Source organism: Poecilia latipinna, unplaced genomic scaffold (genome assembly GCF_001443285.1).
Source record: "Poecilia latipinna isolate Pla-1442-1.1 unplaced genomic scaffold, P_latipinna-1.0 Scaffold1084, whole genome shotgun sequence".
In the NCBI taxonomy this organism is placed as follows: Eukaryota; Metazoa; Chordata; class Actinopteri; order Cyprinodontiformes; family Poeciliidae; genus Poecilia; species Poecilia latipinna.
In genome coordinates this window covers 131,469-199,496 of record NW_015113700.1, presented here as the reverse complement: position 1 = coordinate 199,496, position 68,028 = coordinate 131,469, and the positions used below count along the sequence as shown (strand labels likewise).

Below are 68,028 nucleotides of genomic sequence, written 5' to 3'. Positions count from 1 at the left end.
ATCAAAAGGGAGAACCCAGCTGTAGATTTCTGCCCCGTACTCGATTACTAAAATATTTGTTTACAACAGCCCTAGTTGATACCCATCAGTGATTTAGGATTGCTGGTCAGGGAAGGACAATAAAAAATAAGAAAATTACAAATCAGAGTAAACTGGTGTAACCAAAATAATGTAATGCTGATTAAGTTGTTTTTGGGGGTGGTGGCAAGAAGTCACAATATGGAGTTCTTTCTTGTTTCAAATTTATATTAGAAATATTTTTTAAAAACTCCTTTTGACTAGGGTCCATCATGCAAAGATGCATGAAAAATCTTAAATCCTATTGATGCAAACTACGTTTTTAAGATCTCATTATAGCTGGAATAATAGTGCTAACATCTTTTTTATTAATTTTGTGGATAACAAATGTACCTATAGGAAGTGAAGTCATTATAAAAACTTGTATTCAAGTTTCTGATCTCTGTTTTTCCCAAAGTGGGGGTCCCATATTTTGAGTGTACAGATTTCATCTGCACAGCTTGCTAGCAGAAGCATCCAGTGATTTTTGTCATGATTTTCACACCTGTGCTTGTATTTGCTGAGGCAACAATGCAAAAGATTGCATGCAGGTTATTGTAGGTCAAGATGGCTGAAACAGTCCTTTGTTCTGACTCTTCTTTTGTGACCTCATATCCAGGAAGGATGGGCAGGGCTGGCAGTAACAAGATGATGATCCTTTAAACCTAATGTGACAGAGTGGAATCTACAATCTGTAGAAGTATTAAGGCTTTTCTAACCAGTCAGCATTAAACAGTCCGTGTGAAGCTAAAACAATTTACATCCATAGAAAAAAAAAACCAAAAAAAAAAAAAAAAACCCTGTTTTTTCCTTGTATAGGGCTGCACTGTGAGATAATTTTCTCCATACTAAGCTGTACTGTCTCAGACCAAATCTCCAAATAGTGGATACCTTCCAGTGTCTGTGGTTATTAACCCACAGGAATGTTTAGTGTGGTTGAACAAACAGCTGCAGTCTGGCAACAGTCCATTTTGCATTGTTATAGTCACAATTCTCAGTCATTTCCTGCTGGTCACACTGTGCCAGAAGCAATGGGAAAATTTTAGTGAAAAAAGCCAAACAGCGTCTCCGGACCCACAGCGAATCTGGGACCAATCACAGAGTGGGTCCACGTAAAGGCCGCTGGATTAACAGACTGGGAACATGGTTGGAAAATCCTTGGTTTTTATGCTTTTTTTTTTTTTTTTCCAGCAAACTGCAGTGATGTGGGGCTCACATCTGCATTTACATAAACTTTCAGCCAAATCTGAAACCATCAGCAAGTACTAACCCATAATATGTGGTCAGAGTGAGTCTATGTGTATTCATAGAGTGCCGGAGAAGAGAATGGGGTGGAGGGTTTTCACTTTGGCAGGACCACCCTTGCTAAAACCTTTCTTTTCCATTATAAGGCTGTCTTTTCCTGGTCTTTGTATTCAGAAGACTAGTATAATTCTCTGTTGCTGCCATTTTTTAGAATGAATTTTTCTAAAACATCCTCAAATGATGAGTGCACCATATGTGTGACTTCCTGCCATTACGTTGCTATATTATTTAAGCATGCCCTACAAGCTGCAACCCCTAATTGTATGTATATAACCTTCCCTACCTCTGAGTGACTGTGCCTCATGGATGGCAAACCTGTCACTGAGGGAAAGTATTCCTGGCTACGTCACAACCAGTCTTTGAAATGTGATAGTTTTATGTGATTCTATTTGGACATATTCCTCTAAATATTTGCATATTTTATTGGCATGAACTACAAGGAGACCCTCCGTGTTCATGGTTGCACATGGAATTGAAATGAGTTAAATGTTGCATCTCCTCAGCTATTCAGTATTTAAATGTACACTACTCTACAATGTATTTGGGGATTCTGTTTTATAGTACACACACAATATAAATTTGAAGTGGAAGAAAAAGGATGAATGGTCACTTTTGATAAATATCAGAAAAATGTGTCATGAATGTGTATTCACCTGCCCCAAATGCATTACTTTGCAAATTAAGCCCACAATTGTGGTTGTAGGCCTAAACACAGAAATGATACACTCTTCTTCTTTGCAAAAGTGCTAAGGCTCAGTCAGATTAGGTGGAGAGTCTCTCTGCACATCATATTTCATATTGACACATTTTCAGTTGGATTTATGAATGTTGACTGGGCTATGCTACCACACGAATATGCTTTGATCTAAATCGTTCCATTGTCCCTGTTGCTATATGCTGGGATTATGCTCTTTCTGGAAGGTCAACATCCACCCTCAGCCTAGATTATTCCAACATTTCCCAATTTTTCCTCCACCGTTGCCCTATATTAAGCTCCAAACACCTACTCATCTACTCTGAACAGCTTCTCTTTCCAGTGGGTTGCCAGTTCGAAGCCCTGCTTCGTCTATCTTAGTCATTGTGTTCTTGACAATAACAATGCTTCATGAGATGTATAAACGTGTGTCCGAGTAAAGGAAGCTACAATGCTCTGATTCTTTGCAAGTTTTTATTTGTTAAAACTACTCTACCATGACTCTATGATATTACCATATAATCATGCATTATGGTAATCAATCAAAAAATACATCTACAGCGGTCAAGTCAGTATTAGTATTAGTATTAGTCATGTCTGAATATGCAGTAAATATTAAACATTTAACCAACTACTGTGGACTCATGACTTTGAGATCAAGATATGCATTATTAATCATAATGCTGCATGAAGGCAAAGCACCTTTCAGATATGTACTTGTATAGAGTATTTTACCAGCATTCATAATTGATTATAAGGAAGTCAGTGTGACAGCTGGCACTGTACTCTTTGATTTAAACTGTGAATCTAATGGTCAAATGAGAACATGAATGTTAGAATAAATGTTAAGAGTGCAGAGCTGGAGTACTAAAGGTGTATTTGTAGTTACCTCTTTTTTTTTTTTCCCAGGGTGTGCTTTCAACCCTCCATTAGTGCACAAGAGCTTGGGTCAGGTCCGTGGGCAGTGGGCACATCCATGTGCAATTACATGTAAATGCTGCCTCTAATTTCATGCTTGCCATTTTGGGGCTAAAACACACCCTTGTGAGTCTGGGCTTCGAACCCGAGGCGGACCGTCCCCCTCCTGGCCTGCGGCTTTGTGGCAGCAGTATTTCTAGGCACAGCCTTTGGTCTCTTGCATGCAGCTGAGCAGAACAAAGCCTCAAGAGATGTTTCTGCATGGGGTATAAATTCAGCTGTGGCACAGTTTAGTCTGAGACTGGCCAACTACAGAGGGCCACACAAACAGAAATAGGCCTGCTGTCTCCTTTCAAATCCGTGACTGTTTTTACCTTTAGCTCTATAAACTACGTTGCAGTGAATATTTTTTTTAAACTTTTTTTTTTCTGAGAGATTAATCCAAGGTTTTTTGAAGATGTTTCTGACTGTGGTAATACTCCTTTGCTGGATAATTTTCAACAGAAAAGCCAGTGTCAAGCTAGCCAGTATTATCTTACAATCATATATTTAATGGACTGAGGTTTGATGATGCTGAACATGGAGAAAACTGAAGCCACTATTTTCTGGAGCACACTCTATAAAAATTATATGTTTCCGAGCTAAGGTCTCTGCATGCTCATCTGGTTGAGTCCTTGTAATATTTTGCCAACTTCCATGGAAATGCATGAAGAGGAAAAAAAATATATAACAGAAACACTGTGTAATGTAATATGACCCAATGCAATGCCACCCAAAATATAGTCATACTGGAAGTTTTGCAGCATGGATCAAGTATATTTAATGGATGGAAGTGTACACGGTGCCTGCATGGTGGTTAAGTAAATCTAAAGCGTAATGCTTGTGTAAAGCGAGAAGTTTCATTCTCCAGGCAACCTCTCCAAACAAAATGTACTTGTTCAGTCTGGTCAAAATGTAACTTTCACTCTGTTTATATCTCTAAAGTCTCAGTCTGGCTACAAATCATCCAACTGTGATGAATTAATTTTAAAGTTCTATTTTTTTACTTACAAATGTCTAAATAATCTTGTTCCTCTTTCACTCTCTGAGTTACTACAGCCTTATCTTCCTTCACCATCAGCCGATAAGCTGCTTGTACTTGCTGCAAACACTTGGCCGAAACTTGGAGGATATCAAGCTTTTACTGTTGTGGCTCCCAAACATTCCAATATGTTGCCTTTAAATAAAGATAGACATCTTTGCTTCTTGCTTTTTATCTTTTGCAGTAGTTATTGCAATGATAATTTACAGCTCATAACAGGAAGTTGCTTGTTCACCTTGCATCAGTGTCCAGAGACCATGTTTTCATGTGGCCTGTGGTATTCTTGTTGTATATGTAAGGACTTGATTTTTGCTTCTAATAAGTTGTCTTATTGTGATTGCAACGCTTCATCTGCATTAGGTAGTGAACGAATCTGCTTCCTGTCCTTTGTGTTGAGTGCACTGGCCTTTCAGATAGTTAATGTGAGGGTACAGCCATGCTCCATTCTTCACAAACTGAACAGAGCTTCTCTGTCCGATCCATTAAGTCAGCAGTACTTGAAGAATGTTGCGTCAGTGTAATGTAGTAATTGTTTCGCTACTGTCTTTCTATCAAACAGCTGGTTGGTGTGTTGTTAGCGAAACTAAATTTGGTGATGTTGTAATATGTGTCAAGTTTTAATCTTGTTTCTTAGGTTTTGGTCTGAATTTGTACAAGAGATTGCATTTGTGTGGATTGAACTTCCTCTTCCAAATTATCTTAAAATCTGATCAGATAACCAAACTTGGCTCAGAATACATTCACCAAAAAACCTAGAAATGGTTCCGTTAGCGCAACTTTTAAAAATGTAACCATACCTCAGCCAACAATGAAGTGTTTCTTACTTGCAGTGAAAGAATACAAAGCACAGAGGAGCACATTTCGATTGTATATGCATCTCAAATGCTTTTTGAGTCAATATTTCTACCATCCGAACTGTTTATTTCCTTATTAATTCCTTCTAACTCAAGAGCTATAACCTAAATAGCAAATTTAAAGTCATTTCAAACTGAAATGTTCCACTGAAAGCCTCAGGCAGCATCTTCATGTTGCTTTCTGTACAAGACAGACAGGATTAAGTTTCCATAATCAGATTATCCAGGAAAAGTGTTCTGTTGGGTCAATAATCTGCATCTCCACTTGGATCCTCCAGACAACTAAACGTTGCAAAGCCAAGCAGGACGTCTTTGCCATATCATGCAATATTTTTATTGACATTATCATCTGTCTAAGTCTCTAATTTGTGATGCGAAGGCTCCAATTAAAACACTATTCAGTGCAACATTAACGTGCATAAATTCTTTTTCTTTTTAAGATGAATGTCAAACAGTGTGCTTCCTGTTGATGTAAAAAGGCTCCGTGGTAAGTCACAAAACTTCCTGAGATGCATTATCGATGCACAGGAAACCATTAAAGCATGTCTGATTAAATGTCTGTGTAGGCCTGAAGTGTACAACAAAAAGCTGTTGTATAAGCAGGTGATGAGTGCATGTATCTTAGGTATTCACAGAGATTTATTTGACTGTATAAAAGCTGGTGGCATCAAATAGAAAGAGATAAAGTTTTACTCAAAGCTGACAGTACAGCTTAAAGTATCTTGGATCCTGCCCTCCCAAAAAATTTCAAAGCTATAAAACTAATTTTTGTTTGTTTGTTTGTCTGGTGAAATATGGATTAGGATTAATACTGAGGCATGCTGAACTAAACTGAGGAAATTTTTGGACTTTCTAACCTTTTCTGGCTCAAGACAGTGGTCTCTGACTTGTGGTGTTGATTCTCACTGAGATTTAACTGTGTAAGCAAAGGTAACTTTAAAGAAAATAATAAAAATACAAATTTGTCATGAACAGAATATCACGGTACACAATACGTATATCATGAACTCCCTGGATAAATGCCACAATGTTTCTTTCTTTTCAGTCTTTGTGCATGCATCTCGACTTTAAACATGGGAATGAGTGCAAGAACAGAAGGAGAAGTTGTAAAAAATGATTTATGCCGGTGTTTATCAAATTACGCCCGAGGGAATCATCAGTTGTGCTTCAGCTCATTTGTTATAATATAAGATGTCAAGGTCAATATAGAGTTCTGTGAAAATTTAACCACGACAGTGAGTATGGAAAGTCAGTGCACCATGTACATGCTTATTGAGGTTGCTGCACCCTGTCAAATGTCTTTTTTTAGACAATAAGGTCATTATGTGGTCTTCAGCTGCAGCTGAGTGGTTTGCTAGTGTGAAGACAGGTCATGATGAGGACCAAACTGTGCGTCATTTGAAATAAGTTTGCAGAAATGGGTGTGGCTCCCTAGCAGAGAACAACACCTCAAAAATGAATTCACTGAAGGTAGCTGTATGACTTCATTGTCATGAAAGGATAGAAATCAACAAAAAATTAAATCAGCCCCCATTGGGCCCTCTATTTGATCGTAATACGATATATTGTGTGCTGTATGTTACATGAAATGGGAGCTTGGTTTCTATAGTCACTGTTTTATAGTATTTCTAAAAAAAAAAATAATTTACTGGTGCCCGTCTTTCTTAGCGTACATCTTTGTTCATTCTGAAGAAGCCATCTGCAGGGGCAGCTCACAAACTCTCTGGCTTGGAAAGATAGGTCACTTGCAGTAAATTAGATGTATGAAATGAGGGACATTTGAATGGGATGGAGTGTCTTGCATAGAGGAGCATTATTAGTTAAGTTTATTTATAAACTATACCACAAATCTAAACCAGTGTTCTTCTGCAAGAGGAGTTTTGACAAATGCTTGCAGAAAAGTGCAAATATAGTTGTGCAGAACAACAACCTGCGGCTTGTGAATCTATGTATTATTTATCATGGATGAAACGGTAAGCTTGTGCATTTCTGCTTAGTCTTTTCAGATGTTTGCTATTTAAAAAATAGAGGCAGTCTCCTGCATTTGAATGCCACCGAATGACTTGACAGAGAGAAAATTATTTGTTTACACATGGTTTGCACTATTGCTCAGTTACAAGGTTATATTGCACAAAGGTTCTGGTGTTTAACAGGTTCTCATTTTTATTTAAACACTAACCTCATGGTAGAATATGCAACATATATAATATTTTCTCATATACTGAACAGAGATGATAACCAAACTGAATGTGCTGTTCATTCTCACCCCTTCATTGTTGTGTGTCACTGGATTTTCAGTCAGTATCACACTTTATTTTTCACTACCTGTCCTTGCAGTTCATTCACAACAAATGCATCAAAGCAATTGGATCTCAGTTAGGTTAAATTTATTATTCAAACTTCATAGAAGGTTTTCTGTCTTTGAAACTCAGCTTTATTGCACTTAGTCACTGACTTGCAGCGTCCACTTCTACTGGATGAGCATGTAGCATGTTGCATCATTGACTTAACCTTATACGTAGCCAACTTGGATGACTGACTTGGGGTTTGAGAAGGCAGATCTCCCAAGGGTTATTAGTTTTCCATACTCTAGACATAGCTAACCATCAGTGTCATAAATTGTGGGAAGGTTGGAGCTAGCATCATGTTGGTAATGATAGAATTTATCAAAGAAAAGACTGAGAAACGGACTCCAGAGACCACATGAACAAACAAATCAGCACAAATCACCCCCACCCCCCCTCTTGTCGTAGAGCTCAGGAAAATAAATGCAGATGGTGCAGGTGATGATGAAGATGGTGGTGATGAGTATACCACAGGAGATAATGGGGATGATGTGGTTGATATGGATGTTGTGGATGATTGACAAGTAGATGGTGATCATGATGCTGATGCTGAAATTAGCACAGTGAATCCATGTCTTGGCATTGGCCACATAGACGATTGCCCAGGCTGGATGGTAGACTCCTTTGTGAGTGCTATTGTTGTAATGGTTCATTTGCAAAGTCTCCATGTACAATGGTGATGGAGCTAAATCCTGTCAAACCCCCAAAGATTGTAATACAAATTACTTGCTCAAGTGAAGCTCATTATGCATTCCAAGTTTATAGTTGCAATGGGATAATAAAAATATTCAAGACTTATGGCATTTTTTAAATAGTGCAGTCCAAATGAACTATTTTGGAATCACCATAAATAGTTCAACAGGTTTCCCGTCGCTGACTCGAATGTCTCTAAACTCCTTTCTAATTGTGTCGTACATACTGTTCCATGTATCTGAGAGTTCCTTTTTCAAGGTTCTTTGTTATGAAGGTGTTTCCGCACTGATCTCACAGAATCCCCACAGAGGACATCAGACTGCGTTACCTTTAGCAGTGCCTGTGTCCTCACTTGAAGCTGCATTGTCACATCGCTTCCTCAGAGGATTTCCCATTAGGAATGCTTTGTATGCGCAGACACACCAAGAACCACTGTGGATTCTAACAGGCCTCAGAAGATTATTAGGGCGGTGACTAAATACAAGAGCAACGAGAGAGGAACCTAGTGGGACTGTGGATTATGTGGTCAGGAAATCACACCTCAGGAGGGCTGGACTCAGGAAGTCAAGAACGCACATGCACACACACACATATGTGCACATTTTACACATTGTCTTATGGTTCCTAAAATGTCCACTGTTGTCTATGACTTATTCACACTTCAGTTACTGAACTATAATCATTTTCAAAAAGCTCTTCAGCAGCTCTTTTTTTTATATGGCCAGGGTGCAGCAAGAGGGAAGTTGAGATTTAAGTATGAGTGTGTTGCAATTGAAATGACACAGACAGTACAATTCTAATGAAAAATATAAGGGAAATAGACATGTTATTGCAATTGACTCTCATAATTACATAACAAGAACAAATATCTCTACCTTGAGGAGTTGGACAAATCTGAAAAGAAAAATGAAAAAGTGTCTCGACTGCTGGCCCATCTAAAACCCAGACTTAACATGAAACATAAAACCCTAACAAATTTATTTCGTCTTAGCTCACGGAAGTGCTGCTACAGTACATCTGACATCACTGCAAAGTAATACTGAAGTTGCTGTCTACTACTACCAGATCATATATGAGCCCTCAGCATCCTCTGGTGGTAAAACGATTACTCCTTTTTACTTTATATTTAAGGGACCTGAGAATTGTTATCTTAGAGCACATTTTCATCCTTGTATAAATATCAGGAATTTTTATACAATTCTTTTATAAAATTTTGCTTTTTAAAATTCAGTTTTGTTTTTTTTTTTGTCTTCTCGTGGTACATTAAATTTATGGCATCTCTTGTTTTCCACTAGAGGTCAGCACAGAGAAGCAGAAGAGTGTGGCGAGTGTGAAGCAGGCTCTTACGCTTTTGGGGGAACTTAAACTTGAAATGTTCCAAACAAATATGGACTATCGTTGCTCTCTGTTTACGAGAAATCAGTGCGTGTCGTTTATGATTGATTTGGAGGCTTTATGCACAAGGACAGCATAATCTGTCAGCATTTAGGCACGTCGGCATAAACTGTTGTTAAATATCTGTTTTGATTTATGAAAGTTTATGTCTCATTATGTTCCTGGCTTAACTCAACTAGTAGTAGTAGTTAATAATAAATAATAATGGTTTCTCCTGAAGCATTAGCATTGCTAATTAGCATTAGCAACATTTAGTGTCTTTATAAAACAGCATCTGTTTTTATCACATGAATGTGTAGTTAGCTGTAGGATACTCTCCACGTTACTGGTGCCCCTGCAACAAAACCTAAACTGATATTGCAGTGGCACAATCTCAGTTCTCTCCCAGTGAGACGTTGTTTTATCTCCCTTGCCATCTTCCTCACTGACTATTGTAGCAAGAAAAACTCTGGTCCTTGTCCTTTTTTGTTACCGTTCCAGTTTTTTTTTTTAAGCTATAATTATTTCTCTGGATGTTTATATACTGGAGCATTTAGCCCAACGCATACCTTCTAGTAGTCACTTGTTTAGCAGTAAATTACAATTTGTTTTTTATTTTTTTAATCTGGACATACTACCCAGCATCTAGTTGGAGTTTCTGTAGATATGCGAAAAGTGCAGGATTCTTTTAACCAGCCGAGCAGCATTACGCAGCAACAGGTGGGTAGGCCTGCATTTGATGCTATAAACATGTTTTCTTGCATCGCTTGAGCAGAACTTGTTAACACCAAGCAAAGAAACACGTCTCCAATTCACGGTAAAACCCGGCATCTGTGGTTGCGGTAAAATTCCGGCAACCACAGTTACCGGTATTTTACCGTAAATTAGATTTTTTTTTTTTTTTTTTTTTTTTTCTCCACGGTGTGTCCATCGATACTAACTACTAACTACTATCTGATGCATGTTTGAATCAGTAAAACGATCGGACATTTAAGCCAATCCATCAAAACAAACCATCTGATCATGTGTTTGTTTATTTTCTACATCTGTTTGTTTTGAGTTGAATCAAGTCTGAATCTTGATACTGTACATAACACTGATGACACTGCCGATCAACCTAGGAAGGAACTTTCTCTGTGGGCGTGAATACTGAATAGTGTAGTTTCGTTATTCAGAAAGACAGAAAGCAGATAACAAAACACTGATCTTCGAAGAATAAACTAGCTTTGCTGTCTTGCTATGCTAATGAAGGTATGCAAATTATTTGAAAGTTCTTGGAAGCCTTCATTGTTATGTACTGACGATACAAGCTGTCACACATAAACGTGTATTTGCTTTTTTTTTAAGTTAAAATCAATTCTCTTGCCCCCGATCTTTATTCATATCCCAATGCAACCGAATTAAATTTGTCCACAGCTTCTAAAGTAATTCACCCAAAATAATACAAGCAGACAACAGTGAAGGTCAACATTTAGTGTCTTTATAAAACAGATTTGCAAAATATAGCCAAGGCTCATTCATTTAAATACACATAAATAGCAAGAAAATACTTTCCCATTTCAGTTCAAATAATTCTTGCACTCATCAGTGCGCAAATCAGAGATGAACATTGCATGAAAAAAATTTGGGCCAAAGTTCCCGCTGAATCGTTGCACCAGAGCAAAAAAAAAAAAAAAAAAAAAAAAACACAAGCATACTCTTGTAGCTAAAGCGGCTCTAGATTAGGCAGAATTGTACAGCATCCAAAGATACACATATTTCTAAATATTAAAACAGAGTTGTATTCAAGTCAGATATCAAAGTACTCATCTTTGGATGAATTTCTCAGTCTGTAAAGAGCAATATACATATATATTCTGTTTTGTTTTTTTTAATGATTATTTTACATCATCAGCCACATCACCGTAATTAACACCACCACGGCCAGAGGTTTTATGTACAATAGTGCAGATGAGGAGCTTAAATCAGAACAAGGCAGCGGAAGATAACAACCCATAAATATCCTTAAGTATCCCGATTTAGGCTTCAAGTGGTTTTATTTGTGATTTTCTATTTTTTGGGGGGGTTTTTTAAAGGAAAAAAAATGGACAGATTAATTAAGCTCTGGTTATTTCAACCATGTAAACACAATTATGAATAACGGCTTTCATTGATTCAAACTTAAATTTCCTAATATACATCCTTTTTTAGCAAAAATGCTTCAAATCTGTCAAATCTTGTTTTTTCTCGTTTTGTGTCGTGAGGAAACGCCATTTTACAGGATTTTCAAATGCTTTGGAGATATATGTAAACATTCATGGGTTTGAACAACCATTTCATAACTTAATTGGACCGTATGAAGAAGGAAAAAAAAAAAAAACAGCTTTACCACTGCCACATCAGCAGGCTTCACAAAGTTCACTTTTTCCTTTTTATAAAAGGTGCTTTAGCTTCCTGGAGCAGAATAGACACAGAAATTAAAGAGATTTTCTTGTGCTTATTTTTACTCTACAGATTAGAGTTCATTTTGCCGACTCGGGGATGGGTGGAGCACGCTCCAGTCGCATGGTCCATGGGTCAGCGGTTGCAGCGTAAAATGGAGAGTGGGTAAGCATTTCTTCTCCAGCTAGGGCAAAGGCAAACACTCCCCTCTGCCTCAAAGCTCCAGCCTTCTGCTCCTCCGCGACTTGCCTTCCTTCTGCTTGCCGTTCCTCCCTGCTCTCCCTGACCGAGCCTTCCACACTCTTAAACCCTAAACCTCTACCACTGAGGCCGAGGAGCTCCCCCAGTCCGTGGTTCTTAACCCCTTGGTACGCGGGACTCAGCCCGTTCTCCTCCACCTGACCGGCCGACACTGTGGGAGGACACAGGAAGCCAGTGGCAGGCCCGGACCTCCAGGCCGACGGCTTCCTTCCTCGTCGGGGACGCGAGATGCGACAGCTCTGCCTCTTGATGTGTCGGTGGAGGTGGTCGGAGCGCGTGAAGCTCTTGTAGCAGTGCTCGCACTGGTAGGGACGGACACCAGTGTGGATGCGCAGGTGGTTCTTCAGGTCGTAGTTGTGGACAAACTTGGAGTTACAGTGAAGGCAGATGTAGGGACGCTCACCCGTGTGCTTCCGCATGTGGATCTTCAGTTTGTCCTGCCTGCAAAAGACATGATGCACACATAATGAGGGCTGAAAGATAGTGACAAAAATGAGAGGGTGTTGTCCTTTGTAGTTTCTCATGCTTAATGTCTGCTGTGACAAAATTATACCCTTGTCCTAGAATAGAAGCGGAAAATGCAAAAAGTAGGAGGGTGTAGTTAACTGAGATAATGCTGATAGAAAGAAAAATGAGTGGAGGGGTTTTCCACTTTGAACTCTTTGATATTTAGATGAGATGAATGTAGATTAACCTCAGTCAGAAAAACATGGCGTACTTTTCTGTTAACCCAGCTGTTTCAAAAAAGCATTTAAAGCAGAACACGACTCTGTCTTCATGTGGTTTGTTGTTCACGTACCTTGTGAATCGCACTTCACAGATTGTGCACATGTAAGGTTTCTCCCCCGTATGCGTCCTCATGTGTCGCGGCAGTTTCCCGGCTCCTTGGATGACTTTATTGCAGATGGGACACTGCTGTGAGGCTTTGGGTTTCATCTTCCTCTCCTCCTCCAGCTGCCAGGGTGGAAACAGCGCCCCCAGGTGGGATGCTGAGCTCAGGAAGCTCAGGTAAGACCTGATGTCTGCCTCGTCCTTGATGTGACTCTCTGACGACGCTGAGCCGGCATTGATGGTGCCTCCCAAACCCGAGCTGACAAATTCTTTCAGGAAGTCACCTTGGAGCAGGCTGTGAGGGACTTCCTCCTTTATTTCCTCCTTGATGATTTCTCTTTTCACAGCTAGATCGAGGGGCCTCGAAGGCTCGAGAAGTGAGGAGGTTGGGAAGGTATGAGGCAAGCGTGTTTGTGGCGAGGATGCAGTGTGGGGATGCGCAGGGTTCAGGAGCTGCTGGGGGAAAGCTGGGAACTCTGCAGCCCACATAGAGGGGTAGAAGCCAGGCATGAGAGGAGAGAAGTTGGCCCTCCGGTCAAGTGCAGACATCCGGGGATAGAGCCCTTCCTGGAGAAGAGACTCAATGGAGAAATCCTTGAGGGCCCGACTCTCCATACTCTCCTTTAACACAAAAAACGTCAACAGTAAATTTTTCTGTAACGTGACAAACTTGAACACATAAATGGCAAACAGGAGTGTAACAAGATCTTAGGATATTATAACCTCACAATTTGTCTCGAAGAGGTGAGGTCTGCATTAGGAAACCTACCGAGTCTTTTAGGGGGTGTCTATTAATATAACTGTAGCACATTATTAAGGCCACAAAATAATAATTAAAAAAAATATAAATGCTGTACTTTCTATTTTTGAGACTTAGAAAAAAGAAAGGAAGTAGTTCTTGTGTTGATAATTTTGCCAAATAATCTTTTTAGGCTAGTTACAAAATACTCTTTCTTTTACTACCATAGCAAAATCAGTATTTTGGGAATTGATGAGAGAATGACATAAAAGTTTGGGATTATGGCATAAATACTGCAGCTACCAAATCTTTAGCTCCTAACATGTGTGCTTTGAATCTTCCTATCAGGGCTAAACTGAAGGGATTGTTTTACGGTTTTGTCTGTATAGATGTCTCATATTTTGAGTGGGATGTAGGATTGCACCCTTAGTAGCAAACAGACATACCTGTTTACCCCTGATGTTGTCTGGAGATTGTGACTGGGACAGTTGATCCAACTGTCCTTGGTAAGTGGAGGTACTGGGAGGAGAAGAGTCCTCCGTCCCCAGAGGCGTCTGCTCCCCTCTGCTCTCCAACGACTGCAGAGATCTCTCACTGACGTTGTCCTCCTCCTGCTCATCCTTCCTGGAGCCCATGTCTTCCTCCTCATCCTCCTCGTCCTCTTCTTCCTCATCCTCCTCCTCCTCCTCCTCTTCATCCTCCTCTCCTTCGTCCTCCTTTCCTTCTCTGCCACCTCCTCCACCTCCATCTCCGCTGTCCATGATCTCTAGACATACGTTGATGATGCAGGGGATCTCGAGCATCTGTGCCGCGGTCAGGATCTCCTTGACGTTGGAGGCGGTCACTGTCAGGGTAGAGGTGTAGGCAAACTCCAGGATGGCTGTGAGGGACTCTGGAGCCACAAAGTCGATTTCGTACACGGCAGCGGTATGATGGGGGTCTCCGCCATCTGTGGTCGCAACGGTAAAGAGCTTCTTAAAATACTGGCTACAGGCAGCTAGAACGGAGCGGTGGGTGCGGTACTCCTGGTCACGGACGATGAGGACGACGTCGCAGAGCAGCCCGTCTCGCCGCTGCTCATTGAGGCTGCAGAGAACATCGCTGCTGTGGTTTGGGAAAGGGATCCCAATCAGGTCCTCCTCTCTGTGATGAACCATCCTCCTCCCTCTGTGTCTGTTGGGGGGAAAAAAAAAAAAAAAACGCAACAAAGTCAGACAAACTGAAACGTCTGAAAAGAGATGTTTGCTTAAATTACATTGCATTTGAATGATTTATTCACCTTGTAAGAAACTAAATCTGTTCTAATTTAAAGTTAAACAGTGGTGGTTTTCACATGAATGGTGAGCCTCTACACTACATACACACTGACTCCACTGAGCAAGCTTTTTCTGCTAAAAAACAAAACAATTTACTCTATGAGTAAATAAAACTGATGCAGAGGGATGATAGATTAAATTTTTTTTTTTTTTTTTACAATATTTTTGATAAAACCTTTTTTACACCATAAAGAGAATTTACGAGTTTAAAAATTTGACAAATCTGTGTTGAAATCTGCCTTCTAAAGCGTCTGTAATCACTGCAGAATAACTCAGTCCAGGTTTGACCTTTGGATATATAATTATTTTCATTCTTTTCTCATGTTGTTGTGATCCTAGTGCCAAAGTCGGTATTGAAATGCCTGTTTTTGTATCAGGAACCTAGAACTATGCAGCTGACCAATCTGAATATTTAGGATTTTGAACCACAGATGTTCAATTGCAGGCCAAACACACCGCAGGAATAGCCCTTTATTATGGGGCCATGTCATAAGCTCTAAATCATGTGTAAGTCGGCGTGTACAGAAAAATATTCTTACATTGTATACACTACAGTGGAGAGCCCCATTCCCATTAACTGGACATGAAAACACGCTTTTATTTTTTATTTTTGCTAAGTTCCTCCCAACCATGCTGGTTCTGTCCTGGGAAAAAAAAAAAGCCAAATAACCCCTGTCAAGAACCACCATTGTTACAGTAAAAATAATTTTTAGATAATTTGCTGTTGCATATTTGATTTATCGTGTTTTATTTTCCCGTTTCTTTTCGACTTCGCTCTAAACCAGTAAACTTCAGCTACATAACAGCACCACAAAAGAAATTGATATGGCTGTAGAAAAAATATATTTAATACTGAAGTTATTTTTCAGTCACTATAAATAATTTGCATTGCAAACAAAATCAGTGAGTCAACCATTTTGAAGTGGGGGTATATGAATAATCTGAATTGAACTGAATAATTTAAACCTCATCTGCGCAGCAAACTGTCACATATTAAACAGTGATTAATTTGAACATGCCTCATTTGATTTCCTGTTGGCATTTAATGATAAGTCTCGTTTCCTGTTCCTCTCTGCTGAAAGAGCTGCATCGTCAAACTTAATTTTCAGCGAGTTGCTTCAAAGATTTTGCACTTGGCACTTTAAATTTTAAAAAGGTCAAACATCTTTTTTTTTTTAAAAGAGTGCTGTGGGTCGGACATGCTCGACCAACACCTGATGTGTTGGGTTTTTGCAAAGGACTTAATAAGCAATGATGATTAAAACTAAAATTGTTCACGCACTGAGCCACAATCAAGCTTTATCCCTTCTCGCAGTGCTTGTTTGTGTGCCATCTGTGCAGTGCAGGCAACAAGTGGCAAATACAGCACGCCTCACTTTGAGCAATCCTCACATTCTTGGGTAATATTTATTCTTGAAATGTGTTATTACAAATCCTCGTGTGGCAACCGTGAGTTAGGGAAGCCCATCTTCTACATGAAGCATAAAGCACACTTTTAGTTTTGATCTGAGAGGTGTGATAAGTGCGTGGCGAGGTTTCTGCGATAATGTCCGTCCTTCTCGTCTTGTGCCTGGAAGATTTGAGCATGGAGCAAACTGATACCTTCATGTGAACAATGCAGTTTGTGACTGGGATGTGGTAAGAAGAGGGGGAGAGAGCAACAAAAGAGGTCAGATTGTTCTCTAGATACTGTATCCTGTCAAAAATGCTTACTTGCAGTCAGTTCTACACTCCTTTGGCGGGGGCCTAATAGAGCTTTCTCTAAGCTGTGAGCTGTAAAACGTCTCCTCCCTCGGTTTGTTTTCCCGACGTTCCTGAGTTCCTACCTGTTGATTCACTGTGCTGTTGTTTATGCTCAGAGTGATAAAACTTCCTCTGGCAGAGCGCTCGCTCATTCACATCTATGAATAGAGCTCAAACTTAGCCATCCACACTTTGGTGGTCACTGGAGGCATGTGTAGATAAACACTTTGAAGCGGCCCCTAACACCACAGCTGCATTGTTGACTGGCTCTAAACGGGCCAGTGCCGAAGCCACATAAATACACACATACACCAAAAAAAGTGCCTTCACTTTCTTCTCGGTGCAGCTCAGAATCACAATAGAGAAAAATACAAGAAAAAAAAAAAAAAGGAACAAAAACACAGAGAATCCCTAAGTTCACCTGCAGGTACGCAACTTGGATACCAATCTTACATGTAGTTTATTCTTGTCGATCTTGTTGCTTGGTAACTGAAGCCGAGTTCATGCCATTGATACAGTGTGGACATAATTAAAATGTCTGTGGAGGGGGCGGTGGTGCAGCGTATAGGGCTGCAGACCAGAATCTCCTGCCTCACAGTGCAAGGGAGAATAAAAATGACCAGACATATAGAGAGGAGGCAAGCAAGTAAAATTAAAATAGTACATGAAATATTATTTTGATCTTGTTCAAAATATCTTGTTTAAAACAACTTTTAAAATACGGTGATCTTTGTCACTGTTTAGGTCCAAAGGATAAATTAAAAGTTTAACGTTTTTAGTTGATTTAATTCATGTGAATTTAGTCTGCAAAAAAAAAATATTGAAGGCTTTAGCCTGTTTGATCAACCCTGCCCGCCTTAAAACTGGATTTATACATCACCGTACATCCCATGTTGATATCTTTCACTTTTTCACGACATTTTTCTTGTTCATACAGTTCTGGATGAACTATAGTGCTGGGAAGACGATTCTTGTTGGAATTGTCTTTCCAATAAGACCTTGATTTGGGGCTTAGCTTATAAAGATGTGAGGATTTCGCAACCTCTGTACATCATTCACAGGCGAAACAGCGTGGCTAAAAGGTGGGAGAATCTCCAGTTAGAGATCAGACGGCCCTAAAAGTTCCCTAACAGGTTGCACAAACACAAGCCGAGGGGCCCCTCCCTGGAGCAGCCTGCCAAGGCAAACAATAGTGCAAAGCTTAGAACAACACGGGAGTGGATAAGAGGGAGAGAGAAAAAGAGTCTGGGACTGGGGAGGGCTCGGGCGCAATAGCCGTCATCCATTTCTCTTCTCGAACCATCCCACCTCGCTCCTGGAACCGTGGAGCCACGTGCTGCTGTTGCCGTTTGCTCTCTCCATGCCCTGGCGAGCGCCACTCCCCTTCGTTCCCACTGTTTGCCTGCCACTAGATGCAGCGTTTGGCTCTCGGTGGCCGGCCCCCTAATTACAGTGTGGAGAGGATCTGAGGAGGATGTGCCACATAGGCAGGGAGGGGAGGAGGGCACAGCGTTCCCACCGCAAGGTCCTGGAGCGACATTTTCATCAAGCCAAACAATCTTAACCCTTTACACACACACACGCACACACACACTTACACACCCCACCCACCCATCCAAGCAGCCAGGGTGGGGACGCCTTGAGAAAGGGCACTGGTAATTACTATGACTCAGAGTCCATTATTTCTTAAAGCAAAGTTAAGATCGTCAACAAAAAAGTCTCAGTGGGTTCTCGTAAGCTTGTAACAAGTGTTCATTAAAGATGAGACTTTAAATTGATCAATAAAAACAACAAAAGTCACATCTTTTACACTTCTGCCAGGATGAGCTTTTCCCAGAATGATAATCTCGGATAAGAAAACGCCATGATTTCACCGTATTTGCGCAGATGTTTTAGACAAAATACATAACATGTCAGTTAAAACAGACAAGTTCAACAAAAATCTACTGCTGCTAAATTACAGTAAGATTTGTATTCTCCTACTTAAAAAAGGTTGAATTACATTTATTTATTTTGAGTTTGATATGTACCTAAACATCTAAATGTATTCATATTTTTCAATTCCCTGTTGAGTATCACAGGTACAAAAAGATTTTATTAGCTGGTAATTAGTTGGGGTATCTGCCCGAGTAGCTAGCCTGCAGCCTGCTGCTTAACCGATTCATCTCTTATTAGTACTTGTAAAACTTTGTTGTTTTCTAACGTTTATGGGTGGCACTCCTTAGCTTGAACACTCCGATTGTTAATCTTTTTTTTTCTCTTTATTTTGCAAAGAGGTCGAATTTGTTCACTGTTTTGTGGAGAAAAAGGTGTAGAAGCCGTTTTTTGAGCCAGGAAACCAGCAATGGAAAGCAATAGGTGGGGGAGCGTCAACACGTCGGTACTTTATGCTTCATGCGGCCGGAAAAAGCTCAGATCGTTCAAGCACGTTCTCTGGCTTCTCTCTAACAGGACTTTAAGCCATAGCAGCGGTGTATGGGAAAATTTTGGTTTTGAAACCTAAATTTTGTGTTATAACTTTATGCGCATGCCTAGTTCGCGGTAATTCTGTGTAAAGCTTTGTAGCAACAGATTTTTCAAAGTAACTGCTTCTAATAAAGGCTTTTCTGTGTCTTTCTCTGCAGCGGCCACGTCTCCGCTCATGCCTCACTTAGTCACCAACACTTTCAACTCAGCACTCCCACCTCAAATTATGTGTCACCTCTATTCGCTGTTGTCTTTCTCCAAGAACTTCATCTGCTTTCCGGGCGCTGACCACCACCTTCTTCTCCTAATCTTCCTCCTCCTCCTCCTCTTCCTCCTCTTTCTGTCCATGCTGCAGCTGTATCATCATTATGCCCGGAGTGGACTTGCTAACTCGTCCCCAGCCCTGACCGCTCAGGCCACAAATCAGCAGCTAATGTCCATCTCGAGCCCTCCTTGTCACAAGCAGACACTCATTTGGCCTGTTAGCTACAACAGCCAAAGCCCTCTTTAGCCCTGTCAGGCCAGCGCGTACACCTGACCCACATGCTAAATCACCATCAGCCAGAATCCACCCGTCACCAACTGGCCATAGCAAACGCCTGCTAAACAGCTGTCACAGACGGACAATTGCCCAGCCAATAATTTGACAGAGACAATTCACCCCCTCATTAAAGAGAGGACACTCATTTAAGCCGTTGTGTAAGCCCAGTCCATTATCACCAGTAAACAGTGCACCTGTTGCTGCAGGGCACGATTCACGCTCCAAGCTTTTTTTTTTTATTATTTATTTTTTAATGGGACAGTTTTTGAAACTTTTTCAGATACATGGGGACAATTTTCATGCTTAAGTGCTGTCAATTACAGCAGCGGAGGGAGGTTTATAATGGGATCTGTACTGTAATGAAGACATGTCAGAGACGAGGCGTAGTAAACCGGTGTAAAAGTTCACTAGTGGATCAATTTGAACAAAAATATAAGTTGCAGAAAGTACTTTGTATTGCTTTCTTACAATTTCTTTTAATAAATATAATAAAGTATATATTGCTATAATCTAATTAATTGTAAATTTTGAAAGCTTATGTTGCCAATTGTCACTATACCATTTGTTCATAATATATGTAGACATATATATATATATATATATATATAGATTTACACCTATGTATATTCACATTTTTGCTCAACAAGTCACTGATTTTGATACGTTTTGTGTTCAACTTTATTTCAGTGTATTTTTTGTGTATTTTACTGACATACATTGGATTCTAACCTTTGTTTGCAAAGTGTGTGTGTATATATAAATAAGTGCACGTATAAATATATACATATACAACCTATATGAGTTGTAAAGCATATATGAGCATTAATTTCTACTACAAAGTTGCAGACGTATTGCTGAAAAACGTAGATATTTATGTAGTTACATTAGTTAAGCAAAGCACAGCATTTTTCTGACACAGATCTGCTACTTTATATTATTTTTATCACACTTAATAAGCATGTTGAGTAGGGGTCTCTTTTTTATATACTTTCAATTTATGTCATTAAAAGTGGTGTTATCTGCTTAACTATGATAACAACAAACTTGAGTGAAACAAACAGCAGCGGGTAAAAAGCTTTAATCATGACACTTTTTTGTGTCATTGCTGCATTTTGTGACATGACGTAAGAAGGCGATGAGAAGGGGCGTGTAAACAGTAATTTGCAGCTTAAGTTTAAATCCATAACATGTTTTTATTTTGTCCGCACTCCCAAACACCTCCTTTAACTTTTACGAATCACCTGAGTATTTATTTTGGATTTCGCCGAGAGAACATCGCCTCAATATGGAAACTGAAATATGTAATTACACCAAACGACCCAAACACACACTTAAAACTTCACTGAAAACTGCTCTGTTTGCCACTTTGCAGATGTGTTATGATGCTAAATCTGCTCCGGTTATTTCACTCCCTCTTTTTTTTTTTTTTTTTTTTTTTTTTTTACAGCTCATGTATTTAAGCTGTAGCGTGAAAAAACACTGAATCACTGGGTCATTTTTATTGACCAGTTTCATGCCTTTCCAGAGTAAAGCAGAGCTTCAGCACTCATAAACATTGAGTAAGGCACATGTGCACGCTGTAACACAATGCACAAGTGTAAGCTTGTCCACCATCATGCTCATGTTGTAACTCCTTGACAAATTATTATAGACTTTTCTATACACATGCACACAAACGCTCACCTATGTGCATGGCGCACAAGTCTTGCTTACACATAAATTTACACATGTCTTGATACGCTCTCTGACATTCCACAGCTATCAGCAAGCATCACCCACCTTCTTTCAGCTTTCACGATTCCCCTCACGTGTCTTTGTATTTCCAGACTACTAAGAGGCTCCGCTGCTCCTCACTTGACCTCTCAGCATCCCTCTCTTAAAACTGAATTGCAGCTGCCGCGCTTTCTTTCTTTTTTTTTTTGCCCAGCTGTCAAGCAGGTCAGTCCATTCAAAAGCTCCTCGCTCTGGGCACTGATGCCCATTCAGAAAAATAAAATGAAAATAAGAAGAGGAAAGAGAAGAAGGGAAAGAAAAAAAAAAAAAAAGCACCTTAAGAAAAAAATATCCAGTGGAGGGAAACGGAGCAGTGCATGAACAGAGTGTGAGCGTCGGGGTCTGAAAACGTGTGGAGTTTAGAGTCAGGCTCAACGGCTCAGAGTGTGTGCGCGCAGATCATGTAGGACGAGAGCGAGGGAGTGAGAGGAAGGGAGGGAGGGCAGCAGCACTGCGCTGTGGAGATGTCGCACCACTAGTTTTTATAGCAGGGTGGGTAGCTGGAAGATAATAATACCCCATCCTCCTCCACAACACAAGTTTAAGCGCAGTGTGTAATAAGCCCGTGGCGCAGACACCCTCTGATTTAGGTCAGACAAAATGAATTTTTAGTTGTGTTAGAGTGGATTCTGCTGTAAAGGGACCGGGGCAAAGAAACTCGAAGGGGTTGTTTGGGGAGACCGAGGGAGGGTTAAAAAAAGCAGCGGAGAATGAGAGAGAAAAGTTGGACAGCGTCTCCGTGCACCTCTGTTGGCTTAGAGTGAAGAAACGACTGCATCTCGAAGCTGCTTGCTTTCATTTTTAACACCTGTTTTACTTACTCTTCAGCTGCTGCAAACTCTTAAAAGTGGAAGTTACTGCTTTTTGTTATAAATCTGGCATTTAACAAGCGATTGACCCCTCTGGGCAAGCTTTAGTTCAAAAACAGGTGGCGAGGTGGTCACCAGACTCCATAAATACTTAGAACAGACTAATTACTGAAAAACATCACAATAAATCAGCCCACTCTGGCATGCTGCAACCTACACACGCGGAGAGCGAGACTTCTATAAAACTGGCTGGTTCAGGGAGTTGTGTTAATTTGAAAGGAAATATTACTTAAAAAGCTGAGACTAAATCCGACCACAAACACAAAAACATACCACAGGCAAGAGTGCAGACGCGCATTGTTAAACCGTCAAATAAAGCCCAAGGTTTCAAAACCCGGCTCGAAGACTGCTGTGCGTTGATTCCTGTTTTGAGTCAGAAAGCACAGAAACAGGCAGGCGGTTGCTGATCATGCCATCACCTCAGTTTGAGGAGGAAGTTACAGCAAAAAAAGGTGAAGAAGAAAATAATTGAGCTTAGCGGGGTTTAGTTAAACATCAAAGCTACACAATGCTTTAGACGAAGTATCAACGATCCCTGAAACTTTCCACCTTTTCAATGCATTTTAGTTGGATTTCATGTGATAGACCACTGATAGGGGAAAGAAAAATTATACATAGTTGCAGCTTTCCACAGTACGAGACTGAAACTTTTCGACTTTTAGAAAATGGATCAAGCTCAGTCAGACTGAATAGAGAAAATGTGTAAACATAACTTCTCAATTCTTTCCGCTGACTCTCTGTTGGAGTAGGATCTAATCAAATCAATCCATTTTAGGTCTTGCCGGGTTTTAGGATTGGTCTGCTTATAGGTAAATTCCCCCCAGTCTCTCCTAGTTTTTCTTCCAGGATTCCCCTGCATTTAGTTCCATCCCTTCTCATCAGGCTTTTGACCAGCTTTCCCATCACCGTTGAAAAGAACAATGCCCAGAGCATTATTCTTTCACCACCATGTTTCACTATGGGGGTTGGTGTGATCAGGGTGATATGCAGCGTTGATTTTCTGCTACACACAGCTGCCGTGACGAGAATTGATATTTTGATCTTAAAGCTGGCGTATGTAACTTTTACAAATTTTTTATTTTTTTTTATTTTTTATGCATTTGTTAAAACTACCACCATGTTGTCACAGTATAACATGAGACTGATGATCTGTGAAAAGATCAAGTCCTCCTACTGGCCAATTGTGACAGCTTCAACAAATATGTAAAAACAATAAATATATATATTTTTAACAAAGGTTACATACTGCAGCTGTATCTGTCTCCTATAGTTCTTTTGCAAAAACTGAAGCATTTCACTAAAGGCCAGAGTTGTCGAGTTGATAACTATCTGTGGATCTCGGCAGCTCCTCCAAAGTTTCCACGAACTTGCTCTCATTGCACGGTCTGTCAGTTGTGCAATGCTATTTCTATTTTAGGATGTTTTTTGTCCCTCATTATATTGTTGTTTTTTTTTTTTTTTGTAATCTCCAACTAGCCTTTCATGCCTTCAGAGAATAATTACAGTATTTATACTGAGATTAAATTATACATAGGTGAACCTCAGAGGCTGTTAAAGGCAGTTGGTCCTACCAGATTTGATTTAAGAATATCAGAGTAAAGGGGCCTAAATACACCACCATGTTTTATTGTCCTTCTGTTTCACAATTGCACACTACTTTATGTTTTAACCCCATAAACAAAGTTATTTTTGACTATTAAAAACTTCTGCTGTAGTTTGAGTTTTCATTGTGCCAAAGTTTGTTTCTTATGGTGAGGAACTGCAGAGAAAGAAATAGGGCAAATGTTTCACAGCCAAGCCAAATCTTATGACAAAGCACATTCACACAATCTGAAGCAGTCACTGGGCTTTCCTGTGTGACATCATTAAACCGCACCCTGTGTAGTACTCCTCTTTTTCTTTTTTTTTTTTTACATTTTAGAGCTACATGTAACACATCAAGCTAATGTAACCATCAGCATAAGCTAAAAAAGAAAAAAAAAAAAAACATTTCAAAGTAATGGCTCAGGATTTCCACTCAGAGAGGAAGAACACACTCTAAGCCATTGTTTTCTTTGTGGCTGCTGCATTTACAAATCTTCTAAAATACTTCAAACCATCCATACAGTATAACCAACAATCATTCTGTAAAAGCTGTCAGTTTCTGCCATAAACCTTGACTAGCCAAGCAGAAATCAGAATGAGTGTACATCAGGCTGCCATGCCCACTTCCCCCTACCGAGGAAAACATGGACCAAAGCAAACCACAGCCTGGGCCGATGGTGGTTTACACTGTTTTGTACAGGGTGAGAGTTGAGGGCAGCTCACATTGGCATCCAGTATATATAAACAGGGTTAGCCACAAACTGCTCGTAGGCCAGCCAGACAGCCAGAAAAATAAGAGTTTGCCGTCCTATAAGGGCAACTATCTGCTCTAAACAGAGCACAGCTACTATAGCAGCTTGCTAACTGCTACCTGTGAGGATGGCTATATCCCCAAATGTTTTTTGTTTTGTTTTTTTTTTAATGGAAAACTTTCATAAAAAAAAAAAAATGTCTCTACACCTAGTAGTGACACACACAGTAAAAAAAATATATCAAAAAAGGCAAGACTCCTAATTTCTTATTTTTAAAATGAGTGAAATCTGAAGCGGTCATTCAAAAGCATGATTTTCCTCCCTGTGTTCTCATCTGGTGTCGGCTTAGTACTCATAAATACATGAGTCTTCGTGTGATTAGAGTCACAAGACATGAGGACTCAAAGGGCTGAGTAAGAGTCATCTGTTTTGTCTGTGTGTCTGACTGATTGAGTGGCCTCTCAGCGTACCTGTTTACCGCCACCTGCTGCTCCCAGCAGGACACGCGTACCATGCCACCAGATTGGCGATTTGGAGAAGGGATGGGGTGTGAAAGAAGCAGCTTAACATAAAGTCAGGGAGGCTCTGGTGCCATTCCCTGCTTGCTTTACTGTACTCTACTATAAAATGTCAAGATAAAAACATCTAGGACAGGAAGGGAACCTAAATGCGACTGAAAATGAGGCTCAGTATTTTTGAAAAAACAATTCACAATGTTTTAACATTGTGAGGCCTGTAGATTGCCCCTTATATCAGAATCCTGTAGATTTAGCCAAAATCCATATTTGTATTTTCTTCTAGAGCTAACTCAGATGCATAACTACTTTCCTTTGATGCTTGTATATTAATTTAGTGAACTCTAAGATTAGACATATTGACATCTAATCTTATTTTTAGCAGTCCACTATGTCGAGCACTAACAGATTGTGCTTCCCACAACACTCTTCTGTGAGGAAGTTATTACTTGGGGAAGAAAACTAAAAGTTGCCCAAGTTCAGGATCCCTGTGCTTTTTAAAGATTAAATCAAGAGAGCACAAAAAAAAAAAAAAATGAAAGGAGCAATTGGTAATCAAAAGGAGGGCAGACTCTCCATTCAGTCTGATGGTCATTTCACTCATTCGCCATTTTTGTAGTGCACTTTCTGTCGTTTTGTATTTTGATTCCTTCTGGAACAAAAAGAACAGGACATGAATTTGTACTGTCTGCGCTGTTTTATCCTTTTCAACTTTGGTCCTGTGCAGCTTTTGGAAGATGCTAGTTTTAAAATGGGCGGCATCCTTGCGGTAAAAATAAAGGTCCAAATTCCCCTGAAAATGGACATGAAAAGTTATGCTGTAGTAATTTTTAATGTTCTAAATGTAAATAAAATGTTAACACGGTTCAAAATGTCAACTCTAAATCAGTTACTTCCATTATAAATATAGCCACTCACACTTGAAGGAGAGGCAGACATTTTATATCTGCTAATATGTATTTATTTATTTTTCTAATGCTGTAACCAGTTAATGCATCACTTGAATTTAAATTTTTGGGTTGCCTCCTTTAGTGGACTAATGAGCTGATAAGAATTGAATTTCACCCTGGAGATGGCAAAGTTTATAATGTGTATGCGTAATGTGTGTGAATAATGAAGCGTGTACTCTGTAGACCTACGCGCTTAGATATCTGCACAGACACCAATCTGACCAAAACAACACATTTGGTGCTCTTGATTTCTAACCAATTAATTTTGTAACTGGAATGATTATTAATAATTATTCTTCTGACATCAACTAAAGTAATTTGAATTTAACCTATGACATTTTTTTTGTCATTTTGACCTTAAACCCCACTAAGATTTTTTCTTCATCCACTTTTTTTTTTTTTTTTTTTGTCTTTTTGGAAATGTTTTGTATTTTGTGCAAGAGGATTTGCTCATCCTCACCATCAAGGTATTCTACTTTCTCTTAGAATAGATCAGACATATTTCTGACATATTACTATACATTTTGTGAAGGGTTTAGTTGAGCTAGTCCGTGCAGAGAAGCTGATGGGTAAAATCATTGTGGTGGGAGTAAAATATAGACGTGAAGTCAACAAAGGGATCAATGACAAATACCCTTTTTCCGCTGATGAACACTCAGTTTTCTCATTGCCCTTTATGAAACACACTCTTAATGTGAGTGCATTCTACCCTAACCTATTTAAAAAGAGGATATCAATTACTAAAACCCCCTTAGACAGGATGTTGATTGGTCTTTAAATGGAATCGAGCACCTACACACCTGGTAGACTGTTTCTCTTTTCATCACAATTCAGTGAGTTTACAAAGGAAGTCGAGTGGGCCATCAAAGCAGTATATGTTACCCTTTCTTAAGCCATAAATGAACAACATTTTTCTCTGTTGCTAATGAGTAATCTACTTGTGTCAACAAGCTCCAGGGCGAGTTTCCTTTTGCCATTTCACACATCCAAATTATAAACAAATAATAATGCGCGAATATCCCTGCAAATCATTTCATTTCTCTTACTAGTTAGGTACCATTTGAATTATTGGTGAGCTAAATTTTACTGCAGCTACAGCTGCAAATCTTTTAGGAAATGTCTCCACTAGTTGCACACACGCAGAGATTCTGATCAGCTTTCCTTTCCCTTATCAAAACAAGCATGCACGTTGCTGCGGCTACCTTGTTTCATGACGAGAATGGTGCATTCAGTGATACTCGTGGTTAACTTTACACCCCACACAGCATTTTCATGACGGCAAAAAATAAATAAATAAATTCCAGCCATCTATGCGTTCTTTATGGATTGTTGCAGAAGCAAGCAGCAGATTAATGCCACCAAACCAACTCGTGACCTTTTACCCTGGTGCTTCTGAGGCCAGGTGTGGTCGAGCGTGGGAGAGAGGCAGGAAAAGGAGGCAGTCAGCGGAGAAACATAGCATGATATAAACCCCCCAACTCCCCGCTCAGCCTTCGAAAGTCCAAGGACAGAGAATGATTCTCAGGCGAATTGCAACTCGAACAAAAAGGGATTTGTGTAAACATACTGTCGTCTCAGTGAAGTCATTAGAACTAACCTCGGAGCATGCCATTCGGATGAGTGAGGTTAGGGTGTTTCCTTTCTGTTGACCTGTCTGTTTGTGCTTAACTTTCTCCTGTTGTGTCTCATTTTTCAAACACCCTAATCAGCTTTGGAAGCTTTGCCAAAAGGGAGGTAAACTACGCATCCTGCACATCGGGAACTGCGAGTACCAAGACAGGCAAAGTTACAGTGTTACACAGCTGGGGCCGCGTGGGTTCTTGTAAATCCATTGTTGTGAAGCTGAACAACTTTCTTACAGTAAAAAAAAAAAAGAAAATATAAAAAAGGCTATTAATAAAGTTTGAAGAGATTTTTTTTTCCCTTTCCTCCTAACAAATGTGGAAATTTATTCTGAACTATTTATCCAAATCTCCGGACTGCAAACAAAACGTTAGAGGACTCAAACTTCTTTCTACCACTTCGAAGATTAAACTTTGCAAAGCATTTCAGTTGTTGTGTTCAGCTGTGATTGGCCTGGTGTCAACATTTGTGTGTGTGTGCGCGGGTAAGTGTGTGCTGTGAGGGTCGTCAGGTGAATGAGGACAACTCCTTATGGTGATAACGAGAAGGAGGCCAGCCTTGGTGGGACAGCCTCTGTCTGCCCTCGGGTAGTGTGTGTGCGTGCGTCTGTGTATGCTTGTGTACGTGTGTGTGTGTCAGCAGGAGAGCCCTCGGGCACTCTGACACCTCCTAATTAAAACCAGTCAGGCTGCAGGGCAGGGGAGACAGATGCCTGTCATGAAAACACACGCGCACACACACAGACACACTTTCACGAGGCGGCGGACCTCGTTCAACCACATGCACGCTTACAAACACACATCTATGATGTGTAGGTCAGTTATTTTTGGATGCAAAGTCACTCGCGTCCCACCCACTCAGGTATTAAAACAGGTAACTAAATTGTTTCTGACAAAGATGCAAAAAAATAAAAAAAAGAGAGAGAGAGAAGTGGACCAATTAATAAATCTGCTGATCTTCTGAGTCAAAGAAAATCATAAATGTTTTATTGGTCAATCATTTCAGCAGTCATCTTGAGGTTAAATCAAATTAAACCAATATTCTCTCACTTATTTGATTTCCATCTGAACCCTGTTGGATTATTTTTGGCATGTTCACCAATGACAATGCATCAAGCGGGAGTTTCACTCATACAATCCCTCGTATGCCATCATCATGACCCGTGGTGGCTTCCATGCTGACACTCGTGTGTCTCTCTCCCACAGCAGCGAATGGGACATAATTGTGCTGCATGTCTGTTACCTGCATGCTCTGTCACTTTTTATCTCCGTTCCCACATGTACGAGCCGGAGCTGCAGGCGGCCACGTATAGTTCTTAGCAGGCTAACTGCTGTTTGTCTGGGGTGGGTGGGTGGATCAAGGCACGCTGCTCTCCCTTTTTCTCTCCCAGTGATTAGATAGCATAAGCAGGCCAGCTAGCCTAACCCACACACTCATGTCTCTAAAACTGCCATCCAGCCCTGCTTTCTCTCTCACTGCCTCTCACATACAGGTGGGTGGACCCACTTATTCAACCCAGATCTTGCTTTTACACATTATGAAATCGTGTCTTTTTTTCCCCTCTCTCTCTTTCTTTCTTGTTTGTCTCTCCTTAACCCTCTCATGCCGAATGACATTCGACTCCCGTGTTTCCTGCACGTCTTTGTGCGCTCTACAGCAGAGCTTTAATTTTCTAATTTGCCAGATGATTATTTCGTCTGACTGCCAAGCTGAGAATTATGTCTCTTTGTACTTGTCTCTAGGTTGAAGCTAGGTGGGTTGCCAGTGGTGACAGGGCCCTATTTTGTATTATCTAGGTAACATTCAGGAAACACCCACAATTTGTATGTACAAATGCTTCATTTCTCAACCGCATTATGAATTGTGGCTGTCACTGACATTTCTGAAGTTGAAAACCAAAGACTTGCGCATTTCTGAGATGACTTTGACCTCTTTAATGATCACAAAAACCACCGTAAGACACATTATGACTGATGTTATAATATAGATTCAAAGAAATGGAAAAACTTGTCAGTTGTTAATGAGGTATACCTGATTTGTTTTTTTTTTCTTTTTGTGAACTTTGTTTATTCAAGTGCAACAAATATTAAATAGTTTGTTTGTTTGATGGGGTTCAGTAAGTCATAAAGTTTGATGGGGTCCAGTAATTGCAGAAAGGATACATAAACACGAAGATACTTATTTATGGTACATTGCAAACATAACCTTGAACTTCTTCAGGTTTTTCCACTTCACAGCCACTTATTTTAATGGATGTATTGGATCAATTTATTTTACAAAGTGAAATAAAAATCCTTGCAGAGCCACGTTTTGGTGCCATTCTGCAAACAACTGCACGTCTTTTCCTGAATGTTTTTGCAAGTTTTGAATTTTGAGAAGAAAAGTTCACCCGTGCATCTTTGCAAACTAGCTCAGGCTAAGTATGAAGCAAAGCCTCTGTGGAGGGATTTCAAAGTTTTCACCATTTTGCCAAATACTATCACCTGAGAACGTGAATGGACTACTCTAAGCCGTGAACACGCTTTCACAGTTGTAGCTCAAAGTTCAAAAGGAGATCAGATGACCTCCGTTTCTGATCTTGGCATCATTTTCATTTCACTTTGCTTGGTCTAATGCATCAAAATTTGCATGTGGAACATAGAGAGATAAGAAGTCTCAAGGGGTGTGAATACTTTTTCAAGGCACTGGGGGGAAAAAAAAAAAAAGCTGCGGGTGTAAAGAATGATGCAAGCTGTAAATGGAAGAAAGATGGAGGATTTAAAAGAGGCGGAGAAAAAGTGGGAGTGTTGACCTCTGCGAGCGGCTGCCTCCCGTGGCTGCTTTGTCGTTAGAGCCAAGCGCTGTGTTTCGTGAGGAACGCAAAAAAAAAAAAAAAAGTACACAAATCCCACAGAAGGAGCTTTTTTGGCAAGGCTCTGGCCTCACACCCACGGCAGCCTCTTCAAGCCTCCTCCCATCCCCTATTCATCTGTGAGAGGCGGCTTACTCACCCAGCCCAACTCCACACAACAAAACCTGGACCTCGATCCTACGGAGGGGGGCGGACGAGCGCACACGCTCACAGACATGGCTGCCATTCCATTGTAGACATGCAAACACACAGACACTTGTTTCAAACTGAACATACAAGAGCTTTTTTTTTTTTTTTTTTTGTCTTTCAATTTGTATTAAGTGTATCTGGCTTTTGACAGCTGCCACGATCAGATCTGTCATCGGAGGTCAGGATTAGATTGAGCATGCCGGTGTAAACGCTGTTACATGGACGTGCCCACACGCTGTCAGGTGGGAAGAAGGCGTGTGGACTCATTCACGCTCTTAGCATCACAATGAACGCGTTGGGAAAGATTTTTGCAGTCATGAAGCCACATCCTCATTCATTAAACATGCGCAACCCTTTAAAGAACTGGTTATTGGTTGCAAAACACACAAAAATGTGAACATCGCCTGTCTTTTAAATTTTATTTTTGTAAACATTTTTGTGCTTGTGCATGAAGCAGGGTTTTAAAAAGGCATATGTTCCCTTACAATTCTCTATTGTTCTGTCATTATTATTGTTATATTTTTTTAAGATCATCCAAATGTAGATATGAGACGAGGATAACATGAGTAACTTCAAATTATGATTTATTAAGGGGAGAAAAGCTATTTAAACTGAAAAGCTAATTGTCCCTTTAATCTCACCGTTGCAGAATTGTTTTTTTAATTTCACCACATTCAAGGGTTTTCAAACATGAAAGGCCACTACACCTAGCTACTACATCTCTCAGACTTAAGTCAGAGCCTTGGTTAACATCAAAACCTTCACTTTGTTTGATTTTAAAGCATTCAGAGGCAAAGTTGTTGGTGTGCAATGGAACTTCTGCGAAAGACAAATTCGCTTAAGTTTAAGGCAACGAACCAATGAGCAGACATTCTCCCTTAGCATTATCAGTCAGTGAGCAGAATTTATGGTTCCATCAGTTTTGTTGTGCCCATCCAGGTCCTGAATCCAGATGGATCTGGATGCGTAACTTCCAACAAGGTCTACTACTGGGTCATCATTTCCCAAAGTATTATCCCAAAACTCTTGGTGATCTTCTATATGTTTTCTGGCAAACATAATTCGGGCCTTGGTGCCCTTTTTGCTCGGCAGTCGTCTTATTCTTAATGTGGAATAACAAAGACTGACTTCGACTGAGGTGATTGAGGCCTGCAGTGCTTTAGATGCATTACTGGGTTATTTTGTGACGTAGATGAGTCGTCGATGTGCCTGGAGTGATTTTGGTTGGCCGATCACTCTCAGTGTACCATTCCATGTTTTCACACTGTGGTTAGAGTCCTAAAGCATTAGAAAAAACTTTATGGTCCGTTCCTGATAGAGGTCAGTAACTGTTTCTCATCTGTTTTTTTTTTGTTTTTTTTTTTAGATGGGGGGTCATGTTGTCTTACTTTTCTCTCTCTTGTAAACTACTTCATGTTGTTGGACAGGTTCTATTTAAGGGACTTCTTGATCTTACACATCCGGTGGTAATTAGCTAGCGCAGCTAGTGAAGTTTAACTAAGCTTTCTAGAACTTTAGGAGTAACAAAAGTTAATTCATGGCTTTAAAAGAATAAATAATACGTTTATTTTATGTTGGTTTTTTTGTTTTTTGTTTTACATTTTGTGTTATAAGGTTAGCCCTTTCAGTTAAGAGTATTTTTTTCGGCTCTCAGGTTTACAGACTCATGTGGTCGCTTCCTTCAAAGAGTTAGTACATTAAGAGCACAGCATTAAACTGCACAGCGATGCACAGGCGGGACTGTACAAACACGAATGAAATCTGCCTCTGGTGATGTTTGCTAAACACACCAACGTAAGAGAGGCCCCGCAACAAAAGACTCCAGAGGATCAGGTTCAATTCAGATAATCCTGGAGGGAGAAAGAGGCAGACAGAGGGCTGTAGTCAAGGGTGTGTGCATGTGAAGAGAAGAGGTGTGGTGGAGTCTGTTTTTTTTTTTTTTTTCCCCCATCTCACCCTCACTGCGACAGGAAGAGAGCTCTATAAGTTCTGCTTGTTCCTTTTATTTTTCTTTAATGTATTAATGATGAACACTGATAAGGCTGACGGCACACGTGTCTCTTTAGTATAAATGTGTTTACATAAAAGTGCTTTTAATTATCAGAATTGCATGTTTTTCATGCTGTTCTGCATTCCAACACATTCAAATTTCAAGTTTATTCTCGGATCTTTAATCTTTTTCTCTTTGTTTTCAAAAAAAAATAAAAGTGATGCAAATGTTAATGTGGTTCGCATGATGTGAAACTGCATTAAACCACAGTTGACTGTTTTTAGATCAGTGTTGGGAGCTGATTAAGCTTGTGAACAACATGCAGTTTGATTGCAAAAAGGTTGTGCGCATTGATTGAAGTGCGTTTCAGATGACTTGAAAAGTTAAATTAACCACTCGAGTCTTAATTTATTCTCAACAGAATGATCAAACTCCGTTCAAACTTTCCGATCATTTTACAATAAATCAAACTTGGAGGTGCCTCTCTGCAACCCGCGGTCGAGCAGACGTGACATATAGTGCCATCACCCTTAAAGGTTAACAGTTATTCATGCTGTTTCATGGGGAATCACAGGAAGAGTGAAATAATTTTGACTTTCACACCTCTGCCCCCTCATCTGCTGCACAGAGTTGCCTGATCTGAGGTGAAGATTAATGTAAACCGTAGGCGCATTTCATCTAACAGCATAAATAGAGCCCGCAAAGGACAGATGTTCCCCTCAGTGCGTCTTGTCGGCTGTTACAACCTTATCAGTGAGACACTTTTGTGCTGTGGCGCATAAGTCGGAATCAAGGCTGACAAGAATACGAAGCATCATAAATCTTTCTGTTGTTTTACAAGCCGCTGAATTGATCAGTTGAAGCAAGAATGAAAAAAACTAACAAAAAAAAAATTGTTATGGTTCCAGCCTTGTCATGCTTTCACTTGCTTCCTCTCAGAGAGGTTTTCACTGTTCGCACATCTGTTGCAAAATATGCACTGGCAAGCATCTGGATTGCACCGCTGGACACACATTTTTTTTTATATATATATATATATATATATATCTTTTTGTTTTCTTAACAAGAGACTTGAAGCCACTTGCAACACAAAATAGCAACGCAAACCAGGATAAAGTCTGCCCTCATTCTGACTTTTTTGAAACGGAAAGAAAATATAAGCCTTTCATTATATGCTTTTTTTAAAGAACGTAGGAAATAGCTGTGTTACAGTGAAAACAAATGCAGAAAAGAAGAGAGTGAATCAGAAAGATGTCACTGACCTTTAAGGAAGGAAAGTTTTGATTTCAGTTCCTCTTTTGGTGCGCTCTCTCTCCCCGTCAGGAAACTCAACGCTGGCAGACTTGTGAAAGTGAGAGCGGCCGAGGTAGACACTTAAAAATTTGCTCCGAAGGTGTGTCGGTGATTTGAGGGGAGTGAAAAGGTACCGTTTTCACAGTTATCTAAGAAACACAACAAAACAAAACTGCTACACCCACCCCAGCCTGAGCCAACACCCCTCCCTCCTTCTAAACCAAAAGTATTTGGCAGCGCTCCCTTCAAGTCCACCTGTGCTTAGGGGAGGGGAGTGACACACTCTACCACTCCTGGGCCAAGCCTAAAAACCTGCTTGTGAACTTGGGCTGAATTTTAAGGTTATGCCCAGAGAACAGGCAGAGGAGAGAGGTGGGGGTGGGGGAACTGCTGATCTGAAGCTAGAAATAAAGCTAAAGCCCAAGACATGAGCACAGATAGAAACAGGGCACACACATCTATCAATTTATAAACTGAAATAAAAAAAAAACCACAGAAGAGGTGGCTGCAGAACAAAGGCAGTTGAATGGATTTTAACAGACGTTTTACGTTGAGACTCAAATAAAAGACGTATCAGAGATAAATGAGGGGAGAGGAAGAAAATTAGAGTCGTAAAAGTCAGTGACAGTGTGCGAGATTCTTTGGGCGTGTTCATTTTCGTGCCAGCTTGTATACCTGGCGCGTTACAGGAACCATTGTTCTGGTGAAAGGAGAACAATGCTGCATAATGAGGACATAATGATGAAAATGACCAGAGTTCCAATCTAACAAACTGTTAAATTCGTAACGAAACGTACAGTGTAGTTGCAAGGCATGATTTGGTTGAACTCTTGCTTTACAAAATAAATTTTAAAAAAAATTCAACAGTGCAAACAACAATGTGTCATGTATTCTCCTCCTGTATTTTATTTTATTTTTTTTCAAATCCAGGCAAAGTCTTTGAAAATTTAAATAAATGTAAAAAGTTAAGCAACTGTTCTCTGATTGGATGCTTACCGTCTATACAGGTACATATAAATATTACATTGCTGTAAGTTGTAAATCGATCAACAATCAAAAGTTATGAAAACCACTTTACTTTTTGTCCAGTCGCTAAAATCATCAGTACACAAGTATGTTATGAATAAAAAAACACTTTTTATCGTCCTAATTTAACACATTAATATTTACCACAAACCCAAAAACCCTGGCAGATTTACTTTTAAAGTAATATTTTTATTTAACATTAGTAACTATCCATTGTTAAAGTCCTGAGTCCTGACCTGAATCTGACTGGAAATCTATGGAGGGAACTAGGCATTCCCAAATAGTCACAACGTTGAACCCATATGGGAAAAAAAAACCTGCAAAGCAATTATAATAGAGGCTTGAGTGATAAAAATGCTAATAGTTTTCCATTGGAATTGGGAAGGTTGTACATATTTTTTCAAATGGTGGATTTTTAATAAAATGTTAATATTTCAGTCAGACAACTTTATGCCCATTAGGGCGTGATAATGAGCCGGTTTATACACCGCCTGCTTATCAGAAAAGAAGAAGCAAAGAAATAATATTAACATTTCTCTCCAGAGCACCAATGCATTTGCTAGCCCACTATTTTTGAATATCCTTGGCCTATACATCAAATGCACTCTTTCACAAGCACATTGCCGTTAAACCTGCAGTTTAAAACTTACTTCCACCCTAGATTTTCTAAGATACAGATTGTTCTCGAAACTTGAGCCCCAAATCGCAAGTCCAAATTAAGTCTTCTTGTTTATACAACTTAGAAGAGCCTTAAGTCTAAGTCGGCATTGATTCTTCTTTTCTTCCATCAATTATTGTAAATAAAACAAATGACAGGTTTGTTCTCCATTTCTTATTTGTCATACTTAGTTGATCTAAAAGGCTTGATGTTACATTACAGCTGCTTGTTACATTATATGGTGTTAGTAAATGATCTAATTTATAGTTTTCTTTGACAGTCAACAGTCACTCAGCACTCAACCTGGAAGAAAAAAAATGTTGCAGCTCTTTCTGTATAAAATACCTAAAGTTTGCCTCTGAAAAGTAAATATGTGTATATATTTCATCCATCCTAAAACTAAGAGCTGAGAACTTATTTCAGGGTTAGAAGTTTTTAATAGTGTGCTATTTTACGTTCTTAATGTAAAAAATCCTTCAGTTCAATGTTCTTAAAAATCCAATCAGGTGACTTGTGTCATTCATATCCAGAAAGAGCAACGCAAATCTGCACAATCTCTTCCTGTTTTCAGCGTGTGTTTAGTGAGTGACAGAGGAAATACAAAATACTGTTCAAAAGCTCATGACTAATCAACGCACAAGCAGCTGGCAAGTCTATGCATCACAGATATTATATAATTAGTTGTTAAACAAGCCAAAATTTACCAAATTAGCCAAAATATTTCTTTGTCAGTTTACCAAAGCAACCCCTCCACTTTGTAGTCACTATTCCAACTATTACAAGTATTTAAAGGTTTCTAATAAGAAAAAAATTATACTGTCGGAAACTGAACTAATCCTTTGTGATGTGCTATTATCAATCACTATTTGCCAATTCCTGCCTCGTTATTCCTACTGTCATGTCACAACTTTCAGGTCAAAATACAATTGTCATCTGTGCCAAGCATGGTACGTTCAAAACGGCAAAGAAATGTCAGCTATGCTTGTTTATCGTCCAGTAAAACTTGCTAAGGCGTTTTTATTACTGGTGCGTTTTGTTGCTTTGTTGCTTTAGATTGAGACCCTGTTGACATGAGGCCCCGGGTTAGAAAACAGAATTTGCTGGAGGGATTTACTGTATCACACATTTCCTGGGAATGGCTTGGGGTATCCTGGGAGGAGGTCGCTGTTTGAAATGATAATACATAGGTTTTCACCAGTATCCAAACAGTTGCAATAATCCAATTTTTCGTATACTTTTAAAATGTGATGCATCCCAACACCTTGCAACAATACTTTAGATGATTACACCTCTGCCATGTTGGATGGGTTTGGCTTTTCAGCAAAATACAGTTGTTCTTAGATGGAGGTTTGATCAGTTTGTACTCATACCTGTGTAGTATCTTGTGGAAGGATATTTTATTTGTCTTCTTTTGTGACTTTGACAAATTATCCTAATATTGCATGGGCAGACACACAAGGTATATGATAAAGAGGTTTTGCTAGCATTAGCAGACGTAAGCTTTTCAATCTGCAAAGCTCAAGATGTATTTGTTTGCCAGCTGGCACATTAAGACATTTTTTTAAAGGTCAGTTTTCTGTTTTGATACAGTTCTCAGTTAGATGCTATGGTGCTACATGTCTATTTCAATCGAATTCAACTCATAGCACATAGCGTCGTTACATGCTGCACTTTTACACTTGATGCACAAGTCTGAAACCAGCCAATGTGACTCCCCTTGGTTTGTAGGTTATGTTCAAGCAAAACCACATGACTTTTTCACTTTGTAGTTTGACTTTCACAAAAATGTTATGTACCATTTAGTGCCTGGGATATCCAGACCCCATCCCGGTTTTGGCATTTTCAAATAATCTTCGTTTGAGTCCCTGTTCCTTCTCAACTCCAGCCTCGATGAACAAAATGGCCACAATTTGAATGGTCAATGTTTTAAAAGTGTTGTCTATTTTCATGTCACGCAGGTTAAAAACTGTATAACAGGCTGTGTGCACTATCGTGTTGACTGAAAAACTCTGCAGAGCCCATCGGTTACATGTGGCATGTTGTAGGTGTTGGGGAGAGCTGTGCAGAGAGCAGCTGAAGCATCAACTAATAACTTGTACGTATATAGTAAAGTGCTAGGTTTCCTTCAAGTATTGCCTGCACACAATTAACTAGAGCCAATGAAAACTGTTGCAATTTAAATTGTCAACGAGTCGCATCAAAACAGAGCAAAAATGCTAATGTTAGCACAATTAAAGCGTGCAGCTGAATGTGAAGTCAAATGTATAATCAGAAGAATAAAGGTGGCCTTCAAAACGCCATGTTGGTAGAAGAGCAAATATTTTTATTCGTTTAGCCATCATTTGCTTTGATAGCTTTTTTCCCCTCAACAAAAAGAAAATTCTACACCATTTGAACTCTAATTTATGTTTTATACAGAAAACGTTTGATCATCTGAAGTATATAAGCATGAATAGAAAAGAGAAAACAAGAAATCTGTGGGGAGAAAGGAGAAACAACACCGACTGACCTTAGCTAAAGATTTTAGTCTGAGATTTGTTGGCTAATGTTTTTACTAAACATCAGCCACCTAATGTGGCTAATGTTGGTTCCTAAACATATACTTGACTACTTAAAAAAAGAGTCACCAAAACTGATAACTGACAAAAAGATACTTAAAAAGAAAAGAAGTCCTTTAAACTTCTTCTCAAGGCTGCACTAACCAAACCTGATGGGATGATTCACAATATTTAGCATAAATCCATTGGCAAGGTCACCACCCTGATAATTACTGGCGCCTCTGATTAACTTTAAAAAGAGGTGGCAAATCAAGGGCAGGGCAGCATGGCTGAGAATTTAGATGCTATTACCAAGTAAAAGGGAAGATATTTAATTGAAAATATATTTCTTGTGTGTGTGGAGACGTCATTCCAAAACCTTGTTACTTGATGTCTACTCACGACTTTGAACTACCTTATCTAAACAGACCCCAAAACCTTTTGTGTTTTTAATTCTCTATTTTACAGGTGACAAAGTTTTTCTACGGCTACACATAAGAGGTCAACAATCAAAACCTACATACTGGGGATCCGTCTGAATAAATATGTCTGTCCCCAAATCTTTTCCCCTTTCAAAACACCACAATCTCAGAAAGAGCAGCAATGATGAACAAAACCAAAGTGGAGCTTGACGGTCCTAACCACCTGTGCAGGAAACAGAAACATTTTTTAAAAACGCGCTCGAGCTGATGTAATCTGTCACGCGAGTGTTCAGATCTTGCTTCTGCCGAGCTGCTGTGATTTGAGAGCATGAGATTGGGGTCCGGAGAGCAAAGCTTCTCCCTTTGAATACAACAAAGAGAAATGCTTACAGCACATAAAAAAACAAACAAAAAAAAAAAAGTCAAAGTTACACCCACATGCTCCTGTTGCTTTCATGCAGCCACCTGCGGAGTGGGTGTCACCATCTTATCCAGCAAATCTGTCAGATAGACCTGCTTCTGCTTACATGGTTTCTCTGGTGGAATCTGTTTTTTAACATTGTTGAGCTGTGAGTTGTCCGTTATTTCATCCAGCTGTAAACTCCTTTTTATATATATATATATATATATATATATATATATATATATATATAGATATATATATATCTATATATATATATATATATATATATATATATATATATATATATAAAATAAACAGTAAAAAGTTGTTTTCAGTATGCATTAAAAACAGAAGTAATTCTTCTTGGGCAACTCAGCGGTAAAAGTATAGTTGCAGGACACCTTATCGAAGCTACAGAGGCCACTTAACAATATAACAATGTATAAAATATTTTCTAACTGTGCATGTTGTGTTGTTTCCCAATGAATGCCATATATTTAGTCACCATTTTATCTTCTGAAGAGTAAATTTTGGCCCACCAGGCTAACTTGGGTTAGAGGTGTGTGGGCGTGTGTAGGAGATGTCAACCTTTTTTCGGCAGCTCTTTGCTTCCAGAAGTTTAAATGTACATATATATAAATGACCTAACAACCGAGATCCAGGCATCTACATCCTCTTTCTCCTCCTCCACCTCCTCTTCCCACACCTCCGCCGCCTCTTCCTCTTCTGTTTGGGTTCAAATGTGAGGTTGCTGTCAAGTGTTAAGCTTGTTCTCGTGGTAGAGTCAGCTACAGCATGGCAGGGTATTTCAAACAGAAACGATATGCGCTCCTGCCATGCAGGGCAATTACTTTTCCTCTTTAGTCAGAGGTAGTCATAACGACACACCCAGCTGAATTGTGTTGCTTAGTGTCATTCTCAGTGACCAGGCTAATTATCGTTAATTAAATCTTCACATTCACCATCTCCTCGGAGGTTGCACTGTGCTATGTGTCGGACTGATTTGTCGAGATACAAACTATTAGAAGTACAAATAAGGACTTTGTAGCTACGGCTAGCTAGCAAAGTTTCACAAACATGGCAGCCATGTTGGATTTATGGTAAGGTTATCTATTTGTCATTCATTCAAGCCAATGGTAATGTGTTCCTCTGGATTTTGTACATTCAACGTCTTCATAGAAGTGGCACCTTTATGAATTATGTGCATAAAGAGTTGAATCAGAAGTCCAAAGAAGCAGTTTAATACTGCAGGTGTCATGTTTTACATGTACAGCAACATTGGAGTTAAAGGTCAAGGCTGGTGGGAAATCTTCCAACTTACAGAGTTGGAATATTGACTTCAGAGACATTATGTGTGATTGAATCGTCCTGTACTCAACTTTCAGCGATTGCCTTCACTTTGCTGCATAGTCATAAGTCTAACCTGGCCGAAGTTTGAGCACTCCATTTGACTTTAACAATCTTTTGATTTATTGTAATTATAGAGGAAATGCATAATCACAAAATCCGCTTTAGTGTCTGTGAAGTATTTAAAGTTGTTTCACAGTTCGATGTTTATTAGATCTTGTGCTCGGGATGTCACAAACTACCAATTCCAAGATACTTTATTAATTTAAGTGACATGTTAATGCTTGAACACTTTGTAACTACGGCTGTGCCCCACATTATCGACTGACATGTTATCTTCTGTTTTTGTATGTCTTTCTTTATGGTGGCTGCTCATTTGTTCCAGGATGAGGCATCCATTTGTGTCTCAAGATACACCTGACTCAAAATGGGCTTCAGTGAAATCAGGTCTTAGTCACACTTATGCTGTTTTATGTGGAGCAGTTTTCTGAAGTATGCTCTATTTTGATATGACTCATCAGTAATTTGTCTGAGAACATAAAGGTTTTCTGTCGCTGTATAAACTTTGCGCTTTGCTCTGAATGTCATAAAATGTTGTGAGTTGTGCTTCAGCTCCTTCCTCATCTGCACAGATCTCATTTAGGTCGAAAGATGTTTGAGAAAAGAGAAAAGCAAGGTGCTTAACACAGTCACAAAAACACTTTTCCTGAATGAAAACACATAAGATTATGTGCCTAAAATACAGTTACTCAAGTTGTGTGAGTGCACAAATGGCTGGTGGTGTGGTACACTTTACATTTGATAATGCAACAAAAGGTGACAGAACTCTGCCTGGGACTCTGATAGAAATCATTTCAAATCCTTGATTGAGACCCAGTTCAGTATATTTTTGTTGGAAGACCTGAATAAAGGATATATTGAGGATTTTGTGCAGATTTTTTGTTTTTTTTAACTGGATTGTTGTGGTACTGTAGGTTACATATTTTCAACTTACTCATATTTATACTTCCTTTGATCTTACATTATCTCATTTATTTTTATTTTTATTTGCCTCCTGTTTCGTAATGTGTAATTACTCACCTGGTTCCTATTCTAAAAATGACCCTTCTCACTTTATGTACTGGCATTGGCTGTTTTTAGGATCCTCTGACTTAACCATTGCCTTCTGTTGCCAGTGTTCACATCCTGGTTTCAGATTATTATTTTTTTAACTCCTCCAATTGCGCTTTATGCACTAAATATTTCACCAGGTATTCAATGTGCTTGCCTGTCACTTTATTATTGGTATATTGAGTTATGCGCAGATTTTGAAGTTTAATGCTATATACATCTCTGAGCCTGTTTCATTTGTTGAACATTTTCTGAATTTGCTTGGAGTAAACAAAATGTTGGGAAGGATCCAGGAGTACTTGTGGTTGATGAGTGTCCGGGCCAGAGATAAAATGAGGGAGAATAGGAAGACGTCTGCGACTGAGGGTTCTTTGAAGTTAAGAATCCTTTCCCCTCAGAGTCCCCTAAGTGAGCATTAGCACTATGGCAGACCACAGCTGTATCAGTATGAGCTGTAGGCTTTGAAAAACTCGGAGCTCGAGGTTTGGGAGTTGAAGCAAAAAAGCAAAAACGGATTTACAGAGTACCTGAGCTGTAACGTAAAGTTAGTTAGAAGGGCAAGCACACATCTTGGTTGTGCTTCTGTTGAAAATTCTGTAGAATCACGATGCTAAAGAAATAGGGAAATATTTTATATATTAAAAAAATCACTTTCTGATTTCACATGTGTTAAACTTTGTGTGGGAGTCAAAAAGTCACATGTTAAAGATTAACACAGGAAGCAAGTGAGCACCTGTATTTTGCATTTGAACGGTTTTGTCAACCTAATGTGCTTTCTAAAGTTTATTTTTAAGCGAAGATAAAAATCTTAATATTAAAATAAACTTTTTTCATGATTCATTTATTTATTTTAAAAGCGCTTCCTTGGATGGCACTCACTCTTAGAATCAGCATCACTTCATTTTGAAGTGTAGAACTAAGAGAAGCTGAGGAAGTGGAGTTAGACCCCAGACCTCAGTAGTCTGCTCCTCAGGTATGCCCAGAGGCTACAGGAGCTCAGTGCTACCAACATAAAACAGCTGAATGTTAAGCTGAGCTGTCAGTGGTTATGTTTTAAACAAGACGGAGGAATGAAGACAAACAAGCTCAAATATCTGGTGGTGCTGCAGTAAAGTTTAAATTCCTGTTTTAGACCATCCAAAATGAGTCATTTCGATGCTAAGTCAGTGGCTTTATTAAGGCAACGGAATAGGAAGATGCTTAGTCACTGTGAGTTTTGCTCAAATTTGTAAATGTATTCAAATGTGATCTGTTGAGTCTATTGAGTAGTTGTTTCAGGCGGTTTCAAAAAATAGCATCTGAACATTTATTGTGCAAAACTGTGCTCCTTTGTACATTATGAGCTGCAGATGAGTGTGACAGCAGCTCTGTGTTCAGCATTGTATTTAGTTATGCTGAGAAAACAGCTCTGTTCAAGAACAATTTATAGGTGCAGTACTTGCTCAGTGCAATAACCTCGATTCAAATGACCACAATTTCACAATAGACACACAAACGGACATAAAACATGACTCGATTGTGGGCCGTGTAGTTTGTAGCTTTGCTGCTTTGCAGCAAGAAGGTTCCAGGTTCAAATCCATACCAGGGCCTTTGTGTTATGCTACACTTAATTGATCGCTCTAAACTATCCGTAAGTGAGAATACATGTATGACTGTACAACCTTTTTTTTTGTTTTCATGTGATGCAATGATGGACTGGCAACCTGTCCGACGTTACCTCTGTCCCTGCGGTGACGGCGTAAACATCCACTAAGACGTCTCAGGATGATTCAGATGATGCCTGAATCCTCCTCGGGGTGTGGCTTTGAAGCTTTTCTTTTTTTTTTTTTTTTTTTTTAAACTTTCACACTGTTTGTAGCCAAAACTGTGTTATGCACACCTTCAGTAAGGTTCTTTTGAGTGAAACACAATTCCCTCACCTAATTATAAGTGTACAGTGACAGTAATGACAGCCTTTATACATCTGGTAGTTTTAAACTGATAAGAAAGGAACAAAATATGTTTATGCAGAGATTTGAACAACTTTTTTTTTTTTTTGCTTACAGCTCTGCTGAATTTGGCATATTTTAAGTCAAGCATTTACATTAATTCAAACGTATCTTTTTAAAACGAGTTATAATATTTGATAGTTGGTGTCACACTTATTTTGTCTGATTTTGGACCAATGTTTGGAAGCATGTTATTTTTTCCTCTTGTCAAACTTGATGTGAATGATATAAAGATCTAACCAACACATTTTTATTAAAGAACAAACTGCTCATGAAAAATCATATAATTGAAGAAGGAAAACATTCAATGCAATAATCTTAAATTGTGTGAAAGAAACGTGTAGATAATCTCACTCAAACATGTGACCCTAGCTATCCTCATCAGCCCTGGTAACCTCTGTTTTACAGCATTTGCCTCAGGTTGTCTTAATTACAACCCTGCCGTATTTTAGTTTAAGTGCTCCAATAAAGATACAATAAACTGATACGCCCAGAGGTGAGGCTGTTCGTGACAAGGTGGGATCTGCTGGTTTAGAAGCCAACATGCTATCCATCATTTAGGACAAGAGAAATTTCACAGATGTGCCACCGTAGCCACCATAAAACCAGTTTAACGTGCTTCACCATACCAGGAATAGGGAGGGAGCTAAAAAGGGCTGAAAACTAAGAAAGGGTAAACGTGCTACGGCTTACGAGCTTAACTGTTTACACGACACTCACAGTCTAACTTTACTCTAAAACGTTAGGCACTGTGGAGAATTACAACAAAGTCTCTTCACCAGAGTATTTGTGCTACATGACGGGAAAAAATACAACTGCATATGCAAACGTGTGTGAATCAGCCCTCGGTCACAATGTGGCACTCAGCTGAAGGTGCACGCTGCTTGAAGTAAGCATTGACTACCTACCAGAGAGTTCACAGCGGTGGTGTCAGGAGGAATCCACATGAAGGCTGTCGCCATGGACCCATTGTTTTCACACTGTATCAGGTTTTATGCATTGGTTTGAGTCCAAAAAACACCCCCTACTGCACATTCACCACTCCCTTTGGGCTGTTAGTAATTGCTCTCTTTGTGTGTCATTGTGATGGGTCGCACAGAACTACAACGTTGTGGGATAGTTTGCGTAAAAGAGTGCTAACGGGGAGAGATCAGACCACGAAATGGGGAATGCAGGACGGTTTTTCTATTCGGGTTTAAAGGTTAATGTAAATGACATTACAGTTATTTGAGTCCCAGTAATGATGCAGTACGTTTATGTTGTGATTTTTGCCCTTACATGAAAGTCTCTTATTTTATTTATTTAGCTAGTTTTTCCTTTGTGTAAATCTGCATGCTTTCATCTTCCCTGTTACTCTTATTTCCACACAGAGGGACAATAAAGGATATCTCTAAAAGCCAATACTTTGTTAAAATATAGGAGTAACTCAATAAGTCAGGATTTAATTGAAAAGTTGTTTTACATCAGTAGTGCAGGTCAAAAAGGCAACAAATATTTAGCTTATATGCTAAAGATTTTGGCTAACTTAGATTATTTTGACTTATGTTAAAGGAAATCCCATTTCTCCCCCCTTCCGCCCATAAATTAAGATGAATTAAAAAAAAAATCATCCCTAGTTATACCACGGTCGATTTAGTAGATATTGGTACTGCTGCATTGTTAGCATGTGACAAGTACAACAAAATAAGCATCTCCATAAAACTTGTCAGCAGAAGGAAGCAGTAGGTGCTGTAAACTTCCTGGAAGGCGGTTCTGCTGACTTTACCTTGATAAAACACGGTGAAGCAACACCGTTAGATAACATCGCTCACTCAGCAAAAAAAAACAAAAAAAACATGTTCTTATGCAAAATTAAAATGTTGGTATTTCATAACCATGAAGTTAATAATCAAATTTTGAAGAAATATAAACTTGAAATGTATTGCTCCTGTGTTTTACTGAATCTGTACGTGAACTTCACCTTCTAAACTCAACTACTTTAATTAAATATCTTTTCCAGGATGGTCTAATGTACTAAAGTTCACACATCTACACCCAAAAACTCAGTCACTCGGATGCTTTGGAGCGACTGAGTTTTAGAGTGTAGACGTGTGAAAATCTCTCTCATCTTGTTCACTCATCTTGTTTTGGACACAGAGAGGTTATTTTTTTTTAGAGACAAGTTTCTGTAGAACAGAAACAATCTTATATCTGAAGTCCCAAACAGCTACAGCCATCAATAAACCCACACCTTGCTACACTCTTCAATTTGCCGAAGAGAATGTTAGCATGTATAAGGTTTAATATGACTCAATAATATATTGACTCACAACATATTTCAGTGTTGTTGTTTTTTCTAGTTGTTTGTGTGCAGATGAAAAAAAACTTGCAGAAAATGTTCAGTAACTTGTTTTTGAGCTGCTCTCTGCTCAGCTCTTCTTCACCCTGACAGCTGTCTGAGCAGAGTGCACAGTGCATGTGACGAAACACAGAAAGACGGGAAGCTGCGACACCCAAGCCTGTGTTGTTCACTCTCAATCTCACTGTAAATGGCCAAAAAAAAAAAAAAAATGCTTAGATTGTTTGGGAAAACCCAGATTCATTGCATCGACACATAGTGTGCAGATCCGAAAATCTTGGACATGAAAGTAGGCCACAATTTTACGAAGGTGGTTGTGCAAAAAGTGACTGCACTGCTCACGAGAGGTGAGGATGACATAAAGTCACACTAAGTACAGATATTGGTAAGTCATTTTAATCATCCCAAGCAAAAAAAAAAAAGTATGCTTTAGTATACTTTGATTGATGTACTTAAACTGTACTATTTAGGAACAACCAATTTTGTACTTTAGTAGCACTTAAGTTGTATAAAATTACAACTTTTAGTATACTTAGTATACTTCACTATACTTTTTTGGAACAACTTCAAGTTGTACTTAGTGTACTTTAAGTATACTTTTTATGTACTATTTATATATTTTGAGTGTACTAATTCTGTCATAGAATTATATTAAAAATATACTTTTAATATACTTTAAATATACTGCTAATATATTAGTAATGTATTTAAATTACACTTAATTTTTAGTTTTGATTTACTGCTATTGCTAATAAAGTACAATTTTAATTACTCATAAGTCTTGATTCCTACTTTGTACATTACATGCATAACTACACTACAGTACTTACATTGTTTTATGCTANAATTACATNGAAATATTAATTACACAAGATGTTCAAGGTAATTCAAATATTTTTGTTTTATTACCAACATTTTAAAATTGTCCAATTTTACTCACAACTTTATGAACTTTACATAAATTATCAGTTTACACATCTAAAGTGAACACAATGAACATGAAAATTTAAGTGTGACAATACAAAAAGAAAGTGAGGATCAATGACAGAACATTCTTATGGAGCTTAATTAAAACCAGGTTAGTTTATGAATTAAAGTCGCAACAAACAGCCTCCATGCAGTTATAACATGAATGACTGTTATAGTAATAATCATACAAGTCACAATAAAATTGATAAAATAATTATTTAAGAAACCAACGTAAGTTATATATCTTTACTGCACTGTTTATAATTAAATGAAGATAATTAATAAGCAAACTTACCACCAGCTAGCAACACGTTAGCAGCCTTCGTTCCCCCGGGCTCCTTTTGTGACACACATTTCATTTCCATCGGTTGTTGTCCCGTTGTGTTTCCGTCCAACTCGGATTAGGACGTCACCAGCTTGAATTTACCAAAATTAGTAACTATTGTCAAGGCCCTCTCTACTTTTAAGGCAATATTATGCGAGTAAAAATGGCGAATTTGAACAGCGTCTGTTATCTTCCCTGCTTTCAAGTTTTTCTTCTCTTTGTGGCGTTTTTTAAATGAAAGTGTGCAATACCGCCACCATCTGGTCTGGAGTATGAACTGGAGCTAATGCCTTTGATTATAAGGTTTTACATCACACATCTAAAAATGGATTGGGTACTTTTTTAAACATTACATCATGATTATAATTTTTTATTGTATGCAATTTTAATAAATATTAAAAGATTATTAAGGCACTTAAAAATTCATACTTTTTAGGTACTTAAAAAGTATGCCTACATATTACTTTAAACGCACTAAAAGACATACTTCTGCATAAGTATTAATTAGTTTTATTTTATAATCAGGTTGCTGCGTGTTGCAGACTTCTGCCCAGGTCCCTCTTCGATCTCAACTGGGTTCACCTGGTTAAATAAAGAAAATTAAGGCATACTTTATTAGCCTAAAATTTACACTGAGATGAAATTTAAGACATACTGAAAATAATAATCTAAAGTAGTGTTAAGTGAATGTTAAAAAATTCTATTTTGAGCATATATTTTAAAAGATACACAAAATATATTTTAAATATACTTGAGAAAGTGTATATTTAGACTTGGGCAAATATATATTTTGTTCACTTAAAGTATACTTTTATTTAATATATTAATAGTGTATTTTGGTACAAGTATACTTTTAGTATACTTCAGATATAGTTATAGGTAGTACACTTAATACTTAGTATACTTAAAGTGTACTTTCACAAATGTAAGTATGTTTGAAATATACTAGAGTATACTTTTTTTCACCTGGGATTGTATGAATCAAGTGAAAGACAAAAAATTTGGGATTGGACAAGAGCATCCCTTACTATTACAATTATACAAACAACGTTTTATTGATATTGTTGCCTGCTCATGTGCATAGTTTGACAAATATTACATCAACAAGACCTGCTCATCAATATAAAGAGACCAGGAGGTGGAAAACTGAAAATCCTAGACACCAGTAAATATAATCAGATAAAAAGTGTGATCAAATTGTTTAATTTGTTTAAAACTTTCTAGATCCAGATTACTACTTGTTTTAAACAAAATCTGTTTTCTTCTATGACACCGCCCTGCCAATTCTCACTAATTTCACACATCATTTTAATCGTCACTTTAAAGTAAATGCAGAGGTATCTGTCAGGTAAAAACTGTTAATTAATGCAAAGAAAAAAGTGAATAAGACTCGGTGTATTACCTGATCATAATACTGTGAAGAAAGAAACGATAAAATCTGGATTCCTGGAAAAGGGAAGCAGGCTACTCACTGGTAAACAGATGGTCATAATGTTATGACTGAAGTGTCAAACCATGTAAATAGCAATGAGAAACTCTTATGTAGTTTAAATAATCATCTTACAATTGTAATTCTTATCATATTTCCAGCTTGGATTATTGGTTTTGAAGACTTTGGAGTAATTCTTTGTATGTTCAAAATGATTTTGATGACGGATTTCTCTTTTTTTGTGAATCTAAATGTTTAAATGAAAAAATATCTCTCACGAGAAAAATCTATGATCACACAAAAACAAAAAGAGATAAAGATTCATGTACAACCAGCCTTGCCACATGAGTAGTGTACCGACGGTGCTGCGTCAGTGAGAACCGTCGGCTCTGCCATCTCTCACCATGTCCCTTCCCACTTCTCCCTCTTTCTTTTATTTTGTTCATTCTCTGCCTCTCCGTTTCCTCCCTCCTTTCCAGCCAGCCCCGCCACAAGGCCCCACCCACAGCATGAGAAGACGGGGAGAGGAACATGATCTAACCACTCTCCCAGAGATATTACCTCAGCAGCCACCTCCACCCCTTACACACACACACACACATGCAAACAAAAAAACTCCCACCTCCCCCTTCTGTCATACCTATGCACCACACCACCCCCAACCCAACATGCTCCCTTCCACTGCCCGCCCCTCTGATCTCCTCCTCGTCCCGCTCCCCCCCACACCTCATCTGCCAGGCCGTAATGTTTTTCTAAGCCTCTCCTACACAGTTTTCACACAGATTCCCTCTCCCTCAACATACAACGCCATCCCACACACCCTGGGCACAGCTGACCCACTGAGAGAGGAGGTGGGAGAGCTCTGGTTAGGCAACAACACAGTCGCTGAGGGACAGGCGTTGTGACTGCGCCACTAAAAAGCGTTAACTCTTTGTCTTCTGCTAATAACAAATGAGACCAGAAAGCAAAAGTTTTCTTTTGGTTTCAATCGTTTTGCTGGCCCACATGTTTCGTGGTGCAGCTTTCATGCTGATTTTTGCAGAAGTCGCGTCGAGGCCGTGATGATGTGGGGTTTGACAGGATGTGGTGTAGGATTTATTCCCCTCCGCAGAAAGAAAGAGAGAGAGAGGAAGAGAGAGAGAGAGAGACAGACGTCTTTAAAGGTTAGGGTGTCTGTTATCAGCAGGTCTTGATACCTCCCTTCAGTCTGTTGTGGTTTTCTCAGCAGGGCCCTTAAACAGCAACACTATCCATCTGCGGGTCACAGCAGAGACTCTACCCCTGGTGGAGATGTGACGGAGATGCATGAGAACGAGAGACTGAGCAAGAAGTTTCGGTTCTCTTCCCGCAAACTGATACATAGATGAAGTGAGGTGTATGAAACCTTTGGTTCATAGGAGTCCATCTGTTAAAGAAGAAACGCTATGGAAACCAGCAGAGTACCTGTTCAGCACCAAATACACTGTATGTCAGTGTGTGACTGCCTGTCAACATATGGAGCTTTTAGCAAGTAAAGATTCAGAGAGATCCCCTGGGCTTTAGCCGAAACGGGGGGAAAAAAGAAAACTAACTAGAGTAAATAACTGGGACTAATCATTAATAAGCAGTGATAAGTCTTCAGACTATGGATATCTTGCTTAATGTGCTAATTACCAGCTGTTTGTTTCAAAAAGAAAAGTTTTAAATTGGTAAAGAAGTCACGGAGGAAATGCAGTTTCTTGATTTATTGGCCATACCTCCCCATATCCCTTAATATTTATATAGAAATATATATCTATGTATAGATATACATCTATACATAAGAAAATCAGCATAACGTTTTGAACTTTTACACCACTTTGTTTTTCGCAGTACCTTTGACCAGAATCTCTTCACATGTTCCATTCTCAGTGTGTTTTTCACACAGGAAGATCACCGGTGGCACATCACATCCTACCTACTTTTTCCATTCAAATAATTACCAACTTCCATGTAAATAACCCCGCAATGCAAGCATGATGATTTTAACCCCCCCCCACCCCTCCCACACACACACACACACATACACACATTAATTCATTTTATATTACATCAGTGATCAATTGATTGCTGTCAATTGCAAATGCTTGATTGCAGTTGTTGCCACCCAGAATGGCAGTCAGGTTGTTTCCATCATTTAAAATTTGCTCTTTGGATTTACTTTTTGGGTTATTACTGAGCGTTATTTTCCATTTGACAATTTTATACCTTTGTTTTTTGTTTTGTTTTCTTACTGTGGGCCGCTTATACATCTCATCTTACAGCTCCAATGCCTCTCAGAAAATTAATAAATGTCAGAAAATATATTGTCTTGCTGTTCATACAGGCAGTATATATATTTCTATATACATTATCTGTAATGGGATAAAGGTTTTTGGAACTCTGCAACACAGTGATGTTCCTACATTAAAGCCTAATGGAAGAAAAACCAACTAAAGACTTTTATATTATGTATCTGGTTCACCAGAGGTCAGATTCCAGCTCACAGCTGTCTAATTAGCCACCGCTCCTGAAATAAAGCCAAAAGTGCCTTTATAAAAAAAAATATATATATTCATTTGCTTTACAAGAAGCGTAGTATTTTTCTTTCTCTGTTTCTTTCTTCTCTGACAACAAATGAGCACAGTATTGACTGTTGATGCTCCGAGCCGCTGATCAGTTCAGATAAAATACTGAGAAATGAACATATCGCTGAAAGGAAAAGTGCTCACTTTCTCCGTGGCCACTCTCCATTTTTCCTCCTTCTGCCCACATATTCAGCTTTTTACATTTTCATAGAGCGCCTTATGATGTTTTCTTTTTATTTGCTTTGAATGTTTTTAGAGCGTGTATTTTAGTCATATCAATAAACCCATTTATTTTTTTGCCCTTCACCTAAAATACTCTGAGAGGAAACCTCAGTTTACGGAGGAAACAACTTCAGCTCCTTCGTACTAACTTGTTTACTGTTTTCCAGACAGAGCCAGTCAAATGCACGACAATAAAAACTTATATTCAGTGAATGATAATAATCCCCCTGGTCTATCAATATCCACATTATCATTATGGCCAGCAGAGAGGAGAGGGCTCTGGTCAGCAGAGGATTGTGGGTTTTGCAGTTCAGAGCAGCCAAAATAAGACATGTGGGCTGGTTGGGGATGTGACTACAGGGACCGGCGGAGCTCGAGAGTGTCCTGGCGCAGCGGACGAAACCACACGCTGACACAAATGAGTGGCCTGGACGCCTTTCATCTCGTCAGGGAATTGGAGGCTCTTGTCAGAAACGAGCATGCAGTTAAAAACCACAAAAAACGCAAGTGACGGGTGTCAATGAAAAGGAGAAAAACGTGCATCAGTGAAAGGACAGGAAACATTTCATTTAAACTTTTTAGACGTGACTGTGGAAGACACTTGGCTTTCCGAGGCCTAAGGGCTGTCATTAAGCTGAGGGCTTTAGTCTGACGTTTATCTCGCTGTACAGTATTGCACGTTATTGTATTTTATTAGAGGTTTTATAAGAAACCAGCACAAATTGGCACATAATTGTGAAGTAAAAACAATAGAACATGTTCAAATTGTTACAAAACAGTATCCCAAGTTTTTAAGCATATGGAGTATTTCTCAGTCCGCTGTTTTAAGGTAGACAAAGTATGGCGTATCTATGAACCTACCTGGCCACCTAAACTGACAGGCTGAGCAAGAGGCTCATAGTAACTCTACAGCAGCTGGAGCTGGAGATGCAGGTGGGGGATTATGTTGCTACAATTGTTATTAACAACGGTGCACTCCATAAATCTGACCTAATGTTGATTGTTTGCGACAAGTCAAGTGAGAGGTGCAGCAAACATGTAGGAGAATGTGTTCAGATTGGAGGGGAAATAGAATTATTAAACAGAATCTGGCCTGCATGCAAAATACATTTTGTACAGAAAAACCAACACTAAAGATCACCCTAAAAAAAAACACCCTGCTTGCTATAAAACATGGTCTGGATCACTACATTATCTGGAGGGGATTTGTTTTCAGCAGGGAAAGCTGGTCAGAGTAGATGAGAGGACGGAACAAGGCCTGCAAAAGAGACTTCAACAGCAGTCCACCCTCCAACAAAGTAAAAGCAGAATGGACCAATCAAAGCCCAGACCCAAATATAATTGGGAATCTGTGGCAAGACTTGAAACTTGCTGGTTATTCAGTAGATTAATTTATGCATTCAGAATAGGCTCTTTTGTCTGATTAAATGTACCTTTTGAAAATGACAGCCTTTAAGAAGGTATTAAACATAAATTTTTAGGTATTAAGCATGCTTTATTAGTCTGATATCATACTTTAATTTTAAATGCTATGTTTTCAGCACCTGTAAGTATAAAATCATTATAATAGTCAGAGACCAAGACCATCAAACACCTGTGTGTAAATAATCTATATGTGATTCTTTTGGAAATAAAAGGGCTTTTCAGTAATATTCCAATTTATTTATGAGTCTGTAAACAGTGCCCATCCTCTTTTTTTTTTTTTTTTTAGCTGTTTTGCAAAATAGAATAGTCAAAAATGATAAATACACTCCCGCAAAAAAAGCCTTATGCTGTGTTTCTGTAAATAGTCAACGTTCTTCAAAACGTTGACAAAATTTAAAAGCACGCCACACTTTTCAGGTTTGCATTTGTAACAACATTTGAAAATCCTTTGCCATTTACTTTCCTTTGTGCTGCAAGCAGAACACCAAGTTAAACATCTGAGATGCTAAAGGCCCAGCTCAAAAATAAAAAAAAATAAAAACAAAGATGATCTAACTTCTTTTGTTGCTGCTCTTAATTTGAACTTCAGAAAAAAAGTACAGGACATTACTCATAATTAATTGTTCATAGGTTTACTTTTTTAATCCTTGTTTTTGTCAAGCTCATTTTACTCGAGCCGTGTTTATCTAAATATATTGCTGTGTGCTTCTGCGTAGGCCTTTAGGACAGTAAGAAGTTGTTTGAGTAATTAATTTGACCCAGACATTGACCTCAGCGACACATATTCGCCTTATGTGTTAATTTTTCATATAAATTCCCTTAAAGATTAATATAAAAAAAATGACAAAGTTCAAGGGATGTGGATACTTTTGCAGGGCAGTGCAGCTGTCACCGACATGTTGCATTATTTTACTTACTCGACATTTTTTGCACACCCGCAGGTGTCTGCCCCTCTGCTTTTTCATGTGGATTTTGCCTGCAGCTGGAGCCCCCTCGCTGCTGAAGCAACATCCCTTGTTTCTTTTCTTTTTTCTGTTTTTTTTTTTTTTTTTTTTTTCCCCCCAAAACCTTTATAGGTGGTAAAAAGCTCTCGTGCCTACTTTGGTTTTTATCGTTGTCAGGTCAACCTGCCCACTCTATACTCGATGCTACTGGGACGAGATGGGTTTAGTAAAGGGGAGAGGCTATCTGCAGCAAGCAGCTGAGAGAGGTTGAGGGGAAGAGGACAAATGAAAAAGGCTGAAAAAAATGTCAGAAGAGGAGACGATTGATGCACTGCAGAATTCATGAGGAAACATTTCGGTGAAGGCCAGGGACTGTATGAAAGTGTTGTCCTAGCTTACCCTCTGTGCGCTTATTTTACATGAGATAAAGCGCGTGCAATCGCTCGTGCTTCTCACCGTGCACACGTGTGCGTGCGTGCGTGTGTGTGTGTGTGTGTGTGTTTACACTCCTCTGGCTTGCCAGCTGCCAGTGTGTAGCACTCAGTCCAGCACAGACGAAGCCTAATTACAGACGCACGGCTACAGATTTAGCCGGCATGCTAACCATAACTGAGGAGGCAGAAGGGAGGGGATCACTTGGAAAAGTCACGGCTGGACTGGAGCTCAGTAGGAGCGGACCACAGGGACAAGGGAAGGAAGGAGGTGGAGGCAGGGGGTGGGGGGGTACTACTATTTCTGCATCTGCTGCTGCTCTCATTATTTATCACAGCAGAAGTTTCTGCAAGCAGAGGAAACCTGCAATTGACTACACACAACCCCCGCCTCACCCACGCCTCATATTCCTCCATTTGAGGCATGGTGTCCAAAATGTCAAACGGTTCATGTACACAACTGCGTTTGGCCCCTCCATTTGGGTGCACCGGCACAGGGCTTAACTGTTATCGCAACGCACTTGTCTCCAACAATATGAACACCGAGGTTGACGGAAAGCACACGTCTCATTACGGGGGGTAGATTCCTCTCGTGTCTGACACGCATTAAACGACAGAAAGTTTTCCCAGGTTGTCAACTTGGAACTCTGCACGCAGAAAGTTGTGTGTGCACGTGCAAGAGGAGCATGTAAGTTAACTGCGCGTGTGCGCGCGCGCGTGTGTGTGTGCAAAAGCGTGTGACGGGCAGTTTGAGAGACCAGGGAGGGTTGGCAGTTAAACTCTGAGCTCACCCACGACTCTACCACTTCCACCCACAGTGTCCTCTATACAGCTGCTCTCACTGAGCCAAACTCACACTTCTCTTTTTCTTTCCGAGCTTCTCTCCATCACTCCCACCCTCCCTTATCCATCTATCCAGCCATCTTTTACTTATATACTGCATTTTCTATTTCTAATTCTCCTTGTACTCCCAGTTTTCACCTTTTACCCGCCTCATTCACCATGTTTATTCAAGCGGTTTTTCCCTGCCAAAGGCGATTGTTTCCGCAAACTATTTCAAACTTTCAGACTTTTACATAATTTATGCACATTTTCCTGGTCTCATTATAGAAAAAATAAAATAGCTCCTGGAGGTTTTTATTGTTTTAATCACGGCAAAAGTAGATTCACATGCAGATTTAAGTGAAGCGACACAGCAGCGAAGACGAGAACTCCCAATGAAGTCGTTTCCAGCGTTCATTCTTGTTTCGACACCACCATCTTCATTCAATTACTGTATAAATAATCCATCAGTCATTTGTATAGAGGGATGATTCAGCCACGAAAAAGAAAAAGTCATCCACAAGAACAGAGGAGCTGACTCACACAACAACACTGAAAATGAGCCCAGTGTCTTCTGTTCACGAGGAGCTGGTTAACAGGGATAGCTCTTTCATTGACAAAAACAACTTTGCTAAATTGCCTCCACTTTTCTGCAAGTTACCAACCTTGATCTGACATCCTAGCTTCTGCGTTTTTGATTTCTTTTCTCTTTTTTTTTTTTTTTTTTTTTTCCAGATTCCTGATAAATGTCTATTTAACGCTGCAGCTGTCCTCTGGAAACAGCTTGAGAAAATTGACAAAATTGGCAACCCTTTTTTTTTTTTGGGACATGGCAGCAGCAGTTTTTTGCACCAGTTTGGCTGTGCGCTCTTAAAGCGTTTATTCATTATTTAAAAATAAGTGTCTTTCTCCTGTTCGACCTACCTGCCCTCACACGCAATTTGTAACTGATAAGAAAATTGGAGTTTGGAAGTACTGTTGTAAAACTTTCGTGTAACATTCTGCAAATATAACTGCATAAAGTGCTAAAAATAAAGCCAAATCAAAGTCAGAAAGGCTTTGGGTTTAATAACCTCTGCAAAAAAAAAAAAAAAAAAGTTCACCTCTGGCTTTTTTTCCCCATTGTGATGCATAGATTCAAATACGGACTCTGCACAGAAAAACTGAAGGCCAGAGCTGAAGAATACAAACATCCAGGCCAAAGAAGTGATGTTGAAGACAGAATGCTGAAAACTTTAGCTTCAAAAGCGCTGAACAAGCTCAATAGCGATCTTCAGAGAAGAAAGAAACATCAGTGCAATGTGCATTTCAATCTCTCAAATAACGTATTAATAGAGGTGAATATTTTTTTTTTTTTTTTACTCTTTTAGGCATTTTGGAATTACAAAACAGGCAAGATGCATGTATGTTCTAATAAATGTGTGTTTAATACAATGTTTATTTTTTTAAATTTTAAACAGGAAAAAATCAGCACCTTCACCAGTGAAAGGAACACAAAGTAAATTTTGAGACTCCGATTCAAATTAAGCCCATCAGCCATTAATTCACAAATCATTTCTCTTTCAAATTCTTCAGTCTTGACTATCTTTATATTGTGCCATTAACATCTCTTGACCATCACACCCTTTTTTACTAAATGTTGCTGAAAATAAAAGTAAAAAAAAAATATATGCTTCAGTTGCTTTTGTTCTATGTGAAGTTATACTGCTGTGATAAAGGTTTAGATATATAATCTAGTATACAATATAACAGGCACTTTCAGTTAATGTCAGATTTGGAGAGAAAGAAGAACTTGACGTAGAGCATGAGCAACAATAAAGTGTTATTCTCTTAAAATAAAAGCCAAAATAAAGAATTTGTTTCTGCTTAGGCTTAAATGTGGCCAAAAGTATTCCCTCACCTACGAAAAATCACTGAATTGAACTATTCCAATCCAAGAAATGAGAATAAAATCCAGCGGCCAGACATGCTGACTGCTTCTACAGACATTTGTAAAAGAATTGGTTCACGCTCAAAACCTCAGTAAATTCCAGCACAGTACTGGGATAGGACTGGGATTGCTCCAGAACGCTGCATAGATTGCTTCCTGGAATGGGTTTGTAGGTTGTGTTTTTTCTTTTTGTTTTGTTTTGTTTTTTTTAGTTTGAGTTGCAGTGGATTCATGTTTTTAATCCCAGGGGAGCTGCTGCATTCAAAATGTGTAGTTTTAACAGCCCTAAAATAAAACCAAGTTCTATAGATGATAATATATTATCCATCCTTGATATATTTCTAATCTGTTTTCTATCTTGGCTATAAATACAGATAGTATCTCTGCTTATTGGAGAACAAAAACAGGAATTTGCTGAAATAAATGATTTCCCTCATAATTTATCTTCTCGATAAGACAAGGGAATTGTGTGTGTGTGTATGTGTATATATATATATATATATATATATATATATATATATATATATATATATATATATATATATATATATATACATATATACATACTAATAAACATATACTAGCACATTTAGTGGCTGGTATCGCACGGCATAAATTAGTGTATTGCAGAACTGGTGTGTACCACACACCACAAGTCTTATGGTAACTAAAACAAACAAAAAACTGTGCAAGTGCATAACAAAATACTGAAGGGTAACCCACTTACTATGCCCACAAACTCACAACAAGATAAGCTTCCCCCCTAAACATCATCTTGTACCCTGCAACAGGAAAAATCTGCACTACATTCATCTTTTGCCCATCCTGTGTACCATATAAATACATTTATATTGCATAAATAAAGCTGCAGATAACGAAGGAGCGGTTAAAACCCAAAGATCCCCTCTTTAAAAAGCAGCACACAGCACACTTTTGAGCTCTGCCATGTCAGCAGTGCAGTATGGGAAATGAGGAGTGGGTGGGTGTGTGACCCGACGACCTACCAGCAGCTCGCTCAGGGCTCAGCCGCACAACGTCAACATCTCCCTGCGCTCAGCTACAGCTCAATCGATCGGCCTCATTTTCACATGTACAGAAGGAAAACCGACTGTTTTACAGTTGTGTTGCAAGACGTCTGCGAACTGGGGGAGGTGGAGAGGAAGCTGCATCGCAGATGGCTGCTGTGTTTCTTCAGCGCTCAACAGTTTACTCACCTCCTGGGCTTGTTATCAGCTTTACGTGGTATTTTTTATTTTTTTTTATGAGAAAAAGGACATGAGCGTATGGCTTGTTAGACTATATTATATTTAACCTTGTGGCTGACATGACTGACACTGTCTGCAAGCAGATTCCTGCATTTAAATCGTGTCACACTCTCCGTTCTCTACCTTGCAGAGGAATCGGAGCTTGTTTAATTCCCGTGTGTTTATTGGACAATCGCAACGCCTCTTCACAGAAACGTTAAATGTTCTTTCACATGGCCCCATACTGTCAGTGTCCTGTAACGTCTTTGACGTTTGCATTTTCATTTTTTTTTTTGGCTTACCATGCTGATGTAACACAAACGTGTGGTAAAGGTAAAGTCTCTGCTCTAGGAAACAAAATCAAAGACGAAACCTGTACAAAGAAATTCATCAATTTTGATCAACGGATGGATGAAAGGATGGAAGGAAGGAAGGAAGGAAAGGATGGATTTTCCAAACTTGGTTTCCTTGTTTCATGCTTATCCAGACCTGGAAAATGTGTTAATCAAATTCCATAATTTTCCAGACAAGACGTTCCTCCACCAAACATGTTGACTTCAGTCGCCCGAAGACATCCACTCAGACGGTCAGGTAGCTCAGCCGTTGGACAGATGGTGGTGGTGGTTCACTCTTGCTAATCACAAAACTCACACCCAGCAGGGTGGCTCAGTGTTTACAGAGCAAATCCTTTGGCCAAAGCAACAGCGTTCAAGGAGCCTCGTTGGTGTTGATTTGTTAGTAAGACTTGACCTTTCAATCTATCTGGAGAACGAGAGCACAGTATTGGGAGAAAGTCTGCCCCTAATTCCAATGTGTTGCTTAGTTTCTATGAAGTTTTGAACAATACAGTGAAACAGAGATTTCTACATTGAGGTTGATACGATCATACATATTTAGTTTGGTCACATCTTTAGAACCTTGCTCAAGTTTCTTCCTAAATATTACAATTTAAGCTTCAATATATTTTATGAGGATTTTATCCAATCAATAGTGCACTATTGTGAAGTGAATCCTTGTCCCTCACCCGGAAAGGCAAAGGAATTGACAGAGTGTTTGTGAGTCCAGCAGATTTATTGAACTCTTACTCTCTGACTTGGACTCATCTGTTCTGTAAAATTCTAGACCCACTTTACTAGTTAATTTTCTCAAAAACAATTCCCACAGGCATGACATTTGGACAGTCGTGGTCCTCATTAAATCCATAGATTATTCTCAAACGTTTTTATTTTCTCCGTTAGAGTTGTTGATTTCTCACTCAGCAGTTTTTTTTCAGATGACCTCACTTGTGGAGTTCCTGATCTTTTCTTAACTTACACATTAAAGTTATGAGGGTTAGATTTCATTTCCAGTTTTACTTTAAAAGAACAAATTTTTTCCGTGTCATCCTTTTTGTTTTGACTGTTTTTTTTTTGTTTGTTTTTTTCCTTCAAAGGTTTGATCAATGCTTTCATTATACCCCTGCTGGATCATTGGTACTCTTTTCCATTGATGAATATTTAATTGAACAGTTCTCTGTGGAACTGAACTCTTCTACAATCTTATCACCTAGGTGAACTCTATTTGCTTGATTAGGTTCAATTCATCTGGCCGTAGGATGCAAAAGATTTTATTTAAGGGAATCAGACTAAAGGAGGCTGATTAGAATTATGTTGTTTTTTTTTATTTTTCACATCTCTGAAAGTTTTGAAAACCAATTTTCTTTTCACTTCTCAAATAGTGTTCTCTTTTGCGTTGATCTGTTGTATAAAATTCCAATATTGAATCTTGCAGTTGCAAAATCTATGAAAATATATCTGCTCTACCTGAAATTCACATTTTGTTTAATTTGCAGTCTGCAATGGATAAAACCTCAGTATGTAATCATATACATATATATTTTTAATCTATTAACTGACATGAATGTTAAAAACAAGTCTTGGCTATTTAAAGATAATATCCTGGAGCTACAATATGACTGAATCTGCTATATTTATTAGAGACACAGCTCTAATTGCAAAGACAAACAGCTGCAAGTTAAAGAGCAAAAACTATGCTTACTATTGGAAAAAAAGTCCAAACTGGGCATTGATTGAATCTCTTCCCACTTCGTAGAATCACTGTCAGAGTAAAATCGTTACTTCCCCTGCAGAAACCAAGGTTAAAAGTCATTCATATCATGGGTCAAAATCTTGAGTAACAACCTGAGAAAAAAGAAAAAAAGAAGAACCGTGGGTGTTCTCACTGTGGCTGTTCTCACTGTGGCTTCGGACAACTCCGATAATATCAGAATGGCAGTCAAGCTATACTGTAAATGCATGAGTTGAAGCGACTGAGACAGATCTCTGTTCTTTGATTTGCTTCACAGATGGTTTCCTCTAACCAGAGCAGGAGCTGGACAAGAGGATAGTGACGTGTTTTGTTTTTTCTTTTCTTTCATGTACACCTAGGGTCGCCAGTGATGTCAGCATATGAGGGTTATTTTATTTCCACAGGTGTAAATGTATATTCTGAGAATGAAATCATTCAGACAAATTGTGCAGATTGTTCAGAGGCAGTGAGAACTATCAGAAGCATAAAGAGAACCAAGTCAGACGGGTCGGTCGACTAAGCTACAGAAAATGCAGCAGATTTTGTTTTCTAATGAGCCCAGATTTAACAGAACTGCTTTTTATCTCATAAGCTCAATGAATTGAGTTTTAATATTAGATGAAATTCTTTAAAATTGATCTAGCATTTAATGAAAAGTACAAAAAATTGCAAAAAGCACCATCTAAAAAGATTTCATCTATGGTTACCTGAGGCTCTTATCCAGTTTGTACCTCCACTTGGAGTCCATATGTCCCAGCCTATTTTCACTCCTTTACTGAAAACAAACCATAATGTAGCCGTGTGAGAAACGATGCGTCTGTTAGATTGTTGTGGACAATTTCTAATCTTGAGTTTTTGCACAGCTTTGGTCTGCTGATATCCATTTTAGTCGAATGTAATTACTTTTTACAACTATAGTATGAAGAGATATAAGAACAGCAGTTAGCCTTCCTGCTAACGGTGAGCATTGATTATTTCTAACATCAAGTTGTAGTGTGTGAGGAGTTGCTGTAAAACAGGCTTTTACTAATTTACATCACCAATTGTCACATTGTGCGTGTGTTCAAGTCACATGTGAACATACGAGCTGCTCTGTTCTCTAAAACAGCATTCAGAGGGAAACACGCTGCTGTCAAAGGGACCTACTAGTGCCTATGCATTATTTTTCTTGTGTGTTCACTATTTTTTGTCAAATTATCTAGACAACTACTGAGATTAGTCACACATATTTGTATAACCGATTTCAACTGTGCATTTAAATTATGGAAAAATATGTGAAGTCATCATTTGTCAAAGCAAGTATAAATTAGTCATTATGAAACATCTGGTTTCGAACATCGAATTTTCATACTTGTAAAATGTTTGAATATGAAAGAACCAAAGCAGCAAAAGAACAAAATGGCATAAGTTGTTTTAAAAATGTGTGAAATGGACCAAAAGCATAATTAGATTCGTTGTTGTTATCTTTTTTGTATTATTATTATTATTATTATTGTGATTAGTTGTAGTAACATTAGTAGAATTTCACGATTTCTTAAAATTGTTCTCAATGTGAAACAATAGAAATGATCAATATCTAGTGGTCTATTCCACAAAATCAGTTCTTCTACTCTTCCATTTTTCTTAAATAGCTTTTTCACGCCTTCTGAGATGGTATCCATGTGACAGATGCAAAAGTTTTCATCAGCTGAACATAAATCAAGCTTGAGTCAAATAACACGACAATAAGACGCCGTGTGCTGCGGGGCTACAAACATTTGACCGTGTCGTTCTGGTTGTGCAGTCTCCTAAGGCATAACAATGTTGATTGAATATTAATATGCGCTAAACATCTATTTGTATTGTAAGTATTCTTTTAGGTTTTTCTGTACACTTTGCAGATACACACACACACACCTCCTGAGTGCTGTCCCCTGGTTTTCTGTGCTGTATTATTTAGTGAGGGAGAAAAAAACCCTAATCAGCTTACTTCCTTGGGCATCAGTCTGTGGCCGACGGCACAAAAGGCCTCGCTGGGACCACCAGGCTCTTTCCTGGGACTCTCACTACCCCATTAAACACCAAAAACTCACACACACAAATATTTTTTCGACACGCACACACACACACACACACACACACACGCACACACACAGAACTTCCACATGACACTCCGAATATAGTCACTTTTTGTAACTTTCATTTAATTTCTACGGTTTTATTTTGTGTTTTAACCAAAAATATAATTTTGATTGAAAAGATCATATTTATAATATTTAAGCAAAGAAAACTAAGTTAAATTAAACTTGAACCTTATTTTATCATGGATCTGACATTTCAACTCCCCTGAGATTAACTTAGGGCAAACTGAGCATCAATGTTGTGCTGCCGCTTTTGATTAATAAAACGGTTTTCTTATTATCCTGGTAAGCAGCAAAATCGTGACAAACGTGTTTCTCTGCAAACTTCTAATGTCATCTCGTTTGATTTAATTTTATAATTCAAGTTAATTACCTCACAAACATTACGAAAAGCATATTTTTCTAAAAAAAAAAAAAAATAGATGACTTCACAAGGTCTTATTTTTTTCCCAATGATGTTGAAATTATGTCACTTAAAACTGAACAAGATAATATGAAACAATGCCTCACAGCCATTATATTTTCAATCTCCACAGAGAATTTACAACAAAGCGCACTGAGCATTCATACACACCAGATAACCTGTTTTTTTGTTTTTGTTTTTTTTTTCTGAGAAAATTGATAGAACAGCCAGTGCACCTTTTGCTATCTATTGCATTTTTGCAGATGGAAGTGAAAAGACGGAAATTTCTGGGTCAGTGTTGTGGGTAGACCATATCACACCATTCTGAGGTGGGCCTTTACATGCTTTTTTGTGTCTCAGTCACACACTGATGGGAAGATGAGAACTATATGCATATGATGACCTGTTTAGATAAAAAAAAAAAAAACTAAAAAAAATGCTCGGTGTGCATTTTGTGTCTCCAACGACGTGAGTGCAGTCCTTTATTTTTCAATTCCCCACTGATGTTGGCAAAATGAAGTAAACATATGTATGTATGTTTAGCATACTTTAAATAATGTACATTATACTTGGATTAGATCTGTTACATTTATACAAATGTACTAAGCTAAAAGTGGACCACACACAACAAACAGTGAGCTGTGGATTTTACTTTAATTAACAATCAAAAGAGATTAGTGCCTGTGTAGCAGATGAACCTTCCTCCTGTGTGTCCTGCAGGATGAGGATGTGTATCTTCATGCTGCAGCCGCTTCTCTCACACGCGCTCATCGGCTTCACTTTTTTTATATTTCCATGTCCTCATCCCTCTACCCATCCGTCCGCCCACCCTCCCTTCCCGATGCCTTTCCTGCTCGCCTGAGAAACAGAGGCTCGGCCTTGGAGCGCTGACCTCACCCTCAGACCCCAGGAGAACGTGTCCATTACTGTTTCCAGCTGTCTTACTGTCCAGCCTGTTAGCCCTCCTCAGACTGAAATAGCATCGGCCACTCACCCTCACATCCTCTGCCTATTAGCGCTCACATAGGCCCTTACTGCTGTCCCTGCCATTGTTTTATAGGAGGCTCGGTTGTAGGCTGTTAATGGTATGGCCCGGGCGTTTACAGTATCTGTTTGCTAAAAGCCGACAGGAAGAGGAAAGACGCAGCTGCAGTGAATTTAATCAGGTTTCATTAGTGACACTCGCCGTGCTTCCGTTTTATTTGTATCTTTTTTTTAATTTATTTCTAATCCATTTCCTTCAGGTAAGAACTTTAGTTTATGTGTGGGAGAGTTTGAACGTTTGCAAGTACGTTTTAATATTCAATAAACTGAAATTAAATCAGGTTTTATGCAGATTGTGAAGTGTGTGCGAAGTGTCACAGTTTAAGGTCAATTACATCACCTCTGAGGTCAACTGATCTACTGCTGTGGAAAGTTTTGATGTCAGTGCAGGGGGAGGAGGATGTTAGAAAGCAACGTGGGAAACGAACAAGGAGGGACTGGCGCATAAAAATGTTCATAAATGACGTGAATAATCTAGTAAATGTGTGTCAGTTTCACCAATAGGCAAACAATATAATAATAATCTTTGCAAAATTAAGCGTTTTTATTTTAATGGCAGAAATAAAAATTCAATCACTAATCAGTGACAAAAATGAAGTCCTGAAAAAGAAACACATTGTTCTTTCCTTTAAATGACAGGATGGTGAAGGATAACAAGACCCTCTGGTTTTACTTACTGCTGCCTCTGCTATCAGCAACCGAAACGCTGTGTTTTTGTCATATTGACAGACTCTGTAGGCTCAATTTTGTGGTGACAAATCATATTATTTAAGAAGATGCATGATTATTCAGTATAAACAGCCTCACTAGTAATAATTTAACTGAAAAACAATCAACTATCTACATTTGAGCATTACCTTAAATTAACATTAAGCGGTGGGGCAATATTGTCAGTCCAGCTGAAATGACCCGACAAAAGTTTCATTTGAGCGAAAGACATTGTCTTCTTGCTGCAGCAATGGCTGCCTCACAAGAAAATAGCAGCCATTATGATGCAACATGTAAAAATGTTCTGCAAACAATAATGGATCTTAAACTTCTGCATTCTGGTCAGGGTTTGCACTGCAAGGAAAATTGGGGAGTCTTAACACCATTCTGCCCGAGAACGCAGACATAGAGAGCAGACTACAAAAGAGGCAGATAAATGGAAATTATTCGAATAAAATTATTAGAAAAATTAAGAAAACAATAGATCACTTGCTAGCCTTTATTAATAATGTAAATACCGACTCTTTATATACATGTCTGTGTTTTCTGATCGTAGAAAGTGTCTTTAATTTTGTTCTACATAGTAAGTAAATCCTTCTCAGAGATATTGTGACCCTGGAATATGTGTCATTGACATTTCTGCACAAAACCCAATAAATTATTCAAAATGCGGTCAAGAGTGATAAAAATAATAATAATTTATCCGGCTATTTCACCTCAATTTGCTTTTTTGTGTGGTTGTTTTACCCAATTTTATTCCCTGACCATTTATTTATTTATTTGCATTTCTCCATACATTCACAGACAAAATCTCATAAGTCGTGTTTAGAGAAACCACAAGTAAAAGAAGGATTCCCTGAACTCACAAGTTTCAACCAGAAACTGCAGTGCATGTTATTTGGAAGTTAAGTGACATATCACACACAATGACGGTTAAAGATAAATACAGGGCAATCCTGGAAGTAAACCGGTTATTAGTTGCAATAGACTTGAGACTGGGGTGGGAGATTATCTAGCACATGAAAGCCTTTTCGTGTGCTAGAATGGCCTAGTCAAAGTCCAGACATAAATACAACCCAAAGTGTGTGATGATAATAGAAAATGATCCCCTTCATCAAATCTGACCTTTTTTGTGAAGAATTTTGACTCTCCAGAAGTCAGTCGATACCACCTAAAATACTTCTAGATGTAATTAAGACAAAGAGGATCTCCTTAAAGCAATAAACAATCAAAACATGTTTCAATTCACAATGATGCATTGCTTAGTCTTCATCCAACACATAAGATCTAGTGAATAATGTCAATACTTCTGCAACATATGACATTTAAATTTGGCTTGAGAGTTATTAAGTTTTACAAAATATCCAATAAAACATTAAATTAAATGTGAGTTCAGATTTAAAGTGGTGTATGCTAGAGTGACAAATATTAATTTAAGTACAAAAATTAAAAAAAAATAAAAGAGCTCCAAGGGTACCCAAGCTTACATTATTATAGTAATTAGATTAGCAATTAAAAATAATTCTAAATGTAAATAACATTGGAACGTTACTGTCTTTAGTTTGTTTTTTTTTAAAGGTCAGTATTAACACTGATTATTACTATTACCCCTTTACATCAAATACTTCAGGAACTTTCTTTTCATAAAATGTCTACTTGAAACCAAACCTTCAAAAATAAACCTATTGACAAATCCAGCGAGAAAATCCTGCGGTAGCTTTGCTTATTGTGCACCACACACCTTACGCATGCATTAAAAGTCTATTGAACCGTAACTATTTATGCATTCAGAGCATAAACTCGGCACTATATTACATTCTGCCATGCAAATAGGGGTGCAGGTAATGAAGCTTTTGCAGTGTGAAAAGACCAATTACTCCAGTGTGTGGTGGCTGGGACCAGGCGTGTGCTTGGGCTCCCTCCAGGCTAAAGACAGAGCCTAGTAAACACCTCATCAGCTGATGAGACACATGCACACACTTACACACACGTACGCGCGCATACAGTGTTGAAAATTCTTGTAAAAATGCATAAAGACACACACTCCAGTAACAAAGTGTGGACTTGAGCACGATCCTGCATGAAGATAAATACCTTCAAATGATCATAAACACTCTAAATGCTTAAGGTGATTTAATTATTTCACATATTTGATTTAAAAAAAGAAAAAAAGTAAACAAATGTATGTTTGCAATATTAATTTACCAGCACATGAACTGGGTGGAGTTCAACACAGAGGTGGAGATGGACAAAGAGATCCCTCCTTTGTGTTTTAAATGTTTACTCTTCATTTGTTATACACTCTTTGACGTTTGAATGCAAACCCATCATGTCTGGTCGTGTGTACACACCGGCCAGAAGGGGGGAAAAAAAGGGTTTTTGTTTGAAACGCCAATAAATCCAAGAAAAGTAAGCCATGCACGTCAGAGATGGGCATGAGCCGAGTGAGGAGACGGGATTCATCAGGGGCAGACCGGAGAAGAGAAAACAGACGTGCAGCGGGAGGCCACTCGTGTCACCAGTGGCAGAGGATCATGGTGGGGGAGGTGAAAATTAAAGCACGCGGGCGGCGTCTTGCACCTCGGCCTTGGCTGAGTCCCCCCTCCTTGGCCCTCATCGGTGTCGCAGACCTGTAAATGTACAATATGTGTGAGTGCAGAATGCTTTTTTTGAGGGGCGAGGAGTTGGGGGACGGCAGAGGGGGGGGGGGGTGCTGGTCTCGGGAGGTATGGAAATTTGCAAGTGAGTCACAGGTGTAGCCGCCGTCATGCACGCTGCATATTTGAGGAGTACCATCACAAGGGTGGAGGGGCACCTGAGCGTGGGGTGCGCCATGTGGCTTCCTACTCAACAGAAAGATTACACTGATGTCTCATTGTGAAGAAATGGGAGTGTGTGGACTGGAAGAGGAGAGACCTGTTGGATGAGTTGGAAGCCGAGCACATAAAAGAAATGAGTTGTTATCACGCTCAGAAGGCAGATGGAGATGAAAAATAATACACTGTAACAAATGCTGTAAAAAAAACAAACACACAATGACAATTAAACTGTTTTTTATTAAAACAGTACAACGTCGTATAATGCAATGCATTCTGGGAAATATATATTTACTCTTTCTCTTCTGATGCTGTCATATACTGTAAAAAGCACTGCATTCCAGGAATGTAACAGTTAGGAGGCTCTACTGTAACAAATTATTACCATATTGCCATTTACCATTGCCGTATTACTTGACAAGTGACGGCAATGTGGCTTACAAATGTCACACACACTGCAGGATTTTATTTAAATAACACCAAGATCTCTGTAAGGTTTAGACAAGAGCCGTATTCATTTTCCAGGTGTTTCGTCCTGATCTAAGCTAACACAATTTTACAAACATGGAATTCGGTTAAATCTGAACGCACCTGATAAACACAACCAAGACGGTTCAGTCAATAACGTCAGAGAAATGTATTATCACACCACGCTAAATCGGGCCAAAGTAATTGGGACGTTACAGC

The 68,028-nt window shown here is 38.9% G+C and overlaps 1 protein-coding gene and 1 long non-coding RNA gene across 3 annotated transcripts; one reads left to right on the top strand and one right to left on the bottom strand.

The window, feature by feature from the left end:
• Positions 1-10,779: 10,779 nt before the first annotated feature.
• Positions 10,780-34,174, bottom strand: zbtb7c (zinc finger and BTB domain containing 7C). Of its 2 annotated transcripts, none has more exons than XM_015052050.1 (4): positions 33,998-34,174; positions 14,020-14,746; positions 12,803-13,455; positions 10,780-12,444 (listed from the first exon to the last, which is right to left on the bottom strand). In XM_015052050.1, exons 2-4 carry the CDS (start codon positions 14,728-14,730, stop codon positions 11,823-11,825), a joined length of 1,986 nt encoding a protein of 661 aa, XP_014907536.1. In that variant the 5' UTR covers positions 14,731-14,746; positions 33,998-34,174; the 3' UTR covers positions 10,780-11,822. The 2 variants fall into 2 exon arrangements, with proteins under 2 accessions (XP_014907536.1, XP_014907535.1); XM_015052049.1 differs by lacking the exon at positions 33,998-34,174 and adding an exon at positions 21,419-21,507.
• LOC106959468 (uncharacterized) lies at positions 14,660-21,684 on the top strand. The gene is made up of 2 exons (XR_001427358.1): positions 14,660-14,748; positions 21,429-21,684. It is a non-coding gene; the product is annotated as an uncharacterized LOC106959468 (long non-coding RNA).
• Positions 34,175-68,028: the final 33,854 nt, after the last annotated feature.

Excerpts from the sequence above, each read along its gene's own strand:
- zbtb7c (XM_015052050.1), bottom strand. The coding sequence starts at position 14,730 with ATGGTTCATCACAGAGAGGAGGACCTGATTGGGATCCCTTTCCCAAAC. Across the intron at positions 13,456-14,019 it reads ACAACATCAGGGGTAAACAG|GAGAGTATGGAGAGTCGGGC; the intron begins GTATGTCTGTTT and ends TTTGTGTTAAAG. Across the intron at positions 12,445-12,802 it reads TGTGAAGTGCGATTCACAAG|GCAGGACAAACTGAAGATCC; the intron begins GTACGTGAACAA and ends TGTCTTTTGCAG.